We start from the raw sequence: 71,299 nt of genomic DNA, 5'->3' as shown, positions 1-71,299 counted from the left end.
GTAGACAGTGGTATTCCCCAAGGATCAGTGCTGGGACCACTGCTTTTTTGATATATATGACTTGGTTATTGGAATACAGAAAAAAGTTGCAAAATTTGCTGATGATACCAAATTTGAAGGTGTGGCAGACATTCAGGATGATACCAATCGACTGCAACAGGACATAGATAGGCTAGCAGAATGGGCAGACAAGTAGCAGATGGAATTTAATACTGAGATGTGTGAAGTGATGCATTTTGGCAGAAGGAATAGGGAAAGGCAATATGTACTTAATGGCACAGTTCCAAAGAGTGTATAGGGACAGCAGGACCTGGGATTCATGTGCATAGATCTTTGAAGGTGGCAGAACATATTGAGAGAATAGTTAGCAAAGCATATTGGATCTTGGGCTTCATAAACAGAGGTATAGAGTACAAAAGCAGGGAAATTATGCTGAACGTTTATAAAGCTCTGAGTAGGCCACAACTAGAGTTCAGTTCTGGTCACCACACTTTAGAAAGGATGTGAGGGTCCTTGAGAGGGTGTAGAGGCAATTTACCAGAATGGTTCCAAGGATTAGGGATTTTAGCTACAAGGTTAGGTTGGAGAAGCTGGGGTTGTTCTCCTTGGAGCAAAGGAGATTGAGGGGAGATTTGAAAGAGGTGTATAAGATTATATCCGGTTTAGATAGATAAAGAAAAGCTGTTCTCATTAGCTAGTAGTGCAGGACGAGGGGACACAGATTTAAGGGTTTGGGCAAGAGATGCAGGGGAAGATGTGAGGAACAACTTTTTTATGCAGTGAGTGGCAGTGACTTGGAACTCGCTGCCTACAATAGTATTGGAAGCAGAGATGATGAATGATTTCAAAAGGAAGTTGGATGGGCACTTAAGGGAAATAAGCTTGCAGGGCTATGAGGATAGAGCAGAGGATTGGGACTGATTCGATTGCTCTACAGAGAGCCAGCATGAATGGCCTCCTTCTGTGCCATTATGACTCACTCTATATGTCGTGATGTTTTGTGTCATTTCTTTCTTCCATGTGTCAAGAAAACATGCTATGCCAAATGAGGATTTTTAATTCAGTTGGAAACTTACCTTAAACTTAAAAAAAGAAGGAAAATATTACTGACAACTTTTGCAAAGAATTTGCCACAGCTAAAAAAAAATGGCCGCCACCATTTGCATTTGAAAACCTTGCACATTCCAAGGCAAAGTGGAGACACATGTCTGATTAGCCTGTACCCAAAACAATGGCTTGCCCTATTGATTGAACTACCTGAGATTGCTTTCATTAGCAAGACATTCAGAGCCATCCTGGGACATTAACATTGAAAGGGTGAACCCCTCCACTGGAAAACATTGAAAAAATTAGGCTTGAGCAATGGAAATTCCTAAACTTGAATCTCATTAGAAGGTACCAGAGAATACACTGGACAGTCATGTGACCATCTGTTCATCTCTGTGAAAGCGGGGAGTTCCTCTTGGACAAACAGACAAGCCAGTAACTCAATCTGTGCAGAAGCCAGAAGGGCTATCCCTCTCTCTCTCTCCTCAGAAGGCCTGGTGGGGCATGTGAAGCCTAGCTGCTGGCTGTTAGATTCAAGACAAATACAGTGAGAAGGAAGCCCTCTGCTCAACTGTCTCCAAGAACAACTATCAATGCAGAACTTCAAGACCATGAATTCAACCAGAAGACCACTAAAGCTACCAGACCACAGATTATTATTTTTTTTTGTTCTGGACTCTAATCCAACACAAATCTATTCCTCATTACTCCTCATTGTGTGTGTGTGTGTGTGTGTGTGTGTGTGTGACATAGTTTTATTATTTTTATTTAGATCGGGCTTAGACTCTAAAATATAATAATTTCACCTCTTGTTTAAACTCAAGAAAACATGTCCGATTGGTTCTTTTACGATCACCACAAAGGTCAAAGGTAAAACACTCACTGAAGTGGTAAGCACATCCACTGGTTAAAAAATGAATAAATTCTGCTGCAGTCAAATAAGAGGAAGGCCTTGTAACCCCTCCTCACCTGATTGTAACACATGTCAAATGCATATGTAGTATAGTGTAATTGTCGGTTGCAACACCTAATGGTTAAAAAATGATTGTAACACTCCAGGAGTACTTTGCGAATTCTAGTGACTGTCCGCACAAAAGGTTAACTTTGAAAATAAAAGCAAAATACTGCGGATGCTGGAAATCTGAAACAAAAACAAGAAATGCTGGATTCACTCAGCAGGTCTGGCAGCATCTGTGGAAAGAGAAGCAGAGTTAACGTTTCGGGTCAGTGACCCTTCTTCGGAACTTTGACTTTGAAAACCCAGCTTTGGTACATGATGGGATGTGCTGTTACAAAAAGTTTCAGAAGAAGAAAAAAATTGATTGCATTTATTTAGTCTCTGTAATTGGCAAAAGAACGAGAGGTGACCTGAGGGAAACATTTTTTTATGCAGCGAGATATGATCTTGAATGCACTGCCTGAATGGCTGGTGGGTACAAATTCTATAATAACTTCCAAAAGGGAATTGGATAAATGCTTGTAGGAGGAAAATTTGCAGGAAAAAAAAATCCAGTTGCTCTCTTGGCATTTTGAATATCCCAAATAGAAATTTACATCTTTAGTAATGGACAAGACACAAGTAATGGCAGGAAGCACATGTCAACTGCTTCTATTTAAAATAAATTGGATCATTTGAGCTGTTTTGAGGTTATTACTATCAGGAATAACTGACAGGCTAGGCTCTTTTCTGTTGAAAAGCGAAGGCCTGAAAGGTGACCTGAAAGAGGTCATTAAAATTATGAAGGGGTTTGAAAGGGCAGATGTAAGAGAGATGATCTTTTCATTTGTGCAGCAGTCCAAAACTAGGGGCTATAAATGGAAGATAGTCAGTAATTTATTAGAAACTTCTTTACTCAGGGAGTAGTTAGAATGAGGAACTTGCTACCACATGGAGCATTTGAGTTGAATAGCATGGATGCATTAAAGAGGAAGCTAGGCAAGTACATGAGGGAGAAAGGAATAGAAGGATATGTTGATAGAATGACATGAAGTAAGATGGGAAGATGCTCATGTGGAGCACAAACATTGGCAGAGACCCATTGTACTGAATGGCCTGTTTCTGTGCTGTAAATGCTAAATAATACTTACTGAGGCTCACCACAGCTATACTTTCCACCACCTGCTCAAACCACTGCATTGATAGTGTGGCCACATCATCTGCAGAAATTGGGTCAGCTTCCACAGATGACACCTTCATTGCCTTTGTTGTCAGACTGCTTGTCCATTATCCATCTGAGGTGAGATAAAATTTCCTCCAGTTAAACAATGCGAAGGTCCTTAGACCCCACTACAAACCCTTTACACTCATTACTTATTTCATCCCATTTCCTAGCCACGGTCTCAGGCTGAATGAACCAAATTGATTATCGTAGCAACCTATTCAACCCCAAGTTGGCTTCTAACCTCATATCTTCACAATCAAAGATCACCAGGTCTCCTCCATAATATCACCAATCTCAGCCTCTATCCTCCACTGTCAATTGTCTCATCCTACGTTCTCTACCCATTCTTCTAAAAGCAGGTAAGCAAGATGCTTACAGAGGCCGCTTTGCCAATCAACTATTTATCCATCCTCTCCTATCTAATTTCTTTAAGGGCTTTGTTCACTTTCAAAATTCAACATTAAAAAAAAATCAGAATGAGGAAGGAAACTGCCTGTCTGACTCTGTATCTCTATTTATCTCATAGGTTTTGAGGTTAGAACCTTTGTCCCACAGATGTAAATCATTAGCACTGTTGTAACATTCAACAAAAACAGAGATGTGGTTATTAGGTGGCTTCAGAATTCAAATGGTGTTTTTCTAAAAATTGATTGAATATTAAAAGAAAGACACACTCGCACACCACTTTCTTTCATTTTCTACTTTATCACAAAGATTACAAGATGTGTGTAATCAGAACATTTTAATCCCTCATGCACAATTTCTTTGTATTTTTACACTGAATATGAAATTTGTCCTGGTTTTTCTTCAAGTATTTTTAAAGTTTGAGCAGAAACTGCTGGAAGCTGATGAAAAAAAATTCTTGGTATGGTTGTCTAAATGATATTGATGCATTCTGGGAAAATAAGCATAGTGCACAGATTCGGACTCCAAAATCAGCTCAGCGCCACGGTCCTCAGCAAAGATATCATATTCAAGGCTTTTGGAAAAATCTGAAGCATTCAAGTAAAAACTTTAAAGAAAGCATTAAAAGACAATTTAATGGGTAAATTTAATCATATTGTGAAATATATAATTTCCTTTTTTATTTTGTTTAGTTCTGGTCACCACATTATAGGAAGGATGTGATTGCAGTGGAGAGGGTGCAGAGAAGATTCACCAAGATGTTGCCTGGGCTGGAGCATTTCAGTTATGAAGAGAGACTGGATAGGCTGGGGTTGTTGGATATTAGATTTCAATTAATGAGGGGGAAAATAGCAGATAAAAATATTCAGAAGCATTTGAAAAGATCTGCAGACACCTGGTAGCAGATTAAGCAAGTTTATGTAATGAGAAGCTTTCTATGTTGTCTGATGCAGCATAAATAAGATGCGTGGAGTCCAGGTTTATTAAACAGGTTTATTAAACAGCTAACTGTCATGCAGACCCCCACCTGCCAAGAATGAGGCACATAGATCTCACCACCTGGACATTAAATTTTAAAATTGTTGCTGGGAAGAAAAGAAGGCCTATTACAAGGGGTTGCCAAGTCCCTGACTGGAAAGACATTTTTTGCATACTAGCAGAAAGTGTTGGAACAAAGGAACCAGTCCCTGCTCCTCAATACACTCTCTCCTGTTTGCTCTCATCTCATTCTCACCAGCTTCAGAATTCATTGAACACATATGAACCCAAAGAGAGAACAGTCTCCTACAGTGAACAAGGTTTAAGAAGAATACTGGGCCCCAATGAAAAGCAAGATCTACCGACAAGCAAGGACTACAGCAAGCTCGATGCACAATAACAAAAACCCCTCTTCAGAGATTTCCTCAAACCTCTCTACTTTATTTTTTCTTCTGCTCTTTTCTGCCTCTATTTGCATGTGCATATCACTTATGCATGCTAGCGTGGGGCACAGCATGTAGTTGTAGGTGTTAACCAACTTAGAGTTTAAGTTTTAATAAATTTCACTTTTCTTCTTTAAACCTAAGAAAGCCTGTTCGTGCTCATTTCTTTGCCTTATAATTGAAAGCAATGAACAAGGTTTCACAAAGTGTGTTTAAAGACAAAACCCTGTTACAGTAAGATCTAGTGAAGGCTGAGAAAGACCCCTAGACACCTTTCTCACCTGGCCGCAACACTAACTAATATATACAGTGCAGAGCTTACTACTTACAGGACTTCCCTCTTGGTGTTACAGTAGCAGAGTGACTCTGGCTGGTAGTCACATGGCTACATCTTGGTGCTTAGCTCATTAGCATACTAAGATCTTAAAGGTACATTACTCTTAAAGGCGATCACGTAACATCCCCCTTTTTTCCAAAGATAAGTCTTGTATGCTAAAAGTATAAACACACAAAATTAGATAACATCAAAATTCTTTAGACGGTATATAGATTATAGACTTTACAAGTATAGTGGCTCAAAAGTGCATATATCATCTCGGTGGTTTGACAACTGTTGCTCGGGAATTCACACCTCATCAGTTGCTGATCTTTCTGAAGTTTCTCCCTCTTTGCATTCAGTTTCTGTTGCTGTGCCTTCAGCCTGCTAACATACTCTGTTGCTTTTCTCAAAATGACCACTTTTGAGGCCTTGTCATTCTTGGAAAGCTCCGGCACCTCTTCTCGAAGAGCCAATAGACAATGCTTCAACTCATTCCTCCTCTGCCTCTTCAGGACATTGCATGTCCTTTGCCTCTCCTCATCCTCTGCGGCTGAAGGCTTGGGGCTTAAGGTTGAGGACTTGTTGGGGGAAGAGTACTTGGTCACATGGAGATAGCTGTCCGTTCTGGCTCATTGTGGTGCTGGTGGTTCTCAAGAGAGCAAAAATGAAGGCGTGGCATAGTTCTGTTGCTGGGTTTTCATACTGCCCTAAAATAAAAGCAAAATACTGCAGATGCTGGAAATCTGAAATAAAAACAAAAAGTGCTGGAAATGGTCAGCAGGTCTGGCAGTATCTGTTGAGAGAGAAGCAGAGTTAACGTTTCAGGTCAGTGACTTTTCATCAGAACTTCCAGACTGCACTGTTTGAGTCTGCGAGCGGGATCCGGTCCTTGGAGATTTCCCCTTGGCAATGCCGTTGCGGATGGTTATGAGGTTAAGGTCCTTACACGCTGGTAATCCTGCCACTGCTGGTCCGCTCGTGTCTACTAGGTAGAACGTTTGTGGTTTCCATGCTGACTTGCCATTGCTGCATTGTATTGTTAATGTGCCACTGCACGGGATGGGTGACACATAATATGCAGATAACTTGTCAGTTGTCAGTTGTATCATTGATTTCAATGAATCCAGTACATATCTTTGAGGATTCGGACTGGTAGGATATTTGCACTAGCTCCAGTGTCAATCTTGACTCAGGGTGTATGTTTGCCAGCTTTCTTTGGGCACGTGATGTTAATAGTGGTGAAAGCTTCCAGTTGTTGGACTTCATTAATGTGATGTGTCAGGTTCACAATGTGAAATGCCTGTTCATCTTCTTTGTGCGAACTACTTTTCTTTGAGTCTTGTCTCGGGTCTGTTTTGCCATGGATTTCATGTATTGGCTTGTGTTTACGCCGGTGCTTTCCTTGCTGTTGTAGCCCTGTTTTCTGTTTGTTTGCATCCAACCATGACTTCTGGCTGTGTCTTTGGAGCCAGAATTCCTGCATAGGCAGGCCCAGTGTCCTTTTGCACCACATGCTTTGCACAGGTCACGAAATGCAGGATAACTTCGCCATGAGTGGGACCAACCATGCTTACCACACAGCTTGCTTGCCCTTTTCGACCTGGTTATGGTGCCGATACTGTTGGATTCACCTAGTGCTTGTAGGTGCTGTTGTCCAGCTACAATGGCTTCGTACTTCCTGCCATCATCCAGCAGTGCATCGATGCTGTGACCTTTCTTTTTCCCCCAAGAGGTCTTTCTGAAATGCTTCAATGGGTGTTGATTCAAGCACCATTATTCAATCTGACAGCTCAGCTTCTGAGAAATCGCATTCATTGCCTTTACTTTGGCATCTGCTGATGAACTAGTCTATTGATTCCTGTGGCTGTTGGCTATAGGACATCAATTCCAGGCAGTGAATTCATAAATTTTCCTTATCTTTGTGGGATCTTTCTGGTCCTCCAGATATGCCTGAGGTATTGATTCTGTGTAATCCCTCATTTCCAATTGCTATTAGTATCTTTACAGCCTGTTTTTCTAGTTCTGCAATTGCTTGCTCTGTAAAGCATAGCTGCATTCTTTGTTGGAACCGTTTGAACTCGGATAGGATATCCAAGGCTTTTCAGTTCATGCTGGGAAAATTAGTATCCATGGTCCTGCTGTTCTTTTGCTTTTAAATCTGCTTTAAAACCTAGTTCTGTGATTCTGTACTGCTTTCCCTTAAAAAAAATATCTTATTTAAACTGGCTGGTTTGATTGACAGGAGCAGCTTGTCTGTTTATACAGCTGTGCAATAGGCATTTCAAGTGTTTTTTTTTACTAGGGTTTGTTTGTCCAGCCATTCAAGAGGCAATTCTTCATGATTGAGTGGTTTTTGAGTTTTTTAAAACTCAGGCTGAGTGAATGAAAGCTCTTCACCTGGAGAGATTTAATGGTTTCTTTTTATAGCTTTAACTGCGAACTGCGTGAATGGAGGATTCCCATGCTTTTTGCTGTTGAATGCCACCTGTAATTGCGCCGACCTGGTCAGTGTAGGGGAGCTCATGAAAACAATTGATCAGCCTGAGATAGGGATTGGGTTTTCCCTGTTTTTTTTTCTTTTACTGAGCCTTTTAAAAAGAAGCAACTTTGCAAGCACCTCAAAGCTTGTTTTTAACTGGGGTTCCTTTACTGATGGCACACTGACTTAACCGATTACAGTGATTGATTTACAGCCTGTTGTTCAGCGCTATGTCTTCCATAGCTGGAGGTGAGTTTTTTTCTTCTTTACACTGTTTGGGCCAGTGTTTCTTTTAACTTTCTCTCTTTTAGCTGTAGGTAGTTTTTAAAGATGTTTTCCTGTGGTCTTCAATCTTGGATTTTTTCTTCTCACCACAGCTGCCACCAAGTAATGAGAAGCTTTTTATGTTGTCTGATGCAACATAAATAAGATGTGTGGAGTCCAGGTTGTTCGATCGCCTTTAAGAGTAATGTACCTTTAAGATCTTAGTATGCTAATGATCTTAACACCAAGAGGCAAGTCCTGTAAATGTAAATGTAATATCTCCAAATATGCAGATGACACAAAACTGGGTGGGAGTGTGAGTTGTGAGAAGGATGCAGAGAGGCTTCAGGGTGATTTGGACAAGTTGAGCGAGTGGGTTAATGCATGGCAGTTGCAGTATAATGTGGATAAATGTGAGGTTATCCACTTTGGTAGCAAAAACAGGAAGGCAGATTATTATCTGAATGGCTATAAACTGAGAGAGGGGAATATGCAGCGAGACCTGGGTGTTCTCATACACCAGTCACTGAAGGTAAGCATGCAGGTGTAACAGGCGGTAAAAAAGGCAAATGGTATGTTGGCCTTCATAGCAAAAGGATTCAAGTACAAAAGCAGGAATGTCTTGCTGCAATTATACAGGGCCTTGATAAGGCCACACCTGGAATATTGTGTGCAGTTTTGGTCTCCTTATCTGAGGAAGGATGTTCTTGCTATTGAGGGAGTGCAGCGAAGATTTACTAGACTGATTCCTGGGATAGCGGGACTGACGTATGAGGAGAGATTGAGTCGGTTAGGATTATATTCGCTGGAGTTCAGAAGAGTAAGGGGGGATCTCATAGAAACCTATAAAATTCTAACAGGACTTGACAGGGTAGATGCAGGAAGGATGTTCCCGATGGCGGGGAAGTCCAGAACCAGGGGTCATAGTCTAAGGATACGGGGTAAACCTTTCAGGACTGAGATGAGGAGAAATTTCTTCACCCAGAGAGTGGTGAGTCTGTGGAATTTGCTACCACAGAAAGCAGTTGAGGCCAAAACATTGTATGTTTTCAAGGAGTTAGATATAGCTCTTGGGTCTAAAGGGATCAAAGGGTATGGGGGGAAAGTGGGAACAGACTACTGAGTTGGATGATCCGCCCTGATCATAACGAATGGCGGAGCAGGCTCGAAGGGCCGAATGGCCTACTCCTGCTCCTATTTTCTATGTTTCTATGTAAATAGTTAGTTCTGCACTGCTTATATTAGTTAGCTGTTTAATAAACATGAATGCAGTTTTAAAAATTTATAAAAGTGTAATAAAAACATGACAACTGGAAGTCAAGTGATATTCTTTCAAAGGTCTGCTATTGAAATGTAAAATATCCTCACAATCAGTACTTGTGCTTTAATACTTTAAATAGTGACTGGGATTAATTTGGCTGTGCCTTCTGGATCATCTTTTAATATCCTGGAATGCTTCTGTGAATTTGGATCTCAGATCACAACTAAAATTAAGAATTAATCAGTTCTGTTGAAAGGTTACGGACCTGAAATGTTAACCCTCTTTCTCTCTCCAGGGCCGATGCTATTTTCAGCATAATTTCAGGTTTCCAGCATTCACAGTATTTTGCCTTTGTAAAATTGTAATTGATCTATGGTTAAATCTGAACAGCACAATTGATGTTCTAAATTTAATTGTCTTGGGTTTACTACTTTTAGCTGTATGGTAAAGTGCAAGAGTTTCATTTGCATTTACGCATTCTAACCTCTCATTGCAAAGAGAAAATTCACAGATATAGATAAGTTTTATTTGACAGATTAATGGTGGCAGAATGTTCACATTTCTGCCATCAGCAAGTTCATTCAAGGAGACAGGAGTAGATGAAGCATTTTTGGTTCAAATTATTTCATAAATTGAAACATGTACTTAACCAAGAATTTTTTTGCAGATTAACCAGCAGGTAGTGTGGTTTCCCAGGGTCCCGCAACTCAGGATCACCTGAAGCTGGTCCAAAGTCTTCCGCTGCTTGCATGGGATCATTTCACACCGAAACGAAAACCCTTGCCAAAGTATTTTTCTTCTTGATTGAAATGAGTGGGGGGAACGTTAAGGGACATTAGAGGTTTATAGGGAGGGCTCAATTTCTGCTGGGCATTGGTTGAATGTGAACTGAAAGCAGAAAATGCTGGAAATACTCAGCAAGTGAGGCAGCCTTTGTGGCAAGAGAAACAGAGTTAACGAAGTGTTTTATCTCTCCCTCTCCTTTCAGGTGCTGCCAGAACCGCCTTTAGACCACGAGCTTAACTTGGAGCGGTCAGCGACAATTATTCGGAGGTGTCGCAAGCCTGGCCAATCAGCGCCTTTCGATCTGCATGAAGGCGGGGTCTGCATTGTGATTGGTGGAAAAGTTAGAGATGATTGACGGTTGCTCTTGCCTATTGGAGGATGATTGCTCGAGTTGCTGGGCTGTGATTGGTGGAGCGGTTGTTATGGTGTTTCCTTTTTGGACGTGGAGCCCTCGGCAATGCGACAGCTCGGGTTATTGCAAATTGGTTCTCAACAGTTTGCAGAGCGTGTGAAATGGCTGCGAAGGTGAGTAGAGACCCCTCTGATCTTATATTCTGGCCTGTACGTTGAAATATTCATGGGAAAGCCAGAGGGCCACTGTTACCTGCTGACAATAGCAGGTGAATAATGAGAGAATGAAGGGGGATTGACAATTGTGGGGAACAGTGTGCAGGAGTGTGAATTGGGATTCAGGTGAAAATGGGGGAACCGGATCGTGGGGAACTAATTTTGGGGTTGGACATTATTTACAAAAAGATAGAAGGTAGGGCGGTATAAAATATAGATTCGATTTAACATTCTATCTAAAGGATGTGGTTCTGTTGCCCCCAACATGTCGAAGCAGACTGGACAAGGATTTTCTATCTGTATCTCATGTTTTATGTATGACAAATAATTTATCTTTTGAATCATCCCACATAAACTGATGAACATTGCTACCAGCAGGAGCACGGTTTACCAGAGGGTGCATAGTCATTGTTGCTTTGCTGTGTACAGCGAAGTCCCACAAACAGAAATGAGATAATGAGTTAATCCATTTTTGCTGACATTGTTTGAAGGAAGAGTGATGATTTGGAAACTGAGTGCTCTGCTGCTCTTTGAATCATAATCTTTTACATCCTTCTAAAAGGGCATACGGGGTCAGTTAAACATCTCATCCAAAAGTGCCGCCTCTAACAATCCCATTAATAGTATTGACGTTTTTCTGACAGTTAACTGGAGAATCAGGCTAGATTATGTTCCAAAAAGCTGCTTAAAATTAGTATTGGTTAATATGTTAATCATCATAAGCACATTTGTTCTATAGATTAATGGTATAACAGAATATACCATTCATTGTCCAAGATTAAATTACACACTTGGCACAGTTCATTTTTATTGTGTACGTTGCAACCTGACACTGATGGGCCTCCACTCTTAAGTCTCCTTACTTTGGTGATGTTAGGACACAAAGATACAGCTACTCACCTCAATTTCCAGATGGCTGCTGATGATTCTATTTCCATCTGCAGTGACTCGTTGTCAAATTTTGTCTGATAACTCTCCTGTGAACCACCTTGGGACTTTTTTTTAATGTTAAAGGTGGTATGTAAATGTAAGATGTTCTATTCAATAATCTTAATGTTAGGATGATTTTTCCCAAAGGAAGTGCCATTCTTAATTTCATTGCAATTTAAAGTCCACGAGATTGTTCTTGCAGAGAACTAGTCCCTGATAAGGGGATAGCATTGGAGAAGTCCAGAGATCATACTTGATGTTGAAGCTGAAGAAATTTCATTGACAAACTGAAAATGCTACAGTGAGCATACATTCAAGGTAGCCCTGTTAGGTGCTACATATAGACTATTTATGCAGATGCATTACCACCATAATGCTCTTAAAAAAAAATCTAATTTCTTTTCTTAGTGAGCCTAATTCTGACACATTTCTTATGATAAAACAGCCCATCCTGCAAGTATCTGAAGGCAGTCCCTGCAGCAAAGGATTTTGCAGGGTTTACATCTTCAGCTCAGGTCATCAAGGCTTCTTGGATCGTTTCAGCTGTTCAACTCCATTTCTCATTAGACCTCTACCAATAATGAGCTTGGCCAATGCACCTCACCTACTTGCTTTCATCCAGCTAAAAGTGTGGAATAAGTCCATGATTAGGAAATAGAATTGGAGAATTCCAAAGATAGTACTTGTGTTGAACTTGTGTTAAGGGTAGGCGGTGGCGTAGTGGTATTATCACTGGACTAGTAACTCAGAGACCCAGGGTATTTCTCTGGGGACATGGGTTCGAATCCCACCACAGTAGAAGGTGGAATTTGAATTTAATTAATAAATCTGGAATTAAAAGCTAGTCTAATGATAACCATGAAACCATTGTCGATTGTTGTAAAAACCCATCTGGTTCACTAATGTCCTTTCGGGAAGGAAATCTGATGTCCTTACCTGGTCTGGCCTACATGTGACTCCAGACCCACAGCAATGTGGTTAACTCTTACGTGCCCTCTGAAATGGCCTAGCAAGCCACTCAGTTGTACCTAACCGCTACGAAGTTGATAAAAAGGAATGAAACCGGACGGACCACCTGGCATCGACCCAGCCACCGGAAATGACAACGGAAAACCCAGCCCTGTCGAGCCTGCAAAGTCCTCCTTCCTAACATCTGGGGGCTTGTGCCAAAGTTGGGAGAGCTGTCCCACAGACTAGTCAAGCAACAGCCTGACATAGTCATAGTCACGGAATCATACCTTACAGACAATGTCCCAGATACTGCAATCACTATCCCTGGGTATGTCCTGGCCCACCGGCAGGACAGACCCACCAGAGGTGGTGACACAGTGGTATACAGTAGGGAGGGAGTTGCCCTGGGAGTCCTCAACATCGACTCTGGACCCCATGAAGTCTCATGGCATCAGATCAAACATGGGCAAGGAAACCTCCTACTGATTACCACCTACCACCCTCCCTCAGCTGATGACTCAGTACTCCACCATGTTGAACACCACTTGGAGGAAGCACTGAGGGTGGCAAGGGCACAAAATGTATTCTGGGTGGGGAACTTCAATGTCCATCACCAAGAGTGGCTCGGTATCACCAAGAGTGGCTCGGTAGCACCACTACTGACCGAGCTGGCCGAGTCCTAAAGGACATAGCTGCTAGACTGGGTCTGCGGCAGGTGGTGGGGGAACCAACATGAGGGAAAAACACACTTGACCTCGTCCTCACCAATCTGCCTGCTGCAGATGCTTCTGTCCATGACTGTATTGGTAGGAGTGACCACCGCACAGTCCTTGTGGAGACGAAGTCCTGCCTTCACATTGAGGATACCGTCCATCGTGTTGTGTGGCACTATCACCGTGCTAAATGGGATAGATTTCGAACGGATCTAGCAATGCAAAAATGGGCATCCATGAGGCGCTGTGGGCCATCAGCAGCAGCAGAATTGTACTCAACCACAATCTGTAACCTTATGGCCTGGCATATCCCCCACTCTACCATTACCATCAAGCCAGGAGACCAACCCTGGTTCAATGAAGAGTGCAGGAGGGCATGCCAGGAGCAGCACCAGGCATACCTCAAAATGAGGTGTCAACCTGGTGAAGCTACAACACAGGACTATCTGCGTGCCAAACTGCGTAAGCAGCATGCGATAGACAGAGCTAAGTGATCCCATAACCAACGGATCAGATCTCAGCTCTGCAGTCCTGCCACATCCAGCCGTGAATGATGGTGGACAATTAAACAACTAACTGGAGGAGGTGGCTCCACTAATATCCCCATCCTCAATGATGGGGGAGCCCAGCACATCAGTGCGAAAGATAAGGCTGAAGCATTTGCAACAATCTTCAGCCAGAAGTCCCGAGTTGATGATCCATCTTGGCCTTCGCCTGAAGTCCCCAGCATCACAGATGCCAGACTTCAGCCAATTCGATTCACTCCGCGTGATATCAAGAAACAACTGAAGACACTGGATACTGAAAAAGCTATGGGCCCTGACAATATTCCGGCAATTGTACTGAAGACCTGTGCTCCAAAACTTGCCGCACCTCTAGCCAAGCTGTTCCAGTACAGCTACAACACTGGCATCTACCCTGCAATGTGGAAAATTGCCTCTACACAAAAAGCAGGACAAATCCAACCCGGCCAATTACCGCCCCATCCGCCTACTCTCTATCATCAGTAAAGTGATGGAAGGTGTCATCAACAGTGCCATCAAGCAGCACTTGCTTAGCAATAACCTGTTCAGTGATGCTCAGTTTGGGTTCCGCCAGGGCCACTCAGCTCCTGACCTCATTACAGCCTTGGTTCAAACATGGACAAAAGAGCTGAACTCCAGAGGTGAGGTGAGAGGAGCGCCCTTGACATCAAGGCAGTATTTGACAGAGTATGGCATCAAGGAGCCCCAGCAAAACTGGAGTCAATGGGAATCGGGGAAAACCCTCTTTTGGGTGGAATCATACCTAGCGCAAAGAAAGATGGTTATGGTTGTTGGAGGTCCAGGACATCACTGCAGGAGTTCCTCAGGGTAGTGTCCTTGGCCCAACCATCTTCAGCTGTTTCATCACCTTCCTTCAATCATAAGGTCAGAAGTGGGGATGTTCGCTGATGATTGCACAGTGTTCAGCACCATTCGTGACTCCTCAGATATTGAAGCCAGTCCATGTAGAAATGCAGCAAGACCTGGACAATATCCAGCCTTGGGCTGTAAGTGGCAAGTAACATTCACGCCACACAAGTGCCAGGCAATGACCATCTCCAACAAGAGAGAATCTAACCATCTCCCCATGACATTCAACAGCATTACCACCGCTGAATCCCCCACTATCAACATCCTAGGGGCTACCATTGACCAGAAACTGAACTGGAGTAGCCATATAAATACCGTGGCTACAAGAGCAGGTCCGAGGCTCGGAATCCTGAGGCGAGTAACTCACCTCCTGACTCCCCAAAGGCTGTCTACAAACATTCACTCCCTCCACCACCGACGCACAGTGGCAGCAGTGTGTACCATCTACAAGATGCACTGCAACAATGCACCAAGGCTCCTTAGACAGCACCTTCCAAACCCACGACCTCTACCAACTAGAAGGACATGGGAACACCACCACCTGCAAGTTCCCCTCCAAGTCACACACCATCCTGACTTGGAACTATATCGCCGTTCCTTCACTGTCGCTGGGTCAAAATCCTGGAACTCCCTTCCTAACAGCACTGTGGGTGTACCTACCCCAAATGGACTGCAGTGGTTCAAGAAGGCAGCTCACCACCACCTTCTCAAAGGCAATTAGGGATGGGCAATAAATGCTGGCCTGGCCAGCGTCGCCCACATCCCATGAATGAATAAAAAAAACCCCTGCAAATTTCAATTTACAAGCTGGACATACAATCAAGGTAGCCCTATCACTTGCTACACTTGAGTGAGGAATAACCATGACATATACTTTTGTAACTTTTATGAGAAATAGCTAGAGAATCTGCATGCTTATATCTAGAACAACCATTAAATAGGCAAAGCTTCTTAGCAGATCCCCACCACACGCCCCATGTTCCTGCTCCATAGAAAAATTGTATAGGATCAAAATGAGATATCCGTTGCAGATTAATTGTTCCAAAAAACATACTCCAAGATTAATACAGAATGCATCACCAAAGGGGAGTGAGCATTGAATATAATGTTGCCATAATTCTACCTTCAGAACAAACTCTGACAGCCACAAACCAAGCTTATTAGAAAAGTTTATATCCCCCTGCCATAAACAGAGCAGGTGTTTAAATCAAGAATTTCAAAACTTGCCATGAAAATCAGAGAGTAAGTGCATTGTGTGGTGGCAGTGGGCTATACAATGCAGGAGAATCTATGGTTTGATCTGGAGTTTGTTCTGAGTTGACCTTTTTAAGTTGGGCATCAGTGGGCTTCAGTATTTTTCTTTATTCATGGGATGTGGGAGTTGCTGGCAAGGTGAGCAGTTATTACCCAGTTCCTTGAAGGTGGTGGCGAGCTGCCTTTTTGAACTGCTGCAGTCTGTGTGGTGAAGGTACTGTCTCGGAGCTGTTGGGTAGGGAGTTTGAGGATTTTGACCCAGTGATGATGAAGCAACAACAATTTATTAAATCAGGATGGTGTGTGACTTGGAGGAACTTGCAGGTGGTGGTGTTTCCATGCACATGCTGCCCTTATTCTTCTAGGTGGTAGAGATCGCGCTTTTGGGAGGTTCTGTTGAAGAAGCCTTGGTGTGTTGCTGCAGTGCATCTTATATATTTTTTATTATTCTTTCATGGGATGTGAGCGTGGCTGGCAAGGCCAGCATTTGTTGCCCATCCTTAATTGCCCTCGAAAGTGGTGGTGGTGAGCCACCTTCTTGAACTGCTGCAGTCCATCGCGCTGTTAGGGAGGGAGTTCCAGGATTTTGATCCAGTGACAGTGAAGGAAAGGCAATATATTTTCAAGTCAGGATGGTGTGTGGCTTGAAGTGGAACTTTCAGCTGCTGGTGTTCCCTGCATCTACTGTCCTTGTTCTTCGGGGTGGTAGAAGTAGCAGGTTTGGAAGGTGCTATTGAAGGAGGCTTGGCGAGTTGCAGTACATCTTGTATATGGTACACACTGCATCCACGGTGTGTTGGTGGTGGGGAGAACAAATGTTTAAGCTGGTGTATGGATGTCATTCAAGCGGGCTGCTTTGTCCTGGATGGCGTCGAGCCTCTTGAGTGTTGTTGGAGCTGCAGTCATTCAAGCAAGTGGGGAATATTCAAACACACTGCTGACTTGTGCTTTGTACATGTTGGAAAGGCTTTGGGGAGTCAGGAGGTGAGTCACATGCTGCAAAATAGTTAAGTTTCTGATCAATGGTCACCTCTTTTCTCCCCTCCCCCTCCCCCCAGATGTTGCTGGTGGGGGATTCGGCATTGGTAATCACGGTGAAGGTCAAAGGGGCAGGGCTTAGACTTTGTCTTGTTGGAAGTGGTCATTGTCTGGCACTTGTGTGGGGTGAATGTTACTTGCCACTTTATCAGCCTAAGTCTGAATGTTATCCAGGTCTTGTTGCATGCGGGTACAGTCTACTTCATTATCTGAGGAGTTGCAAATTGTACTGAACACTGTGCAATCGTTAGCAAACATCTCCACTTCTGACCTTTATGATGCAGGGAAGGTTCTAGATGAATCAGCTGAAGATGGTTGGGTCTAGGACGCTATCCTGAGGACCTCCTGCATTGATGACCCAAGGCTGAGATAATTGGCCTCCAACAACCACAACCATCTTCCTTTTGTGCGAGGTGTAAGTCCAACCAGTGGAGAGTTTTCCTCATGGTTCTAATTGACTTCAGTTTTACTAGGGCTCGTTGATGCCACACTCACGTAAAATGTTGCTTTGTTGTCAAGGGTAGTCACTCTCACCTCACCCCTGGAATTCGGCTCCTTTGTCCATGTTTGGGCCAAGTCTATATTGAGGTCTGGAGCCAAAAATGTCTGGCAGAACCCAAATTGAGTACCAGTAAGTTTTGCTGATGACTCAAAGTAGGCTGATGGGGTGGAAATTGGCCAGATTGGATTTGTCCTGCTTTTTGTGAATAGGACATAGCTGAGCAATTTTCCACATTGTTAAGTAGATGCTAGAATTGTAACTATACTGGAACAGCTTGACTAGGGGCGCAGTTAGTTCTGGAGCACAAGTCTTCAGCACTACAGCTTGGATGTTGTTGGGGCCCTTAGCCTTTGCTGTGTCCATTGTGCTCAGCTGCTTCTTGATATCACATATAGTGAATCAAATTGGCTGAAGACTGGCATCTGTGATGCTGGGGACCTCAGGAGGAGACTGAGATGGATCATCCAATCGGCAATCCTGGCTGAAGATGTTTGTAAATGCCTTGCATAAGAACGTAGGATGTAGGAGCAGGAGTAGGCCATTTGGCCCTTAGAGCCTGCTCTGCAGTTCGATTAAGATCATGGCTAATCTGGTTGCAGTCTCAGCTCTACCTTCCTGTCTCTCTCTCCCTGCCCCCGCCCCCATAACCCTTGACTCCTTGTCTATCAAAAATCTATCTAACTCAGCCTTGAATAAATTTAATGACCCAGCCTCCACTGCTTTCTGGACCGAGAGAATTCCACAGACTAATGACCCTCTGAGAGAAAAGATTTCTCCTCCTCTCAGTCTTAAAAGGAGATCCCTCTGTACCACTGAGTTCTGCAATCTCTCTCCATTTAAATCGTGTACTGCTTTTCTATTCTTCTTGCCAAAGAGGACAAGTTCACATTTTCCCACATTATACTCCACTTGCCAAATTTTTGCCCACTCACTTAACCTATCTATATCCCTTTGTAGACTCTTCACCTCCTCTTGACAACTTACTTTCCTTCCTATCTTGGTGTCATCGGCAAATTTAGCTACCATACATTCGGTCCCTTCATCCAAGTCATTGATATAGATTGTAAATAGTTGAGGCTCCAGCCCCCCACTAGTTATAGCTTGCCAACCTGAAAAAGACCCATTTATCCCTACTCTCTGCTTTCTGTTAGCTAACCAATCCTTTATCCATGTTATTATGTTACTCCCTAGACCATGTGCTCTATTTGTGGAGCCTGCTCCTCTGGTTAGTTGTTTAATTGTCCAGCACCATTCATGACTGCATGTAGCAGGACGGCAGAGCTTTGGTTGTGGGATTGTTCAGCTCTTTCTGTAGCATGTTGCTTCTGCTACTTTCCATGCATGTAGTCCTATGTGGTAGCATCACCAAGTTGCTGTCTCATTTTTAGGTATGCCTGTTGCCTTGATGTGGCACCTTATCAAATGCCTTTTAGAAATCCAAGTACACCACATCTACAGGTTCCCATTTATCCACCTTGCTTGTTGCTTCCTCAAGAACTCTAATAAATTAGTTAAACACGATTTCCCTTTCACAAAACCATGCTGACTTTGTTTGATCCCATTACGATTTTCTAAGTATCCTGTTATAACCTCCTTAATAATAGATTCGAGCATTTTCCCTATGACAGATGTTAGACTAACTGGCCAATAGTTTCCTGCTTTCTGGCCACCTTCTTCCTTGAATAAAGGTGTTACATTCACTCTTTTCCAATCCGCTGGAACCCTTCCAGAATCTCAGGAATTTTGGAAGATTATAACCAATGCCTCTACTATTGCTGCAGCCACTTCTTTTAAGACTCTAGGATGCAAGTCATCTGGTCCTGGGGACTTGTCAGCCTTTAGGTCCAATAGTTTTCCCTGCACCTTTTTCCTCGTTACGGTGATTGTCTTAAGTTCCTCCCTCCCTTTTACCTCTTGATTTTCAAATATCTTTGGGAAGTTTTCTAAGTCTTCTACAGTGAAGACAGACACAAAACACCTGTTCAACGCCTTCACCATTTTCTTGTTTTCCATTGTCTTTTCATTGCCTTGTCTTTTGCATTCACTTACTGGACTCTGCCATCACTGAGGATGGGGATATTTGTGGAGCCTGCTCCTCTGGTTAGTTGTTTAATTGTCCAGCACCATTCATGACTGAATGTGGCAGGACGGCAGAGCTTTGGTTGTGGGATTGTTCAGCTCTTTCTGTAGCATGTTGCTTCTGCTACTTTCCATGCATGTAGTCCTATGTGGTAGCATCACCAAGTTGCTGTCTCATTTTTAGGTATGCCTGTTGCCATTTCTGGCATGCTCTTCTACACTACAGTCCTCATTGTGAACCAAGGTTTGTCCCCTTCATGCTGGTAATGGTAGAGTGAGGGATATTCTGGGCCATGAGGTTACAGATTGTGGTGGAATACAATTCTGCTCCAGTTGGTGGCTCAGAACACCTCATGGATGCCACGTTTTGAGCTGCTAGATTTGGTCTGAATCTTATCCCATTTAGCATGGTGATAGTTCCCCACACACGATGGAGGGTGTCCTCAGTGTGAAGACGGGACTTTGCCTGTACAAGGACTGTGTTGTGGTCCCGCCTATCAACACTGTCATGGACAGATGCATCTGCGACAGATAGGCTAATAGACTAACTGGCAGTTGTGTCCTTCAGAGCTTGGTCAGTAGTGGTGCTGCTGAGTCACTGTTGATAGACCTTGAAGTTGAACTCCCAGCATACATTCTGCATCCTTGCTCCCCTCAGTAGTTTTTCCAATATGGAGGAGTACTGAATCATCAGTAGAGAGAGGACAGTGGGTGATAATCAGCAGGAGGTTTCCTTGCCTGTATTTGACCTGATGCCATGAGACGTCATGGGGTCTGGAGTCAATGTTGAAGACTCCCAGGGCCATTTCCTTCTGATAGTATACCACTGTGCCACTATCTCTGGTGGGTCTGTCTTGCCTGTGGGAGAAGACATACCCAGGGATGATGATGATGGAGTTTGGGATGTTGACTTAAAGATAGCTAGCTGTTCTCACAGAATCCTGTGACTTTCTTGACAAGCTTATGGGACAGCTCTCCCAATTTTTCCACGTCCTCAGTTGTTGGTGAGGAGGACTTTGCAGGGTTGAGTGGGCTGGGTATTCTTTTGTTGTGTCCTGTGCCTAGGTTGTGGGTAGCTGCCCATTTTTTTTTTCTGTAGCTGCAATACAACTGAGTGGTTTGCTAGACCATTTCTGAGGACCGTTGAGTCAACCACATTGCTGCAGGTTTGGAATCAAACACAGGCCAGACCAGGTAAGGATGTCAGATTTCTTTTCCTAAAGGACATGAGTGAAATAGATGGATTTTTATGACAATCCAGTAGTTTCATGGACACAATTACTGATATCTCTTCATTACAGATTTTATTTAATTGACTGACTTTAAATTCCCCAGCTGCTGTGGAACTCAGATCTCTCAAATCTTGTAATCCAGTTGCATAATCACTATGCTACCGTATCCTAGTTTCCCCTAGACTAGGAAATAAAATCTACCAAATTCCCTCCATTCACCCTCATCCACCCCTCCCTCCTCCCTTTCCCCGATTGCTAGCTAGAAATATCAAAGGGGTAAAGGGTTAGATTTAGCCATATCTATGGGATGTTAACAGTTATCAACCATTCAGTTTAGGGCAAGGTACTACTGGAGGGTAACTGCTGTAAGTGGAGTAGCACTTCTGCATGAGTCATTGCCTGTGGGAGAAGCAATTAGTGTAAAGAAAATTGGGTAGGAGAAAAAAAACTATATAATGACGTACAGTAGAAAAGCAAAGAAGTTATGCTAAACCTTTATCAAACACTTGGTCCGTCTTAGCTGGAGTGTAGTTCAATTAGGAACATAGGACAACAATAGGCCATTCAGCCCATCGAGGCTGCTTCCCATTCAATATGATTGTGGCTGATCTTCCACTTCAATACCTTTTTCCCCACACTATCCTCATATCCCCTTATGTCATTTGTATTTAGAAATCTGTCAATCTCTGCTTTAAACATACTCAATGACTGAGCTTCCACAGCCCTGTTGGGGGGGAGAATTCCAAAGATTCACAACCCTCTGAGTAAAGAAATTTCTCCTCATCTCTGTCCTTAGTGACTTCCCCCTTATTTTGAAATTGTGTCCCCTGGTTCTAGACTCCCCAAATAGGGGAAAAATCTTAGCTGCATCTACCCTGTTTATCTCTTTACGTATTTTGTAGGTTTCAATGAGATCACCTTTCATTCTTAGAAACTCTAGAGAATAGAGGCCCATTTTCCCCAATTTCTCTTCAAAGGACAGTCCTGCGATCCCGGGAAAAAGTGTGGTGAACCTTCATTGCACTCCCTCTATGGCAATAATATCCTTCCTAAGGTAAGGAGACCAAAACTGCACACCGTACTCCAGGTGCAGTCTAACCAAGGTTCTGTACAATTGAAGCAAGACTTCACTACTCCTGTTGTGATAAAGGCTAACATACCATTAGCTTTCTGGGCATCACATTTCAGCAAGGATGTCCAGGCTTTCGACAGATGCAGATGAGATTTACTTGAGTAGTACAGGGATGGAGGACTCCAGTTATATGGAGAGAACAACGAGGTTGAGGGTGTTCTCCTCAGAGCAGAGAAGGTTAAGAAGAGATTTGATGGAGATGTTCAAAATCATGAAATGGTTTTGATAGACTAAATGAGAAGAAACTCTTTCCAGTGGCAGAAGGATATGGATTTAATGTGATGGTGGAAGCAGATACAATAACTACTTACAAAAAGGAACTGGCAAATACTTAAAGCGAGAAAAATACAGGGCTATGGGGAAAGAGCAGGGGAGTGGGACCAATGGGATAGTTTTACCAAAGAGCCAACACAGGCACAATAGCATGAATAGTCTCCTGTGCTATACCATTCTATAAATAATAACCAGAGATGTCATGGAACTTTGTTTTTTTCTCCTCTGTTTAAAACAGTGTGCCTTTACAAACTAAGGGGGGGCACAGTGTGCCAGCTACACAAGTTCCTAGGCCACAGCATGAGAGAGAAGGTCACATGGTGTACTGTAGCTTCTAATTGTGTGTAAAAACTGGCTAGAACAAGTTTGAATTGGAGACAAACGAAGCATGCCGTACACTGAAAAGAAGTTGTCTATTTCTCAGCAGAGGAAATCTACATTGAGCTCAGACTGTGTTTGTCTAAGGAGGAATAAACCCCTAAAAAAGAACAATTTGCATTGTTGGAGGTAGTAAATTCCATTTTACTTCGAAACTCTAAGAAGCCTGCTACAGAAGTAACTCTCTATTGCCTATTTGTGCTTGCTGGAATTGTCAATAAAGTTTTACCAAAAGACGGCCGATTTTAAAATCCAAGTAGACCTATTGCTGTGCTTCTCGCTGAAAGAACTGTGTGACGCCTGCTGCAGCTAAAATACTTTGAATGCCTATCTATTAAAAACTGTTTTGTTGAATTCGCCTGGAGACTTCGAATGGCATCTGATTACTCTACTCTGGGACATGTCATCAACCGGGAACGTACTTTACCAGGACTTGCAACCCAGCTACTTATTTTATTCCTAAGAAACATTACTTCTTTTTAAAACCGGTTAACCATTGTTAGTTTGAGTATGCATGGGGAAGCTTAGGTTAAATAAGAAGTTATAAGGTCTTTAGACATAGGTTTATCTTAATAATGTTTAAGATTTAATTTTTTAATAAATAATTTGTTGGCTGAAGATATTGTATTCTGGGGGTTAATAAAGTGTTTAATTTGGCTGTTTTCCGATTAGGTGGAAAAATGTTAATAATATGCTGTGGAGTGATGGGATTGAATTGACAGGGCATTGCTCCCGCCACAGGCATAACACGGGCAAGGTACAAGGGAGTGCCTGGCACACATGAAACCATACCCTAGCAAAGAGCCAACATCTTGACGATGGGTTGGGGGGAAAATGAGAGCAGGGATTGGGGGGAGGGGTGGGAAGGGAAGGCTTCCAGGTCCATCAAGCTTATTCCTTCCAGAGGAAACATACAATACCCTATCACTCTACACAACCCATTTCCAGTGAAAGGCTGGAACATGCAACATTACACCTTCAAGTGTACCTATATTCTTTGAGTGAATCTTATGCAGTGCAAACTGTAAATTCTGCCCACCTCCTCTATGGGCTGAGAAGTATTACAGGGAGAGCGTTTTCTTACATTACCTTTCCAGGTATGTTTGTTTCTCAAAATACAGGACATGCACAGTGTTCTGCACCTGGATAACCTGACTCGACATTTACATAGTCGTATTACCTAAGTTTTTTTTCCCCTTGAAAATGCCAAGATGAACATAAACCCTTACCCTTGCCGCTGACTGTATCCCTTTCTCTGGCCACTGTCCAGGGTTAAACCATACTGTTTGCAAATTCGGTGTCCTGTTCAACCCTAAGTTATAGAATTGTTACAGCACAGAAGGAGGCCATTCGGCCCATTGTGTCCGTGCTGGCTCCGTGGAAGAGCAAATCACCTTTTGTACTCTATGCTCCTATTTATAAAGCCCAGGATTCCATATGATTTATTAACCGCTTTCTCAACCTGCCCTGCCACCTTCAATGATTTGTGCACATATACCCCCAGTTCCCTCTGCTCCTGCACCCCCTTTAGAATTGTACTATTTATTTTATATTGCCGCTCCTCGTTCTTCCTACCAAAATGAATCACGTCACACTTCTCTGTGTTAAATTTCATCTGCCAATTTAAGTTTCTGACTTCATATTCTTTACATCAGGATGACCACTTACTTCTACCTCTGTAATATTACCTATCTCTGTTCTTTTCTTAGCCCATCAGCTACTGAAATCCTCATTCCTGCCCTTGTCACCTTCAGATTCAACTATTGCAATCCATTCCTCGCCAACTTCCCATTCTCCCGCCTCAAAACTTCAGCTCATCCAAAACACTCTTGTTGGAATCCTATCCCAGACCAAGTACTACTCACCCATACCTGCTTTGATGATTTATAGTGATTTCTCATCCCTCAAATTTGAAACACATCTTTGTGTTTAAATATCTCCATGGTCTTGCTCTTTTTTTTGTATCCTGCTCGCTTCCAAACCCTCTATCCCTCTGATTTCGGTCTTTTATGCATCTCCTTACCTATCACCCCACTGTTGGTGACTGTGGCTTCAGCCGCTGAGGCCCCAGATTCTGGTATTTCCTCTCTTAACCCCTCCTCTGCCTTTAAGTGCTTCCTTAAAATCCCATCTTTCACTGCTTTTAGCCACCCCTCTTGATCTTTCTGTTGCTTGGCATCGGTTTTTCTCTTCATTGTCATTGGGACCTTGGGATGTTTCTCTTTGTTAAAGATTATATAAATACAAGTTGTTGAAATTCACAAAGAATACTTCCATTGAATAGTATTGATAAATGATTATGTTTGCAATATTGCAGACCTCTGCCTACAAAAAAACATCTTTGAGTGCAACAGTACAGAGGAAGAAACCCGGACCGAAACCAGAAATTACTGAAGAACAAAAGCAGGAAATAAGAGAAGCATTCGACCTGTTTGATACAGATGGCGCTGGATCTATTGACGTCAAAGAATTAAAGGTATAGTCTACTCTAGCAGTTAAACTATGCATTTAATCCTTTTTCAGGATCTTGATTATAGTGGGAAAGCTCTACTCATACCAATAGGCAGGCCATTGTTTTTGTAATAACACTCCTTTTGATTGCTGTCCATCACAAACATTCTTTTGTCTCAAGTAAACATCAGCATGGATCTGTTGGGCTGAATGGCCTGTTACTGTGCTGTAAATACTTTGTAATTTGTACCAGGGTTTGAATTTGCTTGCAGCTTCTGTACAAATGTTAATTTACTGAGGAACATTTCATCTCTGTGGTGAGTTTTCTCAAAACACGTACAGAATAATGCTGAACTGAATGTCTCCTATTACGTTGACAGTAAAACTAGCTCTACATCTATTCTTGATCGACAGAAATGAATCATGTGACTTTCCAGGTTTGTTTCAAAGGATGGTGAACCAGCAAAACATGAGTTTTCTCAGTTACTGTGCGCGTTTTTCCTTATCAGTAGAAAGATGTTTTAAGTTTTAATTTGTTGAATGAATCCACTTGGCTGAAGGTGCATGTGTAAATAGAAACCTTTATCAGCCACTTGTTTTTCAATTGACCACAAGAAGTATATAGCTTTTCAGTTTAATTTATTTTTCAGGTTGCAATGAGAGCTTTGGGATTTGAACCCAAGAAAGAAGAAATAAAGAAGATGATTGCAGAAATTGATAAGGAAGGCACTGGGAAAATTGACTTCAATGAATTTTTGGCTGTGATCACGCAAAAGATGGTAATTTTTAAAGCAAAAAAAGAGTTGGTTGCATTTGTTTCTAAAAAAAAACAATGATAGGAGCTAAACAACTGGTCTGTAGAACTTGCTTTAGCACTATATTCTGAAAATCTCCAATGTATAAGGAGTGCAATTTCTTCCTTACTTGCTATCTTGTATCCTCTACAAAGTACTGATTGATTCCTCCTGCTCGGATTAGTGGAAGGAGGTCTGTGTAGTGGCTGGTTAACCTCACCCCACCACCACAGCTTTCACTGAGTTATGTGTAGTAGAAGAGGAGTGTTAAGTTTCTAGAATTGTGTGCTGGTGCACTCGGTCTGCAAGTAAATGAATTCTTTTAATTATGACCCTAGCAAAGGCCTTTCCTGTGACACTAAGGAGTGAGATGCCCCCGTAGTAGTTGCAGTCTCCTTTGTCGTTGTATAGTGTGATGATTTTGGCGTCGCGTATCTCCTATGGAACAGAGCCTAAGTTCCAGCAGAGAAGGAGGCCATGAAGGTGTGACAATAGATGGGACTTACCTTGCTTGAGCTGTCCTTGCTGGGTGCCCTTCTGTTTGCTAGACAGTCTATGGCCTACTCGAGCTCCAGTGATTAGGGTTCTTCATCTGACTCATCCATGACCGGGAAATTAGAGCACAAGGGATTGGGGGTAATATTCTGCAATGGATTGAGAATTGTTTAACAGACAGCAGAGAGTAGGAATAAATGGGTCATTCTCCAGATGGCAGACTGTTACTAGTGGGGTATCACAAGGAGCAGTGCTTGAGCCACAGCTGTTTACAATCTATATAAATGATTTTGTTATGGTGACCAATTGTAATATTTCCAAATTTGCAGATGACACAAAACTAGGCGGGAGTGTAAGTTGTGAGGAGGATGCAAGGAGGCTTCAAGGGCATTTGGACAGGCTAAGTGGGCAAGATAATGGCAGATGGAATATAATGTGAAAAAGTGTGAAGTGAGCCACTTTGGTAGAAAAAGCAGAAAGGCGCAGTATTTCTTAAATGGTTAGAGGTTGGGAAATGTTAATGTCCAAAGGGACCTGGTTGTTCTTGTTCATGAGTCACTAAAAGCTCATAGTTGCAGCAAGCAATTAACAAGGCAAATGGTATGTTGGCCTTTATTGCAAGGGGATTTGAGTGCAGGAGTAAAGATGTATTGCTTCAATTGTATAAAGCTTGGTGAGACTGCACCTGGAGTATTGTGTACAGTTTTGGTCTCCTTATCGAAGGAGAAATATCCTTGCCATAGAGGGAGTGCAATAGAGGTTCACCAGACTGATCCCGAGAATGGCAGGATTGTCTTGAGGAGAGATTGCAGAAACTGGGCCTGTATTCTCTAGAGTTTCAAAGAATGAGAGGTGATCTCATTGAAGCCTACAAAATTCTTACAGGGCGTCACAGGGTTGATGTGGATAGGATGGTTCCTCTGACTGATGAGGATAGAACAAGGGGACACAGTCTCAGAATAAGGGGCAGGCCATTTAAGACTGAGATGAGGAGGAATTTCTTTACTCAGAGGGTGGTGAATTTGTGAATTCTCGACCCCAGAGGGCTGTGGAAGCTCAATCATTGAGCATGTTCAAGACAGAAATCGATAGATTTCTGGATACTAACGACATCGAGATACGGGGATAGTGGGGAAAAATGGCATAGAGGTAGATGATCAGCCATGATCTGTTTGAATGGCAGAGCAGGCTCAATGGGCCAAATGGCCTACTCCTGCTCTTATTTCTTATGATCCTAAGTTGTGGTAGAGTGTGGAGCGCAGATTGGGAGATGTCTGACTCACAGGAGGACAGCTCACAGTAGTGTTCAGCCCAGCAGGACATTTGTTACTTCTGTCAGTGAGTATTTCACCATCTGCTGACTTAAGGGGAGCAAGTTTGGTGATGGCAGGGTCAAGCGCCCTCTTGATCCCTTTACACATAGCTCATAGATTTCCTTTGTCGCATGCAGTTTGGATTTCTTGATATAAGCTGATCCAGAGTTTGTTTGCACGGCTCTCTTGGCTACTTTCAGGTCATACAGTGTCTTAACTGTTGGGTTTGTGTTGTGCATCATGTAGGTTTTGTTTTTTTGCATCAATGACAGATGTCCTCTCAGCTGATCACACTAAATAACACCTCACTGGAAGTGGTTAGCAAATTCTGCTACCTTTGGTCCACAGTGACAGACAATCTGATGTAGAGCTCAATAGACACAGGGAAAGCAGCTACAACCTTTGGCTGACTCATGAAATGCTCATGGAATAACACCAAGCTGGCCCTTGGGACCAAGCTGGTGGTTTATAAGGCCTGTGTTCTTAACACCTTGCAGTATGGCTGTGAAACATGGACAACTTGCAGCTACCAAGAAAAGAAGCTTAATAATTTCCATTTTCACTGCCTGTGGCGCATTATGGGTATATCCTGGCAGGACAAAATCACAAATGCGTTCGTCCTCTCAAAGGCAGAGCTCCAAAGTGTGTTGGCACTAATCAAACAAAGGCGGCTTTGGTGGATCGGACATGTCCACAGGATGGAAGATGGTGGCATACCCAAGGGCCTTCTGTATGGTGAGGTAGCTGGGGCCCCACGATCAGTGGGGTGCCCAAAGCTCTGCTTTAAGGATGCTTGCAAGCATGTCATGAAGGCCCTAAGTGTCGACTATCACATCTGGGATTCACTAGCTGGTGAAAGAGGGAAATGGTAACACATCCTGTGGACTGGTGTGCACTACCACGATGACCAGTGGCTACATCAGCTTCACAACAGGGGCCAAAAATAACTCTGAGCGTCACTTTGCAGATTCACATGTGGCACTTGTGGCAGAACCTGCCTCTCAAGGATTGGCCTTCACAACCATCAACAAAAGTGCACAAGAGAAGACACCCCACCTAAATGGATTGTTTGCTGCGTGCCCATCATATTTTGTAGATGGAAGGATGCCAACCAGAATTGTGTAAGGTTTGGTATGCACCCCAATGTTAACCTTAATTTATTAGTAAACAAACTACTTGTAAGATTTCGAAGTGCACTTGAGCTTGGGTTTGTATGCAGCATCTTAACATAGTTCTCCCTTGCGTGACCATACAATGCCTGGAGCACCTAACTGATGTAGGAGAGTATTCAATATTTATCAAAATTGCAAACTGAACCTCTTTTGAATTTGACTTTTTGTCAGGCTGAGAAAGATACAAAGGAGGAAATTCTGAAAGCTTTTAGGCTGTTTGATGATGATGAAACTGGGCGAATCTCATTCAAAAACCTGAAACGTGTGGCAAAAGAACTTGGAGAAAACCTCACAGATGAAGAGTTGCAGGTGAGTTTGTTCCATAGTTGATTTTAAAAAAAGAACTTGCATTTATACGGTGTCTTTCACATCTTCCTTGTCCCGAAGTGTTTTACAATCAATACATTTTAAGTACAGTTACTTCTATGTAGGCAAAAGCAGCAGCCAGTTTGCACGCCACAAGATCTCACAAAAAGCAAATGAAATGAATAACCTGTTGATCTGTTTGGGGATGTTGGGTGAGGGATGAATGATGGCCAGTACATATGGACACCTCCCTACTGTCGTTGAGAAAGTACCACAATGATCTTTTACATGCACCTGAAAAGGCAAGGGGTACTTGGTTTAATGACTCATCTATAAGATGGATTTGAACATTTTAATTGAACTCTCAGAACTAAAACATTTCAGTTTCTGAAATAACTATAGAATATAGGAGCAGAAGTAGGCCATCCAGCCCCTCAAGCCTGCTCCGCCATTCAACCAGATCATGGCTGATCTTCTCCAACACCATTTTCTCTGCGCTATCCCCATATCCCTTGATATCTTCAATATCCAGAAATCTGTTGATTTCTTTCTTGAACGTACTCAATGATTCCAAAAATTCAACACCCGCTGAGTGAAGAAATTCCTCCTCATCTCAGTCCTAAATGGCCTACCTCTTATTCTGAGACTGTGTCCTCCTGGTTCTGGAACTTATTGCTTCCTATCCATCCTAAGCCTCTTATCTTGCATATTTACATTTTGTGTGGCACCTAATTGAATGTCTTTTGGAAATTCAGATATACTACACCGACTGGTTCCCCTTTCTCTACCCTACTAGTTACATCCTCAAAAAACTCCAAATAAATTTGTCAAACAGGATTTCCCTTTTGTAGAAGCATGTTGACGTTGGCTGATTAGACTATGATTTTTCTAAGTGCATTATTAAGATTTCCTTAATAATAGATTACAGCACTTTCCCACCACTGATGTCAGGCTAATTGGCCGGTAGTTCCCTGTTTGCTCTGCCAGAAACTGTCATGAGAGCATTCTACAAACTCATCTTCCAGACTACCATTGCCAATTTGATCTGTCCAGTCTCTGTGAAAATTAAAGCCCCCACAATTATTACGTTGCTTTTGTTACAAGCTTGAATAATTTCTTGCTTAATGCTCTGTCTAATGGTATAACTACTGTTAGGGAGTCTATAAACTACTCTCACCAGAGCTTTCTGACCCTTGTGTTACACCCGAGGCGGGTGGAGTGCACTGTCTTTTCTCGTTCCACTTCTCCACAGGTCACAACATATATTTTTTTTAAATGTTTACCCAGTTAACGATGCAGTCAATCATACACTCTACTCTTTATCCCAGAATAAAATACGCCAACCAGGTTTCTTTAATAAACAACAAAATTATCAGTTTATCATAAAACAAGACTTAACCAATAATGAAGCAAAGCATTAACACACAGATTGAGATATGAAAGTTCCCTTTATAAATTCCCCACACACAAACACTATGTAAAAAAAAATACGGAAATTCTCTCTGCAGAGGTCTGTTGCAAAAAAGACAAAAAATACTTTGGCAAATACTTGCTACTTCTTGAAGAAAAAAATATGAGAAGATGTCAGTTGTCCCTTTTTAACTTGGCGTCCTAAATATGTGTCGACGGCTGTCACTAGGATCTTTCTAGAGCAGTTCTTTTCAGGCGACATTGAGGATCAGTTGGCAGGCTTTCTAGGAGAAGTGCATCATCAGGATTTCTGGCAGGCTTTTCAGGAGAAATGAAGCATCAGTTTCTCTATTTCTTACACTTGATTCTCATGAAGTTCTCAAGAGATAGAAGAGGTTGAGCTGATAGTGGCTGGTTTTCTCCAACTGTCTTAAAAACAGTTTACATCCCAACACACTGTCCAAGTCTAAACCAAAAACATTATCTGAAGAGTCAAGCCTCCTGACCCCTATAAATTTTGACCTGTCACTCTCTCTAAACATCTTCCCCAGGTCACCAAGACTTCTGTTGTTAATTGCTTAAAGCACATGACTTCCAGCAATGCTGTTTTTAAACAACATCTCAGTGTCCTTTCAATGAACTGTCAACGACAAAGCAAAGTCCAGCTTCTATGAAATCTTCAGCCTTCCAATGAATCCATCTCCACAATTTAAATATAAGTCCTCAAAAACATATACATAACAAAAATATAGAAGCACTTTCGTAACACTTGCTATTCTTAATCTCCATCCATACCGATTCTACTTATTGATCTTCTGAGCCAAGATCCTTTATATTGTCCTTTGCTGTCAGGGCTGCTGCTCCTTTTTTTCCCATTCTGTTGTTCTTTTTGAAATGTTGTATACCCTGGAATATTAATTTTGCAATCTTGGTCATCTTGTAACCATGTCTCTGTAATGGTGATTAGATCTAAACCAATTATCTCTATTTGTGACACTAGTTCATCTATCGTATTATGGATGCTTCGTGCATTCAGATAATTTAATTTTTTTTTACTGTTCTTTCCATGGACCTTATTCGCTGATGTACTATCACCGTTAAACTCTCTGTCCCTTCCTGTCCCTGCTCATCATTACCCAAATTGCTACACTTCTATTGTCTCCACTCTTCTCTTTTGGATTTCTAAATCTACCTTCACCTGAACCCTCCCCCCACTCTGTTAGTTAAAGAGCTATCTACGGCCCTAGTTATACAATTCGCCAGGACACTGATCCCAGCCGAGTTTTAGTGGAGGTCATGCCAACGGAACAGCTCCCTCTTTCCTGAATACGGTATTAGTGCCCCATGAGTCGAAAGCCCTTTTTCCCTCACCACTCTGAGCCATATGTTTAATTCTCTAATCTGCTTGACCCTATGCCAGATGGCACGTGGCTCAGGTAACAATGCAAAGCTTTGAGGCTCTGCATTTTAATTTGGACTCCTCAAACTCTCAGCAGAACATCATTCCTAGTTTTCCCTATGTCGTTGGTTCCTAAGTGGACCATGATAACTGGATCCTCCTTCTCCTCCCATTCCATTCATCTGCAGCCATGAGGAGTTGTCCTTAACCTTGGCACTGGGCAGGCAACATAACCTTCAGAACTCCTGGTTACAGCTGCAGTGATTCAGTATCTATCCCCCTGACTATATTGTCCTCTATCGCTGCCATGTTCCTTTTTAGTCCCCCTACTTGAATGGCATCCTGCACCATGGTTAGTTCGCTCATCCACCCTGCAGTCTTTCTCTGCATCCACACAGTAGCAAGCACCTTGTACCTGTTGGTGAAAGTCAAGGACAGAGGCTCCTCCATCACTATCTGCTGGATCCCCAAACCTGCCTGGATCACAGTCACACCCTCCTGTTCATTGACCAGTTCTAAATTTCTACTTAATCTAAGGGGTATGACTGCCTCCTGGAACAAAATGTCCAGGTAACTCTCCTCCATCCTGAGCAATGTCTGCAACTCAGACTCTAGCTCAGTAAATCTGAGCCGAAGTTGCTCAAGCTGCAGACACTTACTGCAGAAATGGTTCTTCGGGACTGCAGTGCATTCCACAGATTCCAACATGTTGCAGTCACGGCACAACACCAGCCCTGCCATATCTGTCTAACCTTATTTATTTATTTGATTAGTTAACTAGTTAATAATTTTGTTAGCTAAAGCAATAGCAAGTTACAGTCTCCTAGCTTGTGGACAAAAGAACACTCACCAGCTTTTGGATATAAAACAAGAGAATAAAAAGCATTCCTTATTCCAGCCGTACTCCGGCCCCTTTTTCCGGTATGTTGATGACTGTATTGGTGCCGTTTCCTGCTCCCGCCCCAAACTGGAAAATTTTATCAACTTTGCTTCCAGTTTCCACCCTTCTCTCTCCTTTTACGTGGTCCATCTCCGGCACTTCCCTTCCCTTCCTCGACTTCTCTGTCTCCATCTCTGGGATAGGCTGTCTATTAATATTCATTATAAGCCCACTGACTCCCACAGCTACCTCGACTATACTGCTTCACACCCTGCCTCCTGTAAGGACTCCATTCCGTTCTCCCAGATATTCCATCTCCAGTGCATCTGCTCTGATGATGTAACCTTCCACAACAGTGCTTCTGATATGTCTTTTTCCTCAACCAAAGATTCCCCTCCCCCCACAGTGGTTGACAGGGCCCTCAACCCTGTCCGGCCCATTTCCCACACCTCTACCCTCACCCCTTCCCCTCCCTCCCAGAACCGTGACAGGATTCCCATTGCCCTCACTTTCCACATCACCAGCCTCCACATCCAAAGGATCATCCTCTGCCATTTCCCCCACTTCCAGCATGATGCCACTACCAAATGCATCTTCTCCTCCCCTCCCCTGTCAGCATTCCAAAGGGATCGTTCCCTCCACAACACCCTGGCCCAATCCTCCATTACCCCAACACCTCGTCCCCTTCCCATGCAATCACAGGTGGTGTAATACCTGCACGTTTAACTCCTCTCCTCACTATCCAAGGCTCCAAACACTCCTTTCAGGTGAATCAGCGATTTACATGTACTTCTTTCAATTTAGTATACTGTATTTGCTGCTCACAATGCAGTCTGCTCTACACTGTGGAGACCAAACGCAGACTAGGTGACGGCTTTGCAGGCACACCTCCGCTTAGTCCGAAAGCATAACCTCGAGTTTCTAGTTGCTTGCCATTTCAACACAACCCCCTGCTCTCATGCCCACATCTCTGTCCTGGGCTTGCTGCTGTGTTCCAGTGAACATCAATGCAAGCTCGAGAACAGCATCTCATTTACTGATTAGGCACGTTACAGCCTGCCAGACTGAACATTGAGTTCAGTTATTTCAGAGCATGACTGGGCCCCCTTTTTTTATTTTCAAATTTTTAAAAATAATTTTTAGTTTGTTTCATCATTCATTTTTTTACCGTGTGCCTGTCCACTGTTTTTTTCATGTTTGTGCTTTTGGCCGGGGCTGTTCATTTATGTTTCAATTAACACCCTCTGCACCAACACTTTGTCTTTCAGCACACCATTAACACACCCTTTGCCTTTGCTTCATGACCTTCTTGTCAGGACAGAGGGTCACAGAGAATAACTATCAACACCTTCCCTTTTCTATCTCTTGTCCCACCCCCGCTTTATTTGCTTAAAACCTATTACATTTCTAACCTTTGCCAGTTCTGATGAAAGGTCACTGACCTGAAATGTTTACTCTGCTTCTCTCTCCACAGATGCTGCCAGACCTGTTGAATATTTCCAGCATTTTTTTGTTTTTATTCTAGAATAAAAAGCACCTCCTTCCCATTGCACCAAATTCCCAACTGAGCACTCGGTCCACAAAGCACTCTGTGTGGTCGCAAACACAGTCCGCTTTTATAGAGAGCTTATGACTCCCTTGTAAATTATCCTATAGCTTTCTTCTATACCTCTCTTGGTATCCTTCAAAGGGCCTGCAAAGTCATTTGTCGCCACCTCCTAATGAGCAGCAACCCCAAAAGTCCCATCCTACTCTCTCTCTCTGCATTTCCTGTCCTGTGTGCCTGTCAGGGGCTAATCTTGTGGATGACAGCAGGAACTGAAAGGAGGATGAGCAAACTGACTACAGCACCGTTGTGCAGGGGACCTTTCAAGTAGGGGTGGGGGAGTGGAGAGTTAAAAGAAATGTAGTTGTAGTAGGGGTAAGTATAGTTAGGGGGATAGATACAGTTCTCTGCAGCTGTGTTGCCTGCCTGTTGCCAGGGTTAAGGACATCTCAGTGCTGGATCAGAACTTGGAGTGGGAGGGGGAAGGATCTAGTTGTCATGGTCCATATGGATGCCAACGACATAGATGGGACTAAGAAAGAGGATCTGCTGAGGGAGTATGAGCAGCTGGGACTAAATTAAAAAGCAGAACCGCAAAGGCAATAATCTCTGCATTGCTACCTGAGCCACAAATAACTTGGCATGGGGTAAACAAGATTAGAGAGTTGAATGTATGGTTGTAAGATTGGTGTGGGAGAAGTGGATTTTGATTCATGGGGCACTGACACCAGTACTGGGAAAGAGGGAGCTGTACCATTAGGACGGCCTTCATCTGAACTGCGCTGGGACTAGAGTAGACTAGAGCTGGGAATCATATAATTAGGGCAGTAGAGAGGGCTTTAAACTAAATAGTGGGGTGGGATGGAGGGCTCACGTGAGGGGAGATTTGGAAAGTTAAAATGCAAGGAAATAGTGCAGGGTAATGAGAACCAGAGTGTGACAGGAAAGGATAGTGTACAAAAGTGGTAAGACGTCAGAATTAAAGGCTCTTTTTTTTTCTGAATGCTCACGGCATTCACTATATTGAAAACTGATTTAGTGACATACCTGGCATTGTTTTTGCTTGCATAGGTAATCAATCTCTGCCCGCATACTTGATGTAGCGATGCAGAGTATTCTGGATAGATGTCCATCTTTCAGGAGAGACCTTGATCTCGCTCCCCCCTCTCCCCGCACTGTGTGTCTGTGTCTGTGTGTGTCTCCTCCCTCCCCTCTAGGCCTCGGGGACACATATTGAAATGTCTGTGCAAAGGATGCAGGAGGAATATGAGGAAGCAATGTTTTACGTAGCGGGTGGTAATGACCTGGAACTCGCTGCGCATAATGGTGATGGAAATGAAGATAATCAATTACTTCAACAGGAGGTTGGATGGCCACCTGAGAGAAATAGATTTGCAGGGCTATGGGGATCGAGCCAAGGTGTGGGACTGGTTGCATAGCTCCATGGAGTGCTGGCATGGGCTTGATGGACAGTATGGCCTCTTTCTGGGCCATAAGTAAGTGACCCTTTGACTCTCCCACCCCCCCCTCCCCCGTCAGTCTGTCTCCTTCTTCCCATTCTCTCTGACCCTCTCCACCATTTTTTTGGAAAAAAAAAGTCAGAACCTGTCGGAAAACCCCGAGTCTGTTGGGAAACGGCTGTTCCTAATGTCAGCAGCTGTCACCTGTGAAACTGACAGCGCAATAGTTTAAAAGCCAGTCTGACAATGGGAAATTTCTCCTCTCCAGTCACGGTGAGGATGAGGAACAGCCCCAGGGACAGTTTACACCCGCCGGCCGGATGGAAACATTTGGCGAGCTGGATCCTGGCCTGCCGCCCATATGCTAGACAACTCTGTTCTAGAACCTACCAGAGACCAGGGTATTTTGGACCTGGTAATGTGTAATGAGACAGGATTAATTAAAGACCTCATAGTAAAGGATCCTCTAGGCAAGAGTGACCAGAACATGATAGAATTTCACATTCAATTTGAGGGTGAGAAATGTGGGTCCATAATTAGTGTCTTAAATGTAAACCAAGGCAAGTACAAGGTTATGAAGACAGAATTGGCTAAAGTGGACTGGGAAAATGGATTAAAAGATAAGATGGTAGGGAAACAGCGGCAGACATTTAAGGAGATCTTTCATAACTCTCAACAAAGATGTATTCCATTGAGGAAGAAAGACTCCAGCAGAAGGATGCACCATCTAGGGCTAACTAAGGAAGTTAAGGGTGGTATCAAATTGAAAGAAAAGGCGTACAATGCTGAGAAGATTAGTGATAGACCGGATGATTGGGAAACTTTTAGAAACAAGCAAAGGATGACTGGGGAAAAAAAAAGAAATTGGAGTATGAGAGAAAACCAGCAAGAAATATAAAAACAGACAGTAAAAGCTTCTACAAATATGTAAAAAGAAAAAGAATAGAATGAGCATTGGTCCTTAGAGGGTGAGACTGGAGAATTAATAATGGGAAACAAGGAAATGGCAGAGGCTTTGAACAAGTATTTTGTATCTGCCTTCTTAGTAGAAAACACAAAAAGCATCCCAAGAATAGTAGAAATTCAGGAGGCAAAAGGGAGAGTGGAAGTTAAAACAATCACCATCACTAGAGAAAAAGTAATAAGAATAGTAATGGTACTAAAGGCTGACAAGTCTCCTAGACCTGATGGCCTGCATCTGAGAGTCTTAAGGGAAGTGGCTGCAGCCACAGTGAATGTATTGGTTGTAATATTCCAAAATTCCCTAGATTCTGGAAAGGTCCCAGCAGATTGGAAAACTCCAAATGTGACACCTCTGTTCAAGAAAGGAGGGAGACAGAAGGCAGAAAACTGTAGCCCAGTTAGCCTAATGTCTGTCACTGGGAAAATGCTAGAATTCATTATTAAAGTGGTAGTAGCAGGACATCTAGAAAATCACATAGAATCAGGCAGAGTCAGCATGTTTTGTGAAAATGAAATCATGTTTGACAAATTTATTAGAGGTCTCAACCATTTACGATCTATATTAATTACTTGGATGAAGGGACTGAATGTATTGTAGCAAAATTTGCTGACAATATGAAAATAGGTAGGAAAGCAAGTTGTGAGGAAGATACAAAGATTCTGCAAAGGTATATAGATAGGTTAAGTGAGTGTCAAAAACTTGACAGATGGAATATAATGTGGGAAAGTGTGAGGTTGTCCACTTTGACAGGAAGAATAGAAAAGCATATTATTCAAATAGAGAGAGACTGCAGAATGCTGTGGTGCAGAGGGACCTGGGTGTCCTTGTGCATGAATCACAAGAAGTCAGCATGCAGGTAAAAATAGGAAGGCAAATGGAATGTTGTCCTTTATTGCAAGGTGGATGGAATTTAAAAGTAGGAAAGTCTTGCTACAACCGTACAGGGCATTGGTGAGACTGCATCGAGAGTATTGTGTACAGTTTTGGTCTTCTTGGCAACAAACTTGCATTAAAAGCAGTTCAGAGAAGGTTCACTAGGCTGATTCCTGGGATGCAGGGTTTGTCCAATGAGGAAAGGTTGAGTAGGTTGTGCCTATACTTACTGGAGTTTAGAAGATTAAGAGGTGATCTTACTGAAATGTAAAAGATTCTGAGGGGGCTTGACAGGGTAGATGCTGAAAGGATGTTCACCCTCATAGGGGGATCTAGAACTAGGGGGCACAGTTTCAAAATAAGGGTTCTCCCATTTAAGGCTGAGATAAGGAGGAATTTCTTCTCTGAGGGTCGTTATTGTTTGGAATTCTCTTTTCCAGCGAGCAGTGGAGGCGGAGTCAGACAGATTTTTGATTGACAAAGGAGTTCAGGGTTATGGAGGCAGGCAGGAAAGTGGAGTTAATCATATCATATTGGGCATTATCCCATTGAATAGTGGAGTAGGTTTGAGGGGCTGAATGGCCTACTCCTGCTCCTATTTTTGATGTCCTTATGTTCCTTCCTATCACTCTCATCACTCCCAGCTCTGACCTTTTGTACTCTGCTAGTGGATCGGCCATCATCGCCCCTCTTTGCATCTCCCTCCAGAATGTATGCTGTCTTGTGAAAAAAGACTTCACCATCCAAGGCCTTATTGTGGATTATCACATTGTCATCTTGTCCCTGATGGAGACGTGGTCGAGGGCCTTTCCCTATCTTTCCCCTTAATGAAGCTTCTCATCCTGGCAATATTTTCTACCATTTGCCCTGCTCAAACTGCAATGGTGTTGGTGTAGCCCTTACCTGAAAATCACACCTTGGTCTGTCTCCCTACTCCTCTGGCAATTTCTACTTTTGAGCATTTCACCTTATTGCACCCGTCACATCTCTTTCTATCAAAATCCTTGTTCTGTACTGCCAACCTAAGTATCACATCATGTTTCTTACTGAGATATCTTCTATGCTTTCCTCCCTCTGCCTTTGCACTAAGAGATTTCAACCTCCATATCAACTCCTCTTGCTCTCTCCTCTGGCTTTGTTGCCCTCCATCCTCCCTAAATCTCTCCCTCCTTATAAACTGTCCTACTCATATTCATGGCTACCCCCTTGATCTTGTTATCTCATGGGGCCTCGCTACTCCCATTGTAACTGCCACTGATAAGACAATTACTGATTATCTCCTTATATTGCTCTCTACTCATATTCTCCTGCCCCCTAAATCTCACCCACTCCATCTTTTTCCTTGTCCCTATTAAACCCATTACATTGTCACCCTAGTAGTTTCCCTGGTATATGCCTGGCCCCATCTCCACTTCCTTAAGTCAAAGGGACACAGATTTGAATGTCTTTGGCGGACAACTGGTTTAACCATTCATCGCTAGATCTGACTTAGTCACATAAAGCGTTAACGGCTCTTGCTCTCCATCGTTAAAACTGCCTACTATTCAAAGATTAGCCAGGAACAAAAAAAAAACACCCAGCTTCTCTTCACCATGAACCGTCTTCCTAAACCACCCTCCTGTCTCCTCTGCCCTCACCTTCCAACAAGTGTGAGGAGTTGATTAACTTCTTTGTTACAAAGATTGAGACCATCTATTCAGCTGCCTCTCTGCTGCTTCCCTCACATTCCCCCAGATCACTGGGACAAACCTCCTCGAAGGTCCTTCCCGCCCTAGCCCAGAATTCACTTTTTTTCCCCTCCTGTTTCTCTCCTATCTCCCCTCCTGCCTTTTCGAGGTCATCTTGTTGATGAGACGCACCTCTTGCTCTCCAAACTCTATTCCTACTAAACTGCTGACTACCCAACTTCCCTTCCTGGCCCTCATGTTAGTTGATATTAGTGGTTTTCTCTCCCTTAAGGTACTGTCCCCCTCTCCTCCAAATGTTATAAAGAATGCAGAAAGCCTTTTTTTTTTTTTAAACGCTCAACATTATACATCCACATGACACTCTCACTCTAAGCCACCATCTTTGCAGCTTAAATTTTCAAAAATGGGAACTAAGAGTAGATTCTAAAGAATTCATATCAGTGAATTCATATCAACGACTCAAGTCATTGACACTGATGCTGCCTTTTCAAGTAAGAAAAAAAAACCAGGATAGGCATAAGGAACCATATCTTTATGAACAAATCATCACATCAAGATAAATCTGTTAAGCAAAATCAGAAGGCCTAAGGCCATTTACAGGTTTTTAATCACCGCTATTAAAGAAAGCCACTCAGGTATTTATAAGACCCAGTTCACCACCGGTACTAGTGCCAACTTGTGGGGATCTAAGAGAAAGACTTTCCAACGGTGGAGGGACGCATGTTGATTTTACCCTCCTGTCACCTGTCTCAAAGTTCTAATAGCCATACTACTGTGAGGAGATACTGAATGGAATCAGGGACCTCGCAAAGCAAAGAGGGAGAATTGGTGCAACAGCTATTAGGTTACAGTTAACATTTCCTAAAAATTAGCAGAAGCTCAGCAAAGATGGAGGCATAACCCATTGCCTGCCAGCTGTTAGCACTGAAAGACATATGACCAGCTGTATCTGTACAGAGAAAAATGGGATATGAAATCAGTCTCATGAAAAATATATATTTTTTTATTCATTCATGGGAAGTGGGCATCACTGGCTGTGCCAGCATTTATTGCCCATCCCTAATTGCCCTTGAGAAGGTAGTGGTGAGCTGCCTTCTTGAACCGCTGCAGTCCATGTAGGGTAGGTATACCCACAGCGCTGTTAGGAAGGGAGTTCCAGGATTTTGACCCAGCGACAGTGAAGGAACAGCGATTTAGTTTCAAGTCAATATGGTGTGTGACTTGGAGGGGAACTTGCAGGTGGTGATGTTCCCATGCACCTGCTGCTCTTGTCCTTCGTGGTGGTAGAGGTAATGAGTTTGGAAGGTGCTGTCTAAGGAGCCTTGGTGCGTTGTTGCAGTGCATCTTGTAGATGGTACACACTGCTGCCACTGTGCGTCGGTGGTGGAGGGAGTGAATGTTTGTGGATGGTGTGCCAATCAAGCGGGCTGCTTTGTCCTGGATGGTGTCGAGCTTCTTGAGTGTTGTTGGAGCTGCACCCATCCAGGCAAGTGGAGAGTATTCCATCACACTCCTGACTTGTGCCTTGTAGATGGTGGACAGGCTTTGGGGAGTCAGGAGGTGAGTTACTTGCCACAGGATTCCAAGCCTCTGACCTGCTCTTGTAGCCACAGTATTTATATGGCTTCTCCAGTTCAGTTTCTGGTCAATGGTAGCCCCTAGGATGTTGATAGTGGGGGATTCAGCGATGGTAATGCCGTTGAATGTCAAGGGGAGCTGGTTAGATTCTCTCTTGTTGGAGATGGTCATTGCCTGGGACTTGATTAGGAACTTTTAGCAGCAAACTCTACTTAATATTTAATAGGAAGAACAACTTGTACTGCAGTTGGGCATTTCGGGACTCTGGGGGGTTGGAACACTTTGTTATCTCCATTTTAAGGATTCTTATTGATAAAAATTGATACTTTTTAGAATTAATTTTAACTTTTCAACTCCTTCTTTATTTCTATTCTAAGAACAGAGACCTTCGCATATAATTTTACATTTACAATAATAGTAAAAATTGCAACAAAGCATATTTCTTTGGCATTGTTTTTGAATGTCTGTTTTATGTTTTTCCCTGTCCATAGGAAATGATTGATGAAGCCGATCGAGATGGAGATGGAGAAGTGAACGAACAAGAATTCCTTCGAATCATGAAAAAGACAAGCTTGTACTAATTTATTGTTTGACGCATGTCACTTGTATTTCACTCTTTTTGCTCTAATATATCCTTATTGAACAATGGGACAGTGGATAAAGGCAACTGTAACCTGAAGAAGTAAATAGAAGAGAATGCTTAATAGCTTTCCATTGCATACAAGAGGAGGAGGCAGACTACTTAAGTAAATAGTGTTTTGCTTTTTCAGAGGTGAGATAAATTCCATTACTGATAATTATATTTATAGGATTGGGTTGTAAAAGTGATATTAAAAAGGTGGATTTCATTTTTATTTGTGGCTGTTACAAACATGGCACCTTAATACCATTCATTGCCTTTTTATGAAACAGCTTTCACCTTTCCAAGACTTCATTTGCCATCTGAAGAAACCTATTGGTATTGTTCAAACTTATAAGTATATTTAGTATATATTAACTTTGCAATGAACTTGTTTAGATTTCTAGCTCTGAGATTCATTTATACTCTGCATATTTAAAGAAATTGAGAGCAGCAAGTTGGAAGAAAGACACAAGAGTACTTACTCTTAGAAGCTGCACAAGGACTTGTTAGGCAAAACATTTAGAATATGCATTTTACAGCTCAAGTTGGATTAAACGTACTTGGAGGTTATCAACTCTGTCCTTTACCTTTAGTAGATAGGCAAGTTGTCTGTAGTACAATTTAAAATGGCTAAGCAAGTGATAATACTAAGAGGATAATTTTACTCCCCAAAACAAGTGAATTTGGGTCAGGTGATGAGTTAAAATTTGAAAATTTTCAAACCCAACTGCAACCCACTGCGAACCCGGCTATTTCTGGCTTTAATGGACAACCCACTCCCAGGAGGCAGGTCAGTCAGCAGAAGCTTTCCAGCAGGTTGTGTGCCTCTGTTTTTACAAACTGATTATTTTTAAGCCATTTTGGGGCCTTGGGAAACCTGGTAGGTAAAAGGAGCAGGGCCAGATCCATAAGGTAAGCTCATTTACAGTACTGTTTGTGGCCCCAGAGGAGCAAGAATGTCTCCACCCGACCCAACAAGTTTACCCGCTTCCAGCTTCACATTGCTAACTCGCCCTGATTTCAACACACACCCCCACCTTGTTCTTTTCTCCCCCACTTCCCCCACCCCAACTGCGATTTCTTCCTCACTCTTTACTCCATGGCAATGGCCTTATGCCGCAGGCTTCCCCACACAACCGGCAGCCAGCCTGTTAATCATGAAGCACCAGATCAGGTATTGGTTGATGGAGTGGAAATGTATGAGATATGTAGATGTCCTGAGAGAGGCCTGCACTTGCCTCACCTGTTTTGCCATCGGCCCCTGAAGTAGCTGGACATCAGTCCTATCTGTCTGTGGGAGAGCAGAATGGAGATAATCAGTGAAGCTTTGGAACTGCTGAGTCTTTTAGTTTCGGTGACTGCAGCTTTGATAGTAACGGAGGTGCGTGAGCGGGCTTACAGCTGTGAAGTCAATTTCTGTGTAAGTTTAAAAGTGAATTCCCTTTTGTTTTCGGAGGACCAGGGGACTGCTGGGTAAGTAAAAAGTATATATTTGTGTGGTTTAAAATCTCTTTCTTTTAGTTTTGGTGACTGCAGCTTTGATAGTAACGGAGGTGCGTGAGCGGGCTTACAGCTGTGAAGTCAATTTCAGTGTAAGTTTAAAAGTGAATTCCCTTTTGTTTTCAGAGGACCAGGGGACTGCTGGGTAAGTAAAAAGTATATATTTGTGTGGTGGCTGCACCCGAGACACTACACGTGTAGTGTCTCCCACCCACCCTCCTCCTCTAACCAAAAAAAAGGACTCTGGTGTGTTGATAAGGTAAGCTTTTTATTTAAGAAGTTCTGTCCGTTGGATTGCTAACCTAACAAGTTTTTACTTTTTGTTTTTGGTTTTTCAGTAGATTTGTTGGGAATTTGGAATAGTGGGAATGGAGGTTAAGGCAGTTGTATGTTCCTCCTGCAGAATGTGGGAGGTAAGGGTCGCCAAGAGTGTCCCTGCTGACTGCATCTGTGGGAAGTGCACCCAACTCCAGCTCCTCGAGAACCGCGTTAGGGAACTGGAGCTGGAGCTGGATGAACTTCGGATCATTCGGGAGGCGGAGGAGGTTATTGAGAGGAGTTATGGGGAGGTAGTCACACCTCAGGTAAAAGAAGTAGGTAGATGGGTTACCGTCAGGGGAAGGAAAGGGAACCAGCAGGCAGTGCAGGGAGCCCCTGTGGCCGTTTCCCTCAACAACAGGTATACCGTTTTGGATACTGTTGCGGGGGACGACTTACCAGGGGTAAGCAATGGGGTACAGGTATCTGGCACAGAGACTGTCCCTGTTGCTCAGAAGGGAAGGGGGAAGAGGAGCAGAACTTTAGTCATTGGGGACTCCATAGTTAGGGGAACAGATAGGAGGTTCTGTGGGAACGAGAGAGACTCATGGTTGGTATGTTGCCTCCCAGGTGCCAGGGTTCGTGATGTCTTGGATCGTGTTTTTGGGATCCTTAAGGGGGAGGGGGAGCGGCCCCAAGTCGTGGTCCACATAGGCACCAACGACATAGGTAGGAAGAGAGATGGGGATTTAAGACAGAAATTCAGGGAGCTAGGGTGGAAGCTTAGAGCGAGAACAAACAGAGTTGTTATCTCTGGGTTGTTGCCCATGCCACGTGATAGCGAAGCGAGGAATAGGGAGAGAGAGGAGTTGAACACGTGGCTGCAGGATGGTGCAGGAGGGAGGGTTTTGGTTTCCTGGATAATTGGGGCTCTTTCTGGGGTAGGTGGGACCTCTACAAACAGGATGGTCTTCACCTGAACCAGAGGGGTACCAATATCCTGGGGGGGAGATTTGCTAGTGCTCTTCGGGGGGGTTTAAACTAATTCAGCAGGGGAATGGGAACCTAAATTGTAGTGCCAGTGTACAGGATGTTGAGAGTAGTGAGGTCAGGGATATGGTTGCAAGGACGCAAGAGGGCACTGGCAAGCAAGAACCTGGTTTAAAGTGTGTCTACTTCAACGCCAGGAGCATCTGGAATAAGGTGGGTGAGCTTGCAGCATGGGTTGGTACCTGGGATCTCGATGTAGTGGCCATTTCGGAGACATGGGTAGAGCAGGGGCAGGAATGGATGTTGCAGATTCCGGGATTTAGATGTTTCAGTAAGAACAGAGAAGATGATAAAAGAGGGGGGGGGTGTGGCATTGTTAATCAAGGAGAGTATTACAGCGACAGAAAGGACGTTTGAGGACTCGTCTACTGAGGTAGTATGGGCCGAGGTTAGAAACAGGAGAGGTGAGGTTACCCTGTTGGGAGTCTTTTATAGACCTCCGAATAGTTCCAGAGATGTAGAGGAAAGGATAGCGAAGATGATTCTCGACAGGGGCGAGAGTAACAGGGTAGTTGTTATGGGGGACTTTAACTTTCCAAATATCGACTGGAAATACTATAGTTCGAGTACTTTAGATGGGTCAGTTTTTGTCCAGTGTGTGCAGGAGGGTTTTCTGACACAGTATGTAGACAGGCCAACCAGGGGCGATGCCACATTGGATTTGGTACTGGGAAATGAACCCGGCCAGGTGTTAGATTTAGATGTAGGTGAGCACTTTGGTGATAGTGATCACAATTCGGTTAGGTTTACCTTAGCGATGGGCAGGGACAGGTATATACCGCAGGGCAAGAATTATAGCAAGGGGAAAGGAAATTATGACGCGATTAGGCAAGATTTAGGATGCGTAGGATGGGGAAGGAAACTGCAGGGGATGGGAACAATTGAAATGTGGAGCTTATTCAAGGAGCAGCTACTGTGTGTCCTTGATAAGTATGTACCTGTGAGGCAGGGAGGAAGTTGTCGAGCGAGGGAGCCGTGGTTTACTAAAGAAGTTGAAGCGCTTGTCAAGAGGAAGAAGAAGGCTTATGTTAGGATGAGACGTGAAGGCTCAGTTAGGGCGCTTGAGAGCTACAAGCTAGCCAGGAAGGATCTAAAGGGAGAGCTAAGAAGAGCAAGGAGAGGACACGAGAAGTCATTGGTGGATCGGATCAGGGAAAACCCTAAGGCTTTCTATAGGTATATCAGGAATAAAAGAATGACTAGAGTTAGATTAGGGCCAATCAAGGATAGTAGTGGGAAGTTGTGTGTGGAATCAGAGGAGATAGGGGAAGTGTTAAGTGAATATTTTGCGTCAGTATTTACAGTAGAGAAAGAAAATGTTGTTGAGAATACTGAGATTCAGGCTACTAGGCTAGATGGGATTGAGGTTCACAAGGAGGAGGTGTTATCAATTTTGGAAAGTGTGAAAATAGATAAGTCCCCTGGGCCAGATGGGATTTATCCTCGGATTCTCTGGGAAGCTAGGGAGGAGATTGCAGAGCCTTTGTCCTTGATCTTTATGTCGTCATTGTCGACAGGAATAGTGCCGGAAGACTGGAGGATAGCAAATGTTGTCCCCTTGTTCAAGAAGGGGAGTAGAGACAGCCCTGGTAATTATAGACCTGTGAGCCTTACTTCGGTTGTGGGTAAAATGTTGGAAAAGGTTATAAGAGACAGGATTTATAATCATCTTGAAAAGAATAAGTTCATTAGAGATAGTCAGCACGGTTTTGTGACGGGTAGGTCGTGCCTCACAAACCTTATTGAGTTTTTCGAGAAGGTGACCAAACAGGTGGATGAGGGTAAAGCAGTGGATGTGGTGTATATGGATTTCAGTAAGGCGTTTGATAAGGTTCCCCACGGTAGGCTATTGCAGAAAATACGCAAGTATGGGGTTGAAGGTGATTTAGAGCTTTGGATCAGAAATTGGCTAGCTGAAACAAGACAGAGGGTGGTGGTTGATGGCAAATGTTCATCCTGGAGTTTAGTTACTAGTGGTGTACCGCAAGGATCTGTTTTGGGGCCACTGCTATTTGTCATTTTTATAAATGACCTGGAAGAGGGTGTAGAAGGGTGGGTTAATAAATTTGCAGATGACACTAAGGTCGGTGGAGTTGTGGATAGTGCCGAAGGATGTTGTCGGGTACAGAGGGACATAGATAGGCTGCAGAGCTGGGCTGAGAGATGGCAAATGGAGTTTAATGCGGAAAAGTGTGAGGTGATTCACTTTGGAAGGAGTAACAGGAATGCAGAGTACTGGGCTAATGGGAAGATTCTTGGTAGTGTAGATGAACAGAGAGATCTTGGTGTCCAGGTGCATAAATCCCTGAAGGTTGCTACCCAGGTTAATAGGGCTGTTAAGAAGGCATATGGTGTGTTAGCTTTTTAGTAGGGGGATCGAGTTTCGGAGCCACGAGGTCATGCTGCAGCTGTACAAAACTCTGGTGAGACCGCACCTGGAGTATTGCGTGCAGTTCTGGTCACCGCATTATAGGAAGGATGTGGAAGCTTTGGAAAGGGTGCAGAGGAGATTTACTAGGATGTTGCCTGGTATGGAGGGAAGGTCTTACGAGGAAAGGCTGAGGGACTTGAGGTTGTTTTCGTTGGAGAGAAGGAGGAGGAGAGGTGACTTAATAGAGACATATAAGATAATCAGAGGGTTAGATAGGGTGGATAGTGAGCGTCTTTTTCCTCGGATGGTGATGGCAAACACGAGGGGACATAGCTTCAAGTTGAGGGGTGATAGATATAGGACAGATGTGAGAGGTAGTTTCTTTACTCAGAGAGTAGTAAGGGCGTGGAACGCCCTGCCTGCAGCAGTAGTAGATTCGCCAACTTTAAGGGCATTTAAGTGGTCATTGGATAGACATATGGATGAAAATGGAATAGTGTAGGTCAGATGGTTTCACAGGTCGGCGCAACATCGAGGGCCGAAGGGCCTGTACTGCGCTGTAATGTTCTAATTCTAATTCTAATTCAACGTGTTGAATCTGGAACAGCCACTCGTGCCCAGGATCCACAGACTGTATGAGCCTGCAGGCAGACCACGACGACGGCTAGGAGCGACTTGTGAGCGCCCGGCTACAGTTTACATAAAAGTGGACTCCTATTCCATGGTTCATTGTGAAGTGGAGAAACCCTATGAACTTACTCCACATATGGTGGAATTAGATTCCTCCATTTTCTCTGGCATTGTGAACAGTGCACGTGCTGGGTCTGCCAATACCTTATACAGTTACTGCTGTGCCTCCAGCAATCTTTTCATTGTTGGCCCCAGGGTCTGCATCTCTGTCCTTTTGGAGGAAAGGTTGAGAGAATGTACTCCACAGCTGTCCCTGACATGACTGTCTGTTGCTGCTCACTTCCACTCCGAGTCACCAGGTCCTGTACATCTATCCAAGAGGCCTAACTGATGTGCTGGTATCTGCACTGCATGTATCCTGATAGAATTTACAGCATAGAACCAGGCCCTTTAGCCTAACAGGTCTATGCTGGTATGGTATCGGTTCATCTGAGAAATCTGCGTATGCTACAGGTGGCGGGGGGGGGGGGGGGGAGGATCGTGAGAAGAAAGTGGTAAGATTTAGTGATGGTACTTTGGAAGTTTTGATAGATGCAACACTTGATCTGTTTTGGCCCTCTCGCTGGCATTTTGTGCTTTCTTCCTCTGCAGGGTCTGACAGACTAGAGTGACTCTCAGGAATGTATACATCCATATGCACTGCATATGGTGAAAGTGAAAATTAGGCGTAAGGAGTGGAATGGCATGCCTTTGAGAAAATTGGCATGGTGTCATTTCAGGATGTGTAATGATAGTGGGTGGAGGAGAATAAGGTCAGATGAGAGAGGCTTGGGGTTACTGACAGTAATGGGGGTGGGGGCCTGGAGGCTGAACAAGTGAAGTGATGATGAAAGAGACATCAAACCAGTTCAAATGGTGCTGATGGAAATGATGTGAGGATGGGGAATGTTGTGAATGGAATAGGATTGATTAGAGAGTCAGAAGGAGTATAGTGCAGGATTTGGGTAAATATTGCTGCCTGCTGACCTAATGAGGTTCATTGAACTGTGTATAGCATTGAATCCATGACTTCATCATCACACTCCCACAACTGACTTGGACAGGTGGAGGGGGTGCCCATCCCTCTCCACATTTTGCAGTTGTTCTTTTCCTCTATCAAGATACTTCTGCCTCATTTTCAGTACTGCACAGGACCTTTTAAGTACTGGGAACACTTCATGCGGCTTAGCGTCACCTCCATTTCCACACAATGAAGGCGTGAAACCCATGTTTCCCCATCACCCATTACATCGTGCCATCCCCCATGCTCCATTCCTGCCTCTGGGCTAATATCGGGGCCATAAGTGCAGTTTTATCCTAAGCTACTGTGGGCAGCATCAATGACCATATTTGTGTGGTGGAAATCACAGTAATTTTGATAACCTCTTACTCATGAAAACAAGTTTCTCTGACATTTTTACTACGAACATGAACCCCTGCAAACTCCATTTAACCAGAATGCATTAACAAAGAGCAAGGTAGATAAGACTCCAAAATGGCAATCTCCAATTCAAAGGCCAAGCTTAAGCAAAGTATCAAATTTTAATTCAGTTGAACTAAAGAGTGTTTGTAATGGTGTGAAAGCAATTTGTTTTCTGTGGCAAGAGTACAAAGAACTTGCATTTATATAGTGCCTTTCACAACCTCACGATGTCCCAAAGCGCTTTACAACCAATGAAGTACCTCTGAAGTGTAGTCATTGTTGTAATGTAGGAATCTAATCCTACATTAAGGTGTATCATCTTAACTAGTCTAATAAACTGTATCATCCCAACTAATCTATCTTGATGCTATTAATAAGGATCTCTCACCTAAGCTGCCAACTGTACAGGTAGATTCTTGGTTTATCAAATGTCTTTGAGAAATTTTAGTTGGGAACTTCCAATTTATGTTGAGGTTCATGAAGGGCATTAGCAGACTCATTTGCCAATTAACTTCTACCTATGATTCAAATCCTGGTCTGAGTAAATAGAGGTTGAATTGTTTGAACCTATGCTTTCTCACAAGCTTAATTTTCTTACTTGAACAGGATTACTCCCCAACCCACTTTTCAGTACATGGATTAATGAATGTTGTGCCTTTTAGCATGCTTACCTAATTTTATTTGGTATTCGGTGGGGGGTGGGGTGTGGCAATCATAAAATCTCGTCTATTGTTCTTAATAAAAATCATCATTTTAGTTTACCTCGGGAAATCTGTTCCAAAACATTACCTGCAATTTCATCAACCATCCATTGAAATGAAGTACCGGTTTGCTGATGATCAGAGCTTCAGCTTTTTGTAGAGAAGTAAGAATACTGAGGGCAATTTACTCAGCACTATTGTTTTGTTAACCACTGAGCTGAAAAGCACTTTGGAACTGCTTTGTTCCAAGCAAGCCTTGATATTTGGTCCCATCCCCGCACTCTTTACTGTAACTATTTGTGTTTAGAGGTTGAGTGCCTGATAGAGGATGCTAAATTATGTACTGTTGGTATTGTCTTCCTCCTGCTTTCAATATTGATTCACCTCCACAAACAAAGCTCCTTCTCTCTCTGTTCTATGGTTCTCTTCTCTGGTTCCACTTGCAGCTGCTTTCTGGGAACCTTTTATATTCCATTTACCTACTTAGGTTTTTTTGATTACATACTTGGTTCTTTAAACAGATAAGGCAAATCAAAACAGAGACCTTGTGTACAATGAGTGAAGAGCACCACCAAAGCAAGATGATTGCACACTGACATAAATTTCTTAAAGGATCAGTGCCAGAATTATACTTCTATCATTGGATGGTGGCAATTCTACTGGAGGTTGAACTACATTTAAAGAATGAAGACTGTACATTTGATAGGAAATCTCATATTACACCATGATAGCCAGAGAGAGAGTGTATCTCACGGGTGGGATTATCTGCACTTATCCTAAATTGGACCATGTATCTTGGGTATATACTTTGTAAAATCCAATTAATTGTAAATATGTTTATGTTAAGGATATGGAATCTAGCTTTCAGGTGCTTTTTGTTCTCCTTCTCTCCTTACAATATTATAAGACGTTTGTTGAAATTGTAGGCTTTCTAAGTTGTTACACACATATTGTATAATAATGTTTGGTAATTATATTTTCACTTTTATTCAACTTTTAAGTATTTTCATCATTTCACCCTGCATATTTAATCTCTGAATAAAAAGGCAAGTACTGCAATTGCATAAGTCATTTGTGTGTTCTATTGCCAGGAGCATGAAAGGTGTATAAAGAGCATTGGCTTAATTCCAGAGAAAACATTGGATTCCCTTTGGTTAAGTGTATTACATTATTTGCTGTATTTCCACTGCTGATATATTGTAATAGTCCTGAGAATTCCACAGTAGAGCCTGATTAATCATACAGACAAAGATGGTATCTACAGTCATGAATAATAAAAGTATCACAGTACACAGCTAAAAAGAACAGTAAAGAAAGACAACAGGACTGTTAGATTATTGGAAGCTGTGGAATAATCTAACAAAAATAAATGTTAGATAAGTGGCTGTTCCTGTACCTGGGAGATATTTACTATGGATGGTAATTTAATTGAATAGAGTAATCTTGAGAGATCAGCTCCCTGGCTAATAAGGCACATGCCCATTTACAGATTGTGGCTGCATATTTTACTGAAATTAAATTGATTAAACATGTTAGTTACTTTGAGGGAACATATGGGTCCAATTCTAATGACTGGAATAGCTCTTCTCAGATCCTAGGAAAAATAATGTGCTATGGGGAAAGGGCAGGGTTGTGGGACTAATTGGATAGCACTTTCAAAGAGCCTGTACAGGCCCGAAGGGCCAAATGGCCGCCTTCTGTTTACCGTCATCCTATGATCACGGGCTATGAAGCCAATGACGAAGACCTTGCAGATTTGATGTCCATGGAAGATCTCCAACTGGTCTTTGATCCCAAACAGTGAGAAACTTTCCCCTCTGCTCAATAGCAATGTGACTTCAACCCAGACCTCACTATTGTTTCCAAAAATCAAAGCTGGAGCACACTTCATGCACCCCACAAAACATTTTCTGAATTCCCCAACAGCCAACGTCATCCCATCACCCACGCTGCCATGCACTCCATGTGATTTTGTCAAAACAAATCCCACAGTGGAACTGAGCCAAAGCTGCTTGGGACTGCTATGGAGGGAGGCTGCCAAAAAAGTGGTGATCTGAATCCCTGTGACACCAGAATGCTGCAAGACCACCATCCCTCAGGGCTTCCAGGAAGAATACACCCCTTCTTCTGGAATGAAGTAGATCCCAAGAACTGCTCCAGGAGGACAATCAGTTAGGCAGCCCACAGATTACAAAGGCCCTGCTAGATTTTCAAGACTCAGCCAGATGACAGCAGTGGATTGAGTATGTTGAAGTTCTGGACTTCACACTCTCTAGTCGCCATGCCTGGGCCCTACTATAATGTCTTGGAGCAATTTAATATGATGGATTATCAGACCTCAAAAGTCCAGCCCAACTCCATAGCCTCCAAAAGCATGCTGAGTGCAAAATGACTGCTTGACAAAAACACCAAGTGAAGATCCATCGTCAACTACACCAGAAAACAATCTCAACCTCTTCACAATACCCCACTGCCATCAGCACAGATGCAGCAAAGGAAGGTTTAGTCACAATGAAGAACGGGAAAGTGGCCATTGGAGATCTACCCCCCTCACCCCCCCCAAAATTCATTAACTTCAGTGGCTGACAAAATGTTACATTAATACCATGGAATCCAGATGAATCCCAAATGCATAGCAGCAGGTGATGATCATTGCCTTACTCAACCCGGGCAAGCCAACCGACAACCTGGGAAGCTATAGGCCAATATCAGTCCCGTGTACAACACATAAACTCCTGGAACATATTGTCCTTTGGAAAATCAGCCCTCTTGGTAAATCAGGGATTCCCAAAGTACATGCGGGATTCCAGCCCAATTGCAGTTGCTGCCACCAAGTTTTGGCTCTTGCAACACAGAGGCCAGATTCCAGAAGAAATGAAAGACCAACACAGCCTTTATAGACCTGTTGTTGGTCTACGACACAGTTTAGATAAAAGGACTGATGCTGAAGCTCGCAAGGATCATCCCCGGCCTCAAAACACTCCACCTGATTATGGATGATACTGATCAATAGGATCCATTTGAGCGACAAAGCCAGCTTATTCTGGTTCCTCAACAACGGGCTGCCGTAAGGGTCAGTACTCCTACCAAGGCTCTTCAATATCTTCACACGTGACATGCTGCTAACAAAGGCACACACATTTGCATATACAGATGACCTTGCCATCGCAGTGCAAGCAGCCACATTCAAAGACATTGAATCCACTTTGAACAGGGACCTAAACACCATGGAGGAATATTTCTGGAAATGGAAGCTTAAGCCAAACAACAGTTACTGCATTCCATCTTGATAACAGAAATGTTAAGTACACCATGAAAGTGACTTCTGTGGCAATACTGAGACACATGAGCCCACTTCAAACTATCTTGGAGTGAAGATGGACCACACACTAACCTTCCATGACCACCCGAAAAAGACTGGCGCCAAGACACTGACAAGGGTCAAACTGGTCGAGAAGTTGGCAAGCACAAGCTGGAGAGAGCATCAGCATCAGTGCTTCAGACATCAGAGATGTACAGCATATACAGATGACCTTGCCATCGCAGTGCAAGCAGCCACATTCAAAGACATTGAATCCACTTTGAACAGGGACCTAAACACCATGGAGGAATATTTCTGGAAATGGAAGCTTAAGCCAAATACCCCACCAAACAACAGTTACTGCATTCCATCTTGATAACAGAAATGTTAAGTACACCATGAAAGTGACTTCTGTGCTCCATAGCCAAGTATTGTGCACCGGTATGGACCAGAAGTAGCCACACTCAACTTGTCAATGTCCAATTGAACACGACAATGGAGTGTATCACTGGAACCCTCAAATCGAACTCAATACCCTGACTGGCCATGCTGTTACACATCGCTTCCCCATCCATTCACTGCGATGCTGCAACCCTCCAGAAAATCCAGCAAATCACTGAAAACAAATGCCACCCCATCTACCAGGACCTCAACAATGTGTTTCAATAGCACTTGAAGTCACACAAGGCCTTTTGGACCCATGTGTTTAACCTTCAACAATACAACTTCGATCCTGATGAAGCTTGGAAAGCTGAATGGCGTTCACAAGAAGTCACAAACGCTTGTGAAAGATGAGACACAGATCAATATCCATAAAGCTCTTGGGCAACACTAAACTATGGCAAATAAGGATTCTTCAAGCACAAATAGAAAATTAGAAACTCTCCAGTGTGTGACTATGTTCACCTAGACGATGGAACATATAACAACAATGCCTGATTCACAAATATGGAGGAGACTGGTGAAGGCCTGCACGTTTGACTACTGCATTTGATGCTCCACGCAGTGGCCACTGTTTCCATGAACGAAGACATCATCGCAAAGGCCTGCAACATCATGCCACTTGTGTTTGAGCAGAGTGGTGTATTCAGTACATGGGTTGAGTACTGTGCATACTATGAAGTGTTTTTTAAGAAGTCATGGAATTATATAACTTTTTAAATGGACATTGACCAAGTACTTTCAATAATACGTTAAGGGCCTGAAAATCCACATGTAATTCTAGTAACTATCTGAGCCCATTCTCCCTTGCCCATTCTGAGAGACTTCTTAACCACCCTCATCCCCCCATGTGATATTTTTCATTAAAAATATTTGCGATCCTAGTCCAGGCTCTAACATCTTGGACACCTCCCAGTGAGAGCTGCCTGTGCCCTTCTGGAGGACACTCAATCTCACTGGGCATACCAACCTCCAGACTTAAGCCAGGTCCCATGTAGGCTTAGTTAAGTGGGAACTCTCAACATATTAAGTGTGTGCCCCTGCCCTGCCTTGCCCCACCCCTCCACATCGATAGCTTGCTTGTAAGCTTGAGGAGGCAATGACGTAGTGGTATTGTCACTGGACTAGTAACCCAGAGACCCAGGGTACTGTTCTGGGGACATGGGATCAAATTCCACCATGGCATGAGGTGGAATTTGAATTCAATTAATAAAAATCTGGAATTTAAAAAAAAAATCTAGTTTAACGATGGCCATGAAACCATTGTTGATTGTTGAAAAAAACCCCATCTGGTTCACTCATGCCCTAAGGGAAGGAAATCTACTGTCCTTACCTGGTCAGGCCTACATGGAACTCCAGACCCACAGCAATGTGATTGACTCTTACATGCCCTTTGAAATGGCCTAGCAAGCCAGTACAAAGTCAATAAGGAATGAAACCAAAAGGATTGCCCGGCATCTACCTAGGCATCGGAAACGACGGCAAATCCGACCCTGCAATGTGCCCCTTACTAACATCTGGGGGCTTGTGCCGAAGTTGTGAGAGCTGTCCCACAGACTAGTCAAGCAACAGCCTGACACAGTCATACCTTACAGACAATGTACCAGCATCACCATCCGTGGGTATGTCCTGTCCCACCAGCAGGACAGACCCAGCAGAGGTGGCGGGACAGTGGTATACAGTTGGGAGAGAGTTGCCCTGGGATCCTCAACATTGACTCCAGAGCCCGTGAAGTCTCATGGCATCAGGTCAAACATGAGCAAGGAAACCTGCTGATTACCACCTACTACCCGCACCCCCACCCCCCTCCCCACCCCCCCAACTCAGCTGATGAATCAGTACTCCTCCATGTTGAACACCACTTGGAGGAAGCACTGAGAGTGGCAAGGGAACAGAATGTACTCTGGGTGGGGGACTTCAATGTCCATCACCAAGAATGTCTCAGTAGCACCACTACTGACTGAGCCCTAAAGACATAGCTGCTAGACTGGGTCTGCGGCAGGTGGTGAGGGAACCAACAAGAGGGAAAAACTGACTTGACGTCGTCCTCACCAATCTGCCAGCCACATATGCATTTGTCCATGACAGTATTGGTAGGAGTGACCACTGCACAGTCCTTGTGGAGACAATGTCCCGTCTTCACCTTGAGAATATCCTCCATTGTGTTGTGTGGCACTACCACCATGCTAAATGGGATAGATTTCGAACAGATCTAGCAATGCAAAGCTGGCCATCCATGAGGCACTGTGGGCCATCAGCAGCAGCAGAATTGTACTCAACCACAATTTGTAATCTCATGGCCTGGCAAATTCCCCACTCTACCATTACCATTAAGGCAGGGGACCAACCCTGGTTCAATGAAGAGTACTGGAGGGCAGGCCAGGCATGAGGCATCAACCTGGTGAAGCTAAAACCCAGAACTACTTGCATGCCAAACTGCGTAAGCAGCATGCGATAGAGCTAAGCAATCCCATAACCAATGAATCAGATCTAGGCTCTGCAGTCCTTCCACATCCAGTCGTGAATGGTGGCGGACAATTAAACAACTAACTGGAGGAGGTGGCTCCACAAATATCCCCATCCTCAATGATGGGGGTGCCCAGCATATCAGTGCAAAAGATAAGGCTGAAGCATTTGCAACAATCTCAGCCAGAAGTGCAGAGTAGATGATCCATCTCAGCCTCCTCCTGAAGTCCCCAGCACCATAGATGCCAGTCTTCAGCCAATTTGATTTGCTCTGCGTGATATCAAGAAACAACTGAAGACCTGTGCTCCAGCACTTGCCGCAGTTCCAGTACAGCTACAACACTGGCGTCTACCTGACAATGTGGAAAATTGCCCAGGTATTTCCTGTACACAAAATGCAGGACAAGACCAACCCAGCCAATTAGCGCCCCATCAGTCCACTCTCAATCATCTGTAAAGTTATGGAAGGTGTTGTGAAAAGTCCTATCAAGTGGCACTTGCTTAGCAATAACTTACTCAGTGATGCTCAGTTTGGGTTCCGCCAGGGCCACTCAGCTCCTGACCTCATTATAGCCTTGGTCCAAACATGGATAAAAGAGCTGTACTCAAGAGGTGAAGTGAAGTGAGAGTGATTGCCCTTGACATCAAGGCAGCATTTGACTGAGCATGGCACCAAGGAGCCCTAGCAAAACTGGAGTCAATGGGAATCGAGGAAAAACTCTCCGTTGGTTAGAGTCATACCTAGCACAAAGGAAGGTGGTTGTGGTTGTTGGAGGTCAATTATCTCAGCACCAGGACATCGCTGCAGGAGTTCCTCATGGTAGTGTCCTAGGTCCAACCATCTTCAGCTGCTTCTTCAATGAACTTGCTTCAATCATAAGGTCAGAAGTGTGGATGTTCGCTGATGATTGCACAATGTTCAGCACCATTCATATTTGCATATTAACAGACAGTGCTTGTGGAGATAAATGGGTTACTTCCCTTATCCAATTTAACCCACAATGGACTTTGAGCACCAGACATTGTGTATAAGAGGAGACATTCCAGGGTCGGCTAAGACCAGAGAATCCACAAATAGATGTGGTCAGACCAGCTGATCACATGACTAGCCTGCTTAGCAACCTGTTTTTTTCTGAATTGTACAGCTTGACTGAAAGACTGTTTGCTCTCAGACCGAGAAGATCTCTCCCATCTCTTTCTCACAAGCCTCTGAATCCACTGAAGACACATGAACCCCAAGGGAGAAAAGTCTCCTACAGTGAACAAGATTTAAGAAGAATACTGGGCCTCAACGAAAAGCAAGATCTACCTACAATCAAGGACTCTACAGTGAGCTTGAAGAACCGTCGCAAACCTCTTCAGATGTTTACTTAAACTTTTCCACTTTATTTTTCTTCTGCTGTTTTCTGTTTCTATTTGCATGTGTGTATCACATATGTATGCTAGCGTGAGCGCGTTGTGTATCCGTAGGCGCCAACCGAATTAGAGTTTAAGTTCAAGTTTAATAAATTTTCAACTTTTCTTCTTTAAACCTTTGCCTTATAATTGAAAAGCGGTGAACAAGGATTCACCGAGGGGGAGCTAAAAAACTAGTGTGTTAAAAATAAAACGTTGTTTCGGTAAGACCAGGTGAAGGCTGAGAGGGACCCCCAGACACATTTCTCACCTGGTCGTAACATTGTTCACCATCTGCAAGGCACAAGTCAGGAGTGTGATGGAATACTCTCCACTTGCCTGGATGGGTGCAGTTTCAACAACACTCAAGAAGCTCGACACCATCCATGACAAAGCAGCCCGCTTGATTGGCACACCATCCACAAACATTCACTCCCTCCACCACCAACGCACAGTGTTAGCAGTCTGTATCATCTACAAGATGCACTGCAGCAATGCACTAAGGCTTCTTAGACAGCACCTTCCAAACCCGCGACCTCTATCAACTAGAAGAACAAGGGCAGCAAATGCATGGGAACACCACCACCTGCAAGTTCCCCTCCAAGTCACACACATCCTGACTTGGAACTATATCGCTGTTCCTTCACTGTCACTGGGTCAAAATCCTGGAACTCCCTTCCTAACAGCACTGTGGGTGTACCTACGCAACATGGACTGCAATGGTTCAAGAAGGCAGTTCACCGCCACCTTCTCAAGGGCAATTAGGGATGGGCAATAAATGCTGGCCTGGCCAGCGATGCCCACATCCCATGAACGAATAAAAAAAAAAGTGCCAAAGGTGCTATTTTTATAGAAAATTCTAGTCTCGTTTGGGATCAAGGTCTCAGCTTAATTCCAAGAGATCCATCTTTCCCCTTGAGTTCGGCTTTTTTTGGAGTTGATCAGTATCCCCTACATTTTTTCCCTACAACAACCCTCATTTTCCATGATGCCTGTAAGGGTTGAGGTTTATATGGCATGTACAATGGCTCTCCACTGTCACGTTAGACCACCATATAATTTTGTATCTGTTCTAATCCCATAATAAATTAAGCACTACTCACACGTATATCGGCTCTTTATCCTGTGCTCTCCACTGTAATTGACACCATAAGTTGACAATGGTGGAAAAAGTCTACCTCCTGTCCCAGAGCTCGCTCGCAGTTGAGTTCTTGATGGATGAGGGTTTGTTCCAGTCTAATGCCAACAACTCCCTGGTTTTCAAAACAAAAAACTACAACTTCAGGTCGTGGTGGCTCACCTCGATGCTGGTAAAAAGATGGATGTTTTCTTTTTTGATGAAAGGTCACAAACCTGAAACGCTAACTCTGTTTCTCGCTCCACAAGATGCTGCCAGATCTGAGTATTTCCAGCACTTTGTTTTTATTTCAGATTTCCAGCATCCGTAGTATTTTGATGTTTTCTTTTTACTTTCGTGCCAAAAATAGTCAATTCTGAGGTTCAATACCTTTATTTCTTCCTTCAGCAAAGAAAGCAATTTTCAAGCAAAGCAGGTATAACAGCACATTAATGTAAGCATGCATTCCAACATTGTACTGATTTTCAAAGCTCACAAGGTCTCCTTTTATACTCTTTTCTACACTTAGTAGACTTGAATTTGCCTCCTTTTCCTTGAATGGCTTCTTTCTGCCACCTGACCTCACATGGTACTTCCCCCTTCAGTAATTTTCCATTGCTTCCAGACTGACCAAAACTCAAGTTATTCTGCACATACTCTTCCCTTATCAGTCTGTTCTCACCCACTATCTGTCTGGTTTTAGATGAAAATTGCAAAGGAGAAGTTGCATCTTTAATCACTCTTTTGTCTTTCAAACTTTCACTTTGGCCATCAAAGGCCACCTTCTGGCAGACTTTTCAAGGTGCCTTATTCACTACATTACAACTCAATTACACAAACTGCTTATCCTGCAGTAATGTATTCTGTTCTATGTGCTAAGCGAGCTTTTAAACTTCGCAGCTACCTCTCTGTTAAGATATTTTTTTGAACTTCTAGGTGCTTTACTGCTGCTTCTTTTACTCCATGTTACAAAAATAAATTACTAAGTAGTCTTTCCACATAGTGTGTTAGCTAGTTCTAGTCATATATGGAAGAACAACAAATGAATAACAGCTGGAAATTCTGATTTATAGCAGATTTGTATTTATTTGTCACATTTTCTGCTGGGGGGGCAGCACTGGGCACCTTGTCTTTGATGCAGCTGGCAAGCAGCAGGAGCTTGCAATTTATTCCAAGTAATTAGATATGTAGGAAATAGTAGCAGATCATTTCTCTGCACCACAGGCACCCGGATGATGATTCAATTAAACCCTAAATGATTAACTGTAATCAGCAGGTTGTCTAATGTGACTGAGAATCTGTTGACTGTCATGCAGAACATCAGAGGGCACTCTTGCTATGCATTGCTCTTTTCTTATGGTATATTGTATTACACAGCTAACTTTCTTTATTTTGTTGGAGTTAAGGTGTAGTCTTTACATTTACACTTACTTTCTGTGTAGACACAATAGGTTATATCCACATTAAAAGGAACTTTGTTCTTAAAATTAGTGTAGTTACCAAAAGAAGTAGCCAGTAGGAATTTCAGAAATGGTTACTTGGAAAGAGTGAAGTTTAGGTGAGTGTGGAGCCATGCAGGTAGGGTTACCACCTGTACAGTTCAGTTTCTGAGCCATATCATGAGAAAATTTTAGAATGAAAAGCAAGAATTGAAAGTCTGATTTTAAAAAGAGAAGTCTATTTTTCCATTCACCTTTGTATCTCGCAAAATATCAAGGAATCAAAGTTTTCAATAAATGTGCGTCATCAGTAAATCAAATCTCAAAATTAAGGCCCTGATCACACACCTAACCCTGCATCTATCTTATTGCAGTTAATGAAAGCAGGTAACATGTGAGATTACAATAAAGAAAATTTGCCATGCAATAAATTGCAGTATACAACACCAACTGTGCAGTGTACTAGAAGAAGCCACCTCTGGTGTTCTACGCGACAACATAGAAACTGGATGCAAGTAATTTGAGGGGGGTAAAAAAATCAACCAGGTACTGTTTTGCCTCACTAATATTATTTCAGTTCCCTGGATTGTTGATGTGTGGCTTGCAGAATAGAGGTTCACAATATAATACAGTTGTCATGGTCCATTTAACCAATCGAAATTGGCACCCATCTTTTTGGTTTAGGGCAGAATTGTTTATCCAGGAAAAGGAGATAAACATGAGTTAAATCAAATTAAAACTTAAAATCTCACATCCAGCTATCATTTATTGAAGAACTTGCGATCAAAGAACATAGTTTAAGTGAATAGTTCTACTGTTTTTAATCAGATTTAAATTTCTGTTACATTACTTACCCCTCATCAGATCATGGGTTTTAATGCAAAAAACAATACCTTGTCATCCTATACATTATCAAGGGCACAGCTGAGGTCTTCATGGGGAGGGAAAGATTGAGCAATGAGAATAAGCACAACGGGAAAATATTCAGTGATGTGATGGAGAACAGCAGGCAGTTGTACTCCTGGTTATCAGTATGTTGCAAGCATGACTATTGACGTGGACTCCTGTGCAGACTGCTTACCCTTCTTTAGATAATTAAATCAGCATATTATAAAGAGGAGTAGGGGTCTTGAAGTTATATTTCATGCTCAGATTAAAAAAAAAAGCTCTAGAGTTAGATAGAGTTCAAGAGGGCTGAGTTTCAAGAATTTCCACAGAAGGTGGTTGAAATATGGAATTCTCTGCCACAAACTTGTGGTTGAAGTGGAGCTCATAAATTATCTTTAAAAAAATATATATATATTAAAGGCTATTCTTCCCAAGTTTTCCTTACAAGAAGTCCATGAATTTACTTTAGAAATGGAACCAGTTCAGAGACAATTCAATGGGGTTGCAAGTTAAACACCCTTCACCTTATGTAGATAGCAATAATCCAACAGATGTCTGAGCGTACCTAAAGGTATGGAGGGCAACTTTAAGGCAAAGGATGTCATGTGGTGTTTGAGTTGCTGTACATAACTTCTTGTGGCATTAAAAAAATGAGCAGAACACTGAAATTTGTTTACTAAGATAAATATTGAGAGAATTCCAAATGTTTTATTTTGTGCGGGTCTATTTTCACTTGGCCAAGTTTTGTGGCTTTTTTCATGTTATCGATGCATGATGGATTAATAATTGTGTTGTAATTATTTAATTAAGCTCGCAGAAATTGCGTACTTTATTGTACAGTGTATTACAGTTATTCTACTCCATGAAATGGTATCAGTCATTAAATGTGTATTATGTTATATCTTGAGGTGGTCATCTGTCAAAGTGTGTCCAAGGTTACACATATAATTTTTCTGCTCAACATTTAGATTTAAAAACCCTTAAACCACCATTAAGGAATCATGGTTGAGTTTCTCAGACCAATTCTAAAAAGTAACTGTTGTGCAAGTTTATGAAATACAGATCAGAAGGAAGAAATTTGTTTGTGGAATTAATTCTGAATAAAAATCTATTTTCTGGAGAAGATTATTGATCACAGTTGCACTGATTTGCCAATTATACAGTTCTCTAATGGCAGGGTGCTGTTGGCTCAACAATAAGCAAGTAACATAAAATATACATACACTTGTATTGCAGGCTGAAAATAAATGGAGACAAAACTGTTGAGTATGTATATGCACATGTAAATTTAAATTGGATGAAATGAAAAATCAATGCCGGCAATCTCAAACACAGAAAAAGGATAGAAATGTGCAAATAGGTCAGGATTTGCAAGTGCAACAGTAAGTAAAACTTTAAATTAAGCAACAAAAATTAACTTGCAACTCACTTTAATTGCAATCCAACTTGGTTTTTTTTTGTTGAACTTGCACCTTCCTTCCTTCTCATTACCATCAATGTTACTTCTGCCACTGTGGTCCATCTGTGATTTCTGTTGTTTACACTAAAATTTCAAAATAACTATTTTTACATTAAGTTTTAATGATGCAGCTCTGTCAGAGTTTTGACAGAGATCTTTTTATCCCTCCTTACTATCAAATCATAATATCTCACCCTCTGCCATGCTGCCATATTCTCCAATCCACCCCTCCCCAGGACTGCCAGATCACCCACCTTACTGTGAATAATGCCACAGGATCAATGCCATTAATATTGGCCTGGATGGTGAAGCACAAAGCTCACTGCTGACCTCAAAGATAGCTGCCTACAAAGATCCAGCAGTCTCTGTGGCATGTTTTCCCCTTTCCTGATGGCAGTTTAAATCTGGCGCCAAGTCAGGAGATGTGTTGGTGTGCAGCAGCAATGATGTCAGCAAGCCGGTAAGCAGTGAGTCACATTGAAATATTCATACAGAGAGCAAACCAGGAAATTAAAAACATTTAATATCCTTCACTTCTATCTTAAGCCAAAGATAAAGATAAACAATCTTTAAAAAGAATGGAGTTTTTTATTATTTATGGGGAAATTTGATATTCCACAAATATAGAATCAGCTTTTCAGGGCCAGTAAGGGTCTTTTGCAGTAAATATGAAATTAGTAAGATGTTAAAAACACAGTGACACTTCATTCAACAAGGTGTAACATTCTCAAGGGTTTTTATAATGAGACTAATAGGGTAGAAATTGAAGTTGTAATGGAGATTGCAGGCTGTGACAACCTCTATAATGCACTTGATGGAGGGGTGCAGACTCACTGACAGCAACTCCTGGATTTCCACATTATTCTGCATATCTGCAGACTCCCGAATTTGCTGTCAGTTTAAATTTCACCATCGTTACCACCGTAAAACTCGGCCATTATAAAGAACATATCTGGCATATCAGTGTGTACTAATGCCCACACATTTGGCTCATATGACTGGCTCGAAATGCAAAACAGCAACAAATCAAGAGTCTGAACAAATCTACCCAGAAGTTCCCGCCCCCCTGCCCCACCCCACCTCTTGGTACTGCTAAATCCCATAACCTCCACAAAAATGATGTAAAATCCAGAACCTCTTATTAGAACATAGAACATAGAACAGTACAGCACAGTACAGGCCCTTCGGCCCATGGTGTTGTGCCGAACCTTTAACCTACTCTAAGATCAAACTAACTACCTATCCTTCATTCTACTACCATCCATGTACCTATCTAAGAGTCGCTTAAATGCCCCTAACGTATCTGCTTCTACTACCACTGCTGGCAGCGCATTCCATGCACCAACCACTCTCTGTGTAAAGAACCTACCTCTGACATCTCCCCGAAACCTTCCTCCAATTACCTTAACATTATGCCCCCTGGTGATAGCCCTTTCCACCCTGGGAAAAAGTCTCTGGCTATCCACTCTATCTATGCCTCTCATCATCTTGTACCCCTCTATCAAGTCACCTCTCATCCTTCTTCGCTCCAGTGAGAAAAGCCCCAGCTCCCTCAATCTTTCTTCGTAGGACATGCCCTCCAGTCCAGGCAGCATCCTGGTAAATCTCCTCTGCACCCTCTCTAAAGCTTCCACATCCTTCCTATAATGAGGCGACCAGAACTGAACACAATATTCCAAGTGTGGTCGAACCAGGGCCTTATAGAGCTGCAGCATAACCTCGCGGCTCTTAAACTCAATCTCCCTGTTAATGAAAGCCAACACACCATACGCCTTCTTAACAACCCTATCAACTTGGGTGGCAACTTTGAGCGATCTATGGACATGGACCCCAAGATCCCTCTGTTCCTCCACACTACCAAGAATCCTGTCTTTAAGTCTGTATTCGGCATTCAAATTCGACCTTCCAAAATGAATCACTTCACACTTTTCCAGGTTGAACTCCACCTGCCACTTCTCAGCCCAGCTCTGCATCCTGTCAATGTCCCGTTACAACCTACAATAGCCTTCCACACTATCCACAACTCCAGCAACCTTCGTGTCATCGGCAAACTTGCTAACTCAGCCTTCCACTTCCTCATCCAAGTCATTTATAAAAATCACGAAGAGCAGAGGTCCCAGAACAGATCCTTGTGGAACACCACTGGTCACCGAGCTCCATGCTGAATACTTTCCATCTACTACCACCCTCTGACTTCTATGGGCCAGCCAATTTTGTATCCAGACAGCCAACTTTCTCTGAATCCCATGCCTCCTTACTTTCTGAATGAGCCTACCATGGGGAACCTTATCAAACACCTTGTTAAAATCCATATACACCACATCCACTGCTCTTCCTTCATCAATGTGTTTTGTCACATCTTCAAAGAATTCAATAAGGCTTGTGAGGCATGACCTGCCCCTCACAAAGCCATGCTGACTGTCTCTAATCAAACCATGCTTTTCCAAATAATCATAAATCCTGTCTCTCAGAATCCTCTCCAATAATTTTCCCACTACCGACGTAAGACTGACTGGTCTATAATTCCCAGGGTTATCCCTATTCCCTTTCTTGAACAAGGGAACAACATTTGCCACCCTCCAATCATCTGGTACTACTCCAGTGGACAGTGAAGACGCAAAGATCATCGCCAAAGACGCAGCAATCTCTTCCCTCACTTCCCGTAATATCCTTGGGTATATCCCGTCTGGCCCCGGGGACTTATCTGTCCTCATATCATTCAAAATTTCCAGCACATCCTCCCTCTTAACCTCAACCTGTTCGAACATATCAGCCTGTTCCACGCTGTCCTCACAAACGACCAGGTCCCTCTCACTAGTGAATACTGAAGCAAAGTATTCATTTAGGACCTCCCCTACCTCCTCCGACTACAGGCACAAGTTCCCTCCACTATCCCTGATCGGCCCTACCCTCACTCTGGCTATCCTCTTGTTCCTCACATAAGTGTAGAACGCCTTGGGATTTTCCTTAATCCTACCCGCCAAGACTTTTTCATGTCCCCTTCTCGCTCTCCGAAGTCCATTCTTCAGTTCCTTCCTGGCTACCTTGTAACCCTCTAGAGCCCTGTCTGATCCTTGCTTCCTCAACCTTAAGTAAGCTTCCTTCTTCCTCTTGACTAGCTGTTCCACATCTCGTCATCCAAGGTTCCTTCACCCTACCATCCCTTCCCTGCCTCATCGGGACAAACCTCTCCAGCAGTCGCAGCAAGTGCTCTCTAAACAACCTCCACATTTCTGTCGTGCATTTCCCCGAGAACATCTGTTCCCAATTTATGCTCCCCAGTTCCTGCCTAATAGCATTGTAATTCCCCCTCCCCCAATTAAATATTTTCCCATCCCGTCTGCTCCTGTCCCTCTCCATGACTATAGTAAAGGTCAGGGAGTTGTGATCACGATCACCGAAATGCTCTCCCACCGATAGATCTGCCACCTGGCCTGGTTCGTTGCCAAGTACCAAGTCCAACATAGTCTCCCCTCTAGTCGGCCTATCTACATATTGAGTCAGGAAACCTTCCTGGACACACCTGACAAAATCTGCTCCATCCAAACTATTTGCACTAAGGAGGTTCCAATCAATATTAGGGAAGTTGAAGTCACCCATGACAACAACCCTGTTACTTCCGCACCTTTCCAAAATCTGCCTCCCAATCTGTTCCTCCGTGTCTCTGTTGCTATTGGGGGGTCTATAGAAAACTCCCAACAAAGTGACTGCTCCTTTCCTGTTTCTGACTTCCACCCATACTGACTCAGTAGACAAACCCTCCTCGACGACCTCCCTTTCTGCAGCTGTGATACTATCCCTGATTATCAATGCCACTCCCCCACCTCTTTTACCTCCCTCCCTATTCCTTTTGAAACATCTAAACCCCAGAACATCCAACATCCATTCCTGCCCCTGTGATATCCACGTCTCCGTAATGGCCACAACATCGTAGCTCCAAGTACTGATCCATGCTCTAGGTTCATCACCCTTATTCCTGACACTTCTTGTGTTAAAATAGACACACTTCAACCCATCATACTGGCTGCAACTTTGCCCTGTCAACTGTCTAACCTTCCTCACAGACTCTCTGCACTCGGTATCTGCCTGTTCAACAGCTACCCCATCCACTGATCCGTAGCTCCGGTTCCCATTATTGTAAAACATCACAGAATACAATGTGATTAAAATGGAATTTGACTTATTTAGTCAATGACAAAACTTATGCTGTACAAACCCCAACTATTGTAAAATAGCATATCCTCCAAATCGGTAAGCTATGATATGATTTTTTTTTAAAAGTACATGCATGCCTGTCGCCATCACACTTTGAGTGTTACAATATCACACATGGAGATTTCTGTGACAATCATTTGGAATTCACTGAGAAATTCCACAGCAATTGAAAATACATCATTGACACAGGAATCAAAATATCTGCAACTTCTGACTGACCTTAGCGATCACACAGAGTGTAAAGCATTTCATTTTGCACGATTTAGCTTGATATTGTATTTTATTATTTTGACATGGTAGGGAAGATGTTTAAAAAATAGTTTCACTTACAGTATTCATGAACTCTCAACTCAACACACTGATGGGGTTATTTAGTAGTTTACTTGAAGGAGGGGCCAAGCCAAGGCATTCAATCCAAAAGCACAGTAACAGTAATAGGCACCAGGTCTGCATGGCCATTGACTTAGGCAAATCAGACCTCATGTACCACTGAGATAAATGGATCCCTGTGTCAGGATTATCTGCAATTGTTTTCTCAGCGTCCCTCTCCAACCTGGCACCTCAAGCATAACAACAATGACTACATTTCCAAAGTAATTCATTAGCTAGGAGGTGCAGATTGCCTTTAGGGCTTCCATCATGGTTGGGGTTGGGGGGGGGGGTGAAAGGATGCTTTGCATTAGGCCTTACACTTTAGATACTGCAGTGTTGTCACATATTCCATAGTGTAGTACTATTAAAATCATCCTGCATTGTACTGTGCATGCTACTAGTGGATCTTGACCTTCACCTGAGCTGAGATTTGCAATGCACCATCTGATATGTTCCCCAATGTTTGCACAAATGCTTGATTGTATGCAAGCAGTCTTCTCAAACACAGAACCAGTGATCTGCAGATATGCAGGCTTTTTAGCCAAGGGGTAGCCTCCTAACCATCTGCCCAGCAACATCTATCTCTAGATGAGCAACCACCTTCCTTCTCACTTATGCTTCTTATGACCCAGTGCACTTTTCACTACCTCAGGGTGGATGTCTTTGACCTGGTACTAGGGAGGGATAGAATAAACAATGTTGCTCGTTGGCATTTCCAGGTGCTGAGGAGCTTCTTGCTCTTAGTGAGGCAGATCTAATAGGAAGACAAAAATGGTTAAAAAGGTTTCCTGAGAAGTGGAGCTCATACAACAGTAAGGAATGGCATGGTTTCATGGTATGCCATGTAATGTAGAGCACACTAGAAAAAGCAGAATGTCATTTTGCACCCTAAATTGGTACATGCCTTTCTACCTCCCACTTATGATACCCTCTATAACCTTCCTTTTCAGGATCTGCAAAGCTCTCACATCATTGGTGAGCAAGAGGTTTTTGGTTTGAGGAATTGCCAATCTCTCCAGCTGCTGTAACAGTCTTTCCCTGGGAAAATAACACAAAAAGTGAGAAATATCTTTTCATCATTTGAAATGTAGTTAAACTAAGATGTCAACCTGCAACAGGTGTGATCCCTGAAGGTTCAGTCTGTAAAGGGCGCTGTGCTACATAATGGGCTGTGATAGTAAGCAAGTCAAGCACTTTTGCACAGTGTGAGGGAAAATAATTGTAAGCGGCAGACAGGTTTCGTACATTCCTGGAAATTGCAGCTGATTTCTCTTACTTTTCAGGACCTGGCAAAATCATTCAACCTTCTTTGACAAACAGGTTGCACACTGACCAACTGCTGTTCTGCTTTTGTCAGGTCTGAAGAAGGCCTTCCTTCCTGGACATAAATATCTGCAACAGCATTTCAACATAAGAACCCACAAAACTAGAGGCTCTGGGCCCTGCAGCTGTCTCTACAATATTTGAACAGCAGTCAACCTTGACTGCAGCAAAATTATTGAGGAAGTCTGGCCCTTTAAGTAACTGCTGACATTGGTGCCCTCTAACTTTGCATTCACCCCTTGCACATATCCCCCTTTTAATCCTTTCAGTATGGCTTCTCATCCACTCATAGCATTGAGACCACCCTGGCAAAATTCACCGGTGACAACCTCTGTAATCATGACACAATATCTTTGCTGAATCCCACTGTGGTGCTCATCATAGACGATCATGCCTCTTCTCCATTGTCCACCCTCAAGGATCTGCTTTTGCATGATTACTACATTCATACCTGTCCCAAATGCAGACAGATCATCTCCAAAAATAGCTTCTCCCTCACTCCACAAGGCTACCTCTGGTGTACTTAGGATGCCATCCTTTGCACTCTCCCTTTCCATATCTAACTGTTGTCTATCATCCATTGGCATAGGGTCAGTTTCTGTACTTATACGGTGACATTTAGTTCTACATCTTTGCCACTTCCCTCAACATAAATATTTTTATGTTGTCAGAATAACTAGCTAACATCAAGTTGGGGAGAAGCCAAAATGTCATCCGACTGAACACTGGGAAGATGAAAGCGATTGTTTTTTGCCCCACCAAAAAGTCTTTGCCCTTGCACTGTTAGTGGGGCCAAAGGGATCTCAGAGCACAAATATAATCACTAAAAGCTGTGCCATAGGTTAGCAAGGCCATAAAAAAAGCCAGCCAAGCACCCAGCTTTATCTCTAGAGGGATAAAATTGAAAAGTAAGGAAGTTATGCTAAAGCTGTATCAAACCTTGGCTAGACTGCACTTAGAGCACTGCATGTAGTTCTGGTTGCTATCTTATAAAAAGGATATACAGGTACTGGAGAGGGTGCAGAGAAGATTTACAAGGATGATACCAGAAATGTGTGGGTATACACATCAGGAAAGGATGGACAGGCTGGGTCTCTTTTCTCTTGAAAAAAGGCTAAGGGGTGACCTAATAGAGGTCTTTAAAATTAGGAAAGCTTTTGATAGAGTGAATAGAGAATGTTCCCACTTGTGGGGAAGAGCATAACTTGAGGCCATCAATATAAGATAGTCACCAAGAAATCAAATAAGAAATTCAGAAAAACTTCTTTACCCAAAGAGTGGTGAGAACATGAAACTTGCTCCCACCGGGAGTGTTTGAAGCAAATTGTATAGATTCATTTAGGGGTGTTATTTATGGAAGTGGTTAGCAAATTCTGCTATCTTGGCTCCATGGTGAGACAATTTGTCCCTTGATGCAGCGCTCGATACACGCATAGGGAAAGCAGCTATCACCTTCGGCCAATTCACGAAACGCGCATGGGATAACACCAAGCTGACCCTTAGGAGCAAGCTGCTGGTTTATGAGGCCCGTGTTTTCAGTAATAAAAACAGAAAGTGCGGGAAATACTCAGCACATCTCGCAGCATCTGTGGAGAGAGAAACAGAGTTAATGTTTCAGGTCTATGACCTGTTCTCAGTACCTTGTTGTATGGCTGTGAAACATGAGTGAGCTACAGCTACCAGGAAAAGCAGCTCAATAATTTCTATCTTTGCTGTTTGCAGTGCATTATGGTATATCCTGGCAGGACAAAATCACAAATGTGGCAGTCCTCTCAAAGGCAGAGCTCCCAAGTGTGTTGGCACTAATCAAACAGAGGTGGCTTCAGTGGATCGGACACCTTAGCAGGATAGAAGACAGTCGCATACCCAAGGAGTTTCTGTATGGTGAGGTAACTGGGGCCAGACGATCAGTGGAGGGGCTCAAATCTATGTTTCAAGGATGCTTGCAAGTGAAGGCCCGAAATGTCAACTATCGCACCCAGGAGTCACTAGCTGCTGAAAGAGGGAAATGGCGACATATCCTGTGGACTGGCATGCACTACCACGATGACCTGTGGCTACAGCAGCTTGGCAACAGGTGCCAACGCTGAAAACAACTCTGGTCACTTGGCAGATTCACATGTGGTACATATGGCAGAACCTGCCTCTCTAGGATTGGCCTTCACGGCCATCAGCAAAGGTGCACCAAGAGAAGACACCCCACCTAAATGGAATGTTTGCTGTGTGTCCATCATCTTTCGTAGATGGAAGGATGCCAACCAACCAACCATTTTAGGGGAAGCTAGACAAGCAAATGAGGGAGGAGGGAATAGAGGGTTACGATGATAGATTTAGATAAGAAAACATAAGATAAATGGAACATAAACGGTGGCATGAACGGGATGGGTCGAATGACCTGATTCTGTGCCATATAGGTTATGTAATTAACACTACCAGAATTTCTTACCCACAGCTGTCACAAAAGTTTCTCAATTCGCTTGAAAAAGCCCTTCAAAACACTCCTGCAGGGGATGCAGAGACCATGTGGGCCCACATCAGAGACGCCATCTATGACTCAGCAATGACCACCTTTGGCAAATTTGAGCAGAATGCAGACTGGTCTCACTTTGAAAAGATGGAACCAGTTACAGCCGCCAAGCACACTGCACTGCTGAACGACAAGAAAGCCCCCAGCGAGTTAACATCCTTAGCACTTAAAGCCGCCAGAAGCACTGCGCAAAGAACAGCCAGGCGCTGTGCAAACAATTACTGTCTACATCTATGCAGTCGTATTCAGCTGGCCTCCGACACCGGAAACATCAGAGAAATGTATGACGGCATTAAGAGAGCTTTTGGGCCAACCATCAAGAAGATCGCCCCCCCTCAAGTCTAAATCGGGGAAACGATCACTGACCAATGCAAGCAAATGGACCGCTGGGTAGAGCACTACCTAGAACTGTACTCCAGGGAAAATGATGTCAATGATACAGCCCTTAATGCGGCCCAGTCTCTGCCAGTCATGGATGAGCTCGATGTACAGCCAACAAAATCGGAACTCAGTGATGCCATTGACTCTCTAGCCAGAGGAAAAGCTCCTGGAAAGGACGGCATTACCCCTGAAATAATCAAGTATGCCAAGTCTGCTATACTCTCAGCACACCATGAACTGGCTTGACTGTGCTGGAATGAGGGAGCAGTACCACAGGACATGTGCGATGCCAATATCATCACCCTCTATAAGAACAAGGGTGACTGTGGTGACTGCAACAACTACCATGGAATCTCCCTGCTCAGCACAGTGGGGAATGTCTTTGCTCGAGTTGTTTTAAACAGACTCCAGAAGCTGGCTGAGCGGGTCTACCCTGAAGTACAGTGCGGCTTTCGTGCAGAGAGA

General features: G+C 43.2%; 1 protein-coding gene across 1 annotated transcript; it reads left to right on the top strand.

Moving 5' to 3' along the window:
• Positions 1 to 10,577: 10,577 nt before the first annotated feature.
• On the top strand, positions 10,578 to 44,231 carry LOC137377911 (centrin-1). Its single transcript, XM_068047985.1, has 5 exons — positions 10,578 to 10,669; positions 24,905 to 25,063; positions 25,689 to 25,817; positions 28,984 to 29,121; positions 41,408 to 44,231. Exons 1-5 carry the CDS (start codon positions 10,658 to 10,660, stop codon positions 41,495 to 41,497), a joined length of 528 nt encoding a protein of 175 aa, XP_067904086.1. The 5' UTR covers positions 10,578 to 10,657; the 3' UTR covers positions 41,498 to 44,231.
• The last annotated feature ends 27,068 nt before the right edge of the window (positions 44,232 to 71,299 follow it).

This window comes from Heterodontus francisci, chromosome 15 (genome assembly GCF_036365525.1).
Source record: "Heterodontus francisci isolate sHetFra1 chromosome 15, sHetFra1.hap1, whole genome shotgun sequence".
Taxonomy (NCBI): domain Eukaryota; kingdom Metazoa; phylum Chordata; class Chondrichthyes; order Heterodontiformes; family Heterodontidae; genus Heterodontus; species Heterodontus francisci.
The sequence above is the reverse complement of the archived record's forward strand: the minus strand, read 5'-3'. Positions and strand labels throughout refer to the sequence as shown.

Bases quoted from the DNA above. Each gene is read 5' to 3' on its own strand.
- LOC137377911 (XM_068047985.1), top strand. The intron at 25,064-25,688 runs GTATAGTCTACT...TTTATTTTTCAG, and splicing joins TTGACGTCAAAGAATTAAAG to GTTGCAATGAGAGCTTTGGG. The intron at 29,122-41,407 runs GTGAGTTTGTTC...CCCTGTCCATAG, and splicing joins TCACAGATGAAGAGTTGCAG to GAAATGATTGATGAAGCCGA.